Source organism: Colias croceus, chromosome 14 (genome assembly GCF_905220415.1).
Source record: "Colias croceus chromosome 14, ilColCroc2.1".
NCBI classification, from domain to species: Eukaryota; Metazoa; Arthropoda; class Insecta; order Lepidoptera; family Pieridae; genus Colias; species Colias croceus.
The window spans coordinates 2,762,160-2,834,248 of NC_059550.1; the positions used below are offsets into that span (position 1 = coordinate 2,762,160).

Here is a 72,089-nt window from a genome sequence, read left to right on the forward strand (position 1 = left end):
AAAATATTAACTAAGATAAAATTATTTATGTATGAATAATTCATATATTCCTACTTCTTGGTGTGCAAAAGATAATATTTAGTTTAGACTAAAGAGAAGCTATAAAAAGTATTATTAAGTATTAGGTAGGTAGGTAATTGTGTTACATATTTCGAGGCTAGAATATGGTTTTCTATTTTAAAATATTTGGAATTCGTATCCATGCCTAGTATGAACTAGATCACAATTGGTATCGTGTACTAGTAATGTTAAAGATTATATTATGAATTATTGGAAGATTGTTTAAATGTTAAAATTAGCAATCACCTATATTGAATAAGATTCAAAATATTTTGGATACATTGTAAGTGGGTATACCTACCTGCGTAGGTATATAGCAATTGCAATTATGTTGCCAGGAAATTGTAATAAATGATGAATGAAAACAGGTAATAAATAAAATACAATAGGTACAATGTGCTTTATAAAAGCTGGCTTTCAATATTATTTCCCTTTTATAAATATTCGAAAATGTATCATTGTATGAATGTTTCACTCGTATTATTTAATGAAATTTTACCTTAATGTACTTAGTTTAATTAAAGTTATATAATTCAAAAACATTGTGTTGAATTGCTTATAATAATGCGCTGTTCTGTATTGTTTCCAAAAGTACATATTTTTTATTCATTTTGCGGCAGTTTTGCTGGAATATTACTCAGAAACAAAAATTTCATCCGTGACTTCTCGAGAATTATTATGAATCTCTTTTTACGATTGTTGCTTCATCATCATTGTTTAAAATTTAAAAAATATTTCCGCTGCTTTTCATTTCTCTGAACGCGCAACTTTTTAAGCTTGTTGTATAATTACAGTATTTATTCTAAAGGATGCATTAAGATATTTTCTTGTATTTCACTTCTAAGTTCTGGGTCGCGGTAGGTAGGTAGGTAGATATGTATATGAAAATATAATTTCTTACATTGTAGTTAAATATTTTAAATTAAAATTAATGGAGTTATAAACATTCAACGTGGTAGGTATACCTAGGTTTAGTATTGCAGCGGGATTATTTTATGATAATATGAACTTGAATCAAATGGATTTCAATAAATTCAAATGTTTTTAATGTGAAGATGTCAAACTTGTTTTGTGATTGTAAAGACATAATAACATAAAAGATTAGGTGCAATTCAATATCTTCATAATTCATTAGCACTTAGCAACAGGCTCGTCTTTAAAACGTTTAAGTCACACTGTCCATTACACCACAGACACCTGAGGGCTCAAAGGCCCATTACCAACAACTTGTTTTAAAAGAGCTTTTGTTTTGTTCCAACCATCCCGAAGGAAGAAGTCGGCGCCCGCGCTGTGCATTGGCGCCTTTCTTTCCTAAAACGAGACGGCTATACGATTCCCGCGTGTGGAAAAGAGACAAAACAAAAGCATTCCGCGCCGGACGGTCGGTCCGAATGAATCCAGTTTGCTTGTTATACGCCGGTTATTCGGTTGTGTATTTTGGTACCCACGCGACAATTAGGAAGTGATGTTAAACAAAAGCTTAATTAACGTGTGTGTTTAAAAACAGTTTGACGAGGTGACAAACGGATATGTGTTAGGTGACTTCTGTGTTGAGTGTCCCGAGGGAAGGTAAGGAAAAGAATGCAGGCTTACACCCTCTCCCGTCTCTCAAGAATGCAACGACTCGAGCGCACCTTGCGTTCACGAAAACTTGAATCAATACAATTACATCGTAATCGATTGTTGTGGAACTAGCTGTTGGGTCAGATACCTCAACTTCCTCGAATATCAAACAAAGAGTTATCGAATATCAATGTGAATCTTAATTTGTTAGATAATATTCGGAAGTTCATTCATAATTTTATTGACAAACAAAAATGTTACTCAAGAGTCCGTTTTGTGATTTAATATAGCGTAGTTGTTATATCTATATAACATTTTTAGACTATTTTTGCTTCGATTAAAGTATTGGTATTCTTAGTTAAAGATTTGCTGTTGTTTACTTTATTTTATAACCAGTAATGCGGGTAGTCAATGCAATGCGTGACCATAGTAAACAAAAAAGGAAGCTATAAAACCCAAATTTAAATATAATTTAGTGGGTTTATTGGTATAGCTGAGATAGGTCATGTTTTAAAACGAAGCATTCTTATTGTTATCTCGGATGTAAGTGACCTTAATAATGCACGAGATTGACGTTAATAATAATAGTTCGATTAATGTTAAATTTAATACCTATAGGTATGCGAATTTAGTTTTATATTATGGTCTATTTTATTATTGCTATTTTAATTAATCAATTGGCACAAAAACACTCAAGAAAAAAAAAAGAAGTAAAATCCATTTAATTAATTTAATGGCAATTAAGAAAATTTCAAGCAATATTCCTCAATAAAAAATATAACACTTAAAATCTTCATCTGAATTTTAAACAAATTACAATCCACTAATAAAATTCGACTTTTTAAATGATAAATGTTCACGGTAGTTACGCGGAGATTAATTTCTTCATAATCTTTTTGTAAGAACATTGTTTACGGAATGGGGAATGCAGATGGAATGACACATTGCGATCGTCCGGCCATTTTTGCAAACCATTTTTGGAAAGCATCCATGTGATTATGAGACATCGTGCAAATATTGTCACCGTGTGATCTTGTATTTAGACTCTATATGCTTGAAATAGAGTGCATTATTGAATGTATGTATTGGGAACTGTGATATGGAATATTATGTATTTTCTTAGGATACGTATTTTTTCTTGTTTGAGTAGGGATGATGTCTTTATTAAGTTTGAATTTAGGATGTCGCCTTATATTCGTATTAAGCAAAATTGTTTCTATCCTACCTTATACCTACCTAGTTTTACCCCGTTCAATTTTATACCTATATATTCTAGGTACGTGCTAGGTATATTATTAACACCTGTCCAATGAGCTTTTTATAAAATACTAGCGGTCCGCCCCGGCTTCGCCCGAGTTACATATTCACGTTTTCTCTACATAAGATCCATCCTCGTACTTCAAGAAATATAATAAAAAAAGAATTAAAGAAATCGGTTCAGCTGTTCTCGAGCTATGCGCTTACCAACACATTTTGCGATTCATTTTTATATTATAGATACCTTAGTACCTAGGTATATTTAATTGAGGCAGATATCTACCAAGTTAAATGTTTTATTTATTAACATCAAGTCTAATGATTAATGGGTAGGAAGAGCTATAGATGGTACCTACCTACCTATTCTATAAATACAATTAGCAAACTGACTACCTACTTCATTTAGCCATAGTATAAATACTATGATTTAACTCGCCTGTAGAAAATAAAACATTTCTCTGCGAGCGGAAGCCGTTTAGGGTAAACGCAGCTATCAACGACCCATCGAAAATCTGAAGGTATTACCGACCTATAAAAGTAATTCGAAATTTAAACGTTTCCAGAACTATTCTAGCTATAGGTAGGCAAAGTTATACACGAATGTATTACTTGAGCATCGTATACTTTAACGTTAGAGTGAGTAACTGAGCAAAAAAGAGTTAAAATGCGTAAGTTGCTGCGGGGTAGCGTGGAAGCAGGACTTGTCGTACTGTTCCGTTGTTCCTTCGGGTAAGTACTGTGAGTATCTTTTTAAGACATTTACAAACAAATGACATCTATACTTTAATTTATATTACTAAATGTCAATGCATTTAAGTGTCAACTTTTCATTTCTTACAACATTTTATTAATAAAAAGTAATTTGAAACGATAAAACTTAAAATTAAAATGGGACGGTGTTAGCTTCACCAGTTTAAGCCGCGGCAGGTATCAACGACCCGTAAGTCGGCAATGGCAGCAACGTAACTTTTTGTTTTATTTTCTTTTATGTTATTATATCACACTAACACAAGTGGTTTTATGGACCAGTTTAAATCTAAGCTATGAGTCTTCATAAAAATCTATTAGCGACTAAACTTTTTTGTCTAGTGTTGTGTCTTTTAGCGTTGTCAATTTATACAAAGTTATGATACTTTCGAGGATCCCTATCGAATAGTTACAGAAGTAAATCATTGTTTTTTTTGTTTAAACAATATGCATTTGTTCATATTTTGTATGACATTAATCAATTATAATCTATTTTATAGTCTGATGATCAAATGAATTAAAATAACCATTTTTTTATGGGTCGGTAATACAATTTAGGTTTATACTTACATACTTTAATACCGACCCATGTGGGTCGGCAATAGCAACTATAGGAAGCTATTACCGATCGAATATAGATTGTTTAGTTTCTCATCTACAAATTCAAATTCAAATTGCTTTATTTGCAGAATGTAGAATAAAGATGTTTGTATATACAGATAACATTGATCCTTAAACATTCTGCTCGTAATTGAGCGTGCAAATATATTTTTATTACTTTTATGACATAATAGGTGCCTATTAAAAATTATATTTTAGGTTAAATTTAAAAAATTAAAAAAAAATATATTTTTAGGTTTTTAGGTTAAATTAACATAAAACATATAATTAGGTATATTTTTTCCAGAAATATGGAGCCACGAAAGCGGCGAAAAGTATTCAGTAAAACACAACTCGCCGAAGCAATCAATCAAATAGCATAACGAAATATCCTAGAGTTTGAAATCCTTAATTTAATATATGTACATATATTAATAGTATTATGTTGATTAATTTAAAAGTTTATAATTATTTAGTTCATTACTAAATAGTACTCATTTGTTTTATTAAAAATAACCACAATTAAAAAATACGAATATATTTGCATTTTTATTTCATTTTATTAAGATCGGTAATCATCATCATCACTAGCTTCTATACATTCCATTGCTGTAAAAAGGCTTCCTCTCACATACGATCGGGAATAGCTGCATAAAAATCGTTAATAGCTTCACAGCCGTTTTTATGGGTCGGTAATAGCAACAATCGACTAAGTCACATTGTAAATTATTTTTTACAAGATAATCCTTTATTAGAATGTATTTGCTTCAATAAATACATTTTTTATACATAACACTAGCATATAAAATGAAATTATAAATCTTTAGAAGAACCAGTATACTTAAAAAATATGGTTGATTTTGAAATTGCCTTAGAGGGGTCGTTAATACCTGCGTTTACCTTACATGTAATCATATGAAAACGTAACAATTCTCGTAAGACGCGAAATAATACACCTCTTATATTTATTACGTACCTAGGTAGTAGGACACTGCGCCTACCGCGGTACATTTTTATTATACCCAATGGAAAGGAAATGGAATTTTCGAGGCTTTTCTTGAATTCTGGATGCGCTAAAAAAAGCTTCCTTAATGCGACATTAGATTACATGAAATAAACATTGAAGATGTTTGGATGTATTCAATGCCATAGATACTTAATTAATTAGAACATAATAGCTGTTTAAATTGTTAATTTGTTAATAGATATAGGTACCTATGTAGGTAATACACGATAACAGTTACCACGCAAAGCATTATACCAAAATATTGATAATATTGTAACTAATTAAATGTATTAACTGTCTTCCCTTTTATACCATTGAAACCCATCGTAAGTAATACTTCGTTGGTTTCAATTTAATGTATTTGCATATTTACACAATCGTAGCAGAAACTCAGGCAAGCAATCTTTTTAAACGACGCTCTTACGTTTCCCACACAATGCTCTACGCGTGTATAATAAAAGCTATGTTAATGATCATGTAGAAAATGTATGGCAAATACTCAAGCCTGAACTCCATTTAATACACGAACCAGTAAGATAATAAGCTGATAATTTTTGCGCAATCAGTATTTCTCGAAACCATCTTCCCAAAAGCTTTTATTATTTTCGACGGTCGTAAAGTTTCTCCATTAATTTTAACATTCATCATCGTCAACTTTTACGATGACGCCTCTGATTAAAGAAATTGACCTTCAGGACATTATTTTGATTGCTCTACGCGCTGAAATAAAGAAATGTCTGTCATAAATTAGCTTCGTGGTCATAAAAGGGTCGATTTATATTAAAATATCGCTTACTTAATGGTACGAAACGTTTGTCATGTTTGTCTTTAGTTTCTGTGATCTGTGGTCGATTGCAAATAGAAATTTTGGTAATAATTGTAACAGAAAACAAATTAAAGTGGAGTAAGAGTTAAAAATACTGCCTATGCCCTAATTAGCATCGACTCTTTAATTTTTGTCGTACGCTAAATCTTGTTAAAAATTTCCTGTAAATGATACGAGCAATCGTATGTCCCAGAATAAAAAAAAAAAAACTAGCCTTTGACGTACCTACGCAAATATTTGAAAAACTAAATGTAGTTCCTGGAACTACAGCATGAAATGTAATGACAGGAACCTATATCTTTCAACTAAGTTAACTAACAAAAACAGTTGTAAAAATTATTCATCGTAATCCATACTAATACATAATATTATAAATGCGAAAGTAACTCTGTCTGTTACTCAATCACGCCTAAACTAGCAATTTTCATGAAATTTGATATGGAGATATTTTGATACCAGAGAAAGGACATAGGCTACTTTTTATCCTAGGAAAGTGACGCAATCCCGGAAATCCCACGGGAACGGGAACTATGCGGGTTTTTTCTTTGACTGCGCGGGCGAAGCCACGGGCAGAAACCTAGTATTATATAAAAGTTAAACATTTCTAATTGATAATGCAGAAGCGGTTTATTGATATAGGTAGTTGTTTAGAATTATCCTATACGACAGTATTTCAATCAACTGTTCCGAGTAATTTTCTGCTGATTTGTTTAGCGTCTAGTTACAAACAATATTATATTCCTCTTCCTATTTATTTGAGTTCTCTGTATCCGCAAACATATATATGTAATATGTATAATAATATAACGGCGTGGGAAGCAATAATTAGCATAATATGACATTTTTTATGAACGTACAGCATGTTAGAAATCACGTAGCCATGTTCTTATCATGTAGACTTGTTTATTGTTTTATCTTATTAAATGCCCTGTGATATGATCTATTTTCTTCGAAGCGCGTGATGTTTGTAGGTTTTTATTTGAGTGAACATTTGCAAATTGGTATGTTTGCCTAACGGCATGAATAATATATAGAAGTTGTGTTATGGTTTTTTTATTGAAAGTATTATTTAGCTATTATATAATATTTAAAGCTATAATATAATTATCGTATCGTATTGGAATTACAAATAGAATTATCATAGTGGTTCAATTTTATGACTCAGTTTGTTTTACTTTCATTTAATGTTACCATAATATCTAAGTAAATGCAATTGCATTTTTTCTCTTCTGATGTAAACTTTTTAACAAAATAATCAATTACAAACAAAACAGATATTCCTGTAGAAATTCAATATAAGGACCACAGAGAAGAGTTGTGAAATATTTACCAAACATACATTGTCCAAAACTATAAAAACCGATTGCAACGCAACAAAAGCGTCTTAAAAATTTCGAGCATCAAATTTGAAACTGCCGAGCATTAAAAGTAACATTGGCCATGCTTCATACGACGCTTATACGAAGCTTTATGGAAAAAGCTTGTAAGAACGTAAAAACGCATTGAATCCACGGAATTGTGCTTCAGAGTCACTCATTAAAAGAGCTTTTGTCCATAGGTCGTAATGGACTGTTACTTCACGTTTGCCTTTTGAGGCGTTGTAATGGACATATTAAGCTGGGACAAATAACGATGTAGAGCTCTTGTTTTGAGTTTAAAAGAGACTTCATCTCTTTGTTACGATTGACTTTTATCTCTAGTATATATTAAATAGGGCATACAATGGATTGTATGACTGTTACGAAGTCTTTGAGTTAGTAATATATCGTATTGTAGATATTAATTTTCCTAGAAGCGACAGCCTGCAGCTTCCCTTGAAAGGTCGACATATATCGCAGCACGAAATGACATTGCGCTTAATTCGACGAAAAAGAGGGCAGCCTCTTTTTGCCTTATATAAGATGAAATTCATATGAAAAGGTCCAAGTTTTATCCTATTATTTAAATTGTGCTGTGCAATTTGTTGCTTCCATGAAAATGTAATCAAACCTTTCATGCTATTACGATGACTTTTACTACGTATTGTTTAATAATAAAAAGCGTGTTATTTTATTTAAGAGACTATAAGAATTCGGCAAATTAAGGATCGTATATGTATAAATGACCTGACGATATATATGATAATACATGCAGACGAGTTATACCGCACACGAATTTCATTACTGAGTATACAAATAGTTCAAAGTGTTATTACCTGATTCAGTCATATTATAATTATTACGGGCTCATTTGCACACATTCGCCACAACTCACATACATAATAGCTCACATAAGCAATGGGCTGGAATTCCATCAAGATAACCTAACAGGACGCCTGTACAATCTTCATAGCCATAATTAATCTGACGCGCCACATAAGATGGATCTCAGAGACTATCATATAACCCGTTTATCTATGAGAAAGATTAATTAATATAATTACCGCTTGTGATGTTTGGATGCCACGAAATGTGAAATCTAGCGAATATGTTGGAGGTTTTATTATATTTAAATTTTATGGATTGAAATGCATGCTACCATCTTACGTTTTTGTAGCAGGTCAGGTGAAAATATGATTGTTTCGTGAAACTGAGAGTGATGGAGTATATAGTTCTTGATAATAGTTTATTTGCATGTATATTCAGGCAATATAATATGTATCTCTTTCGTATTTAAGTAGTTAGTTTTAATAGAAATTGAGCATCGCAAAAATAGAACATAAATTAGCAAAAGTTTCTTTCTTTGCAACAGTAATCGCATTACGTTAGAAACCAAACCTAGAATCTGTTAAGCATAATGTCTAGAGGTTCAATAGTTATGTTAAATGTAAACTTCATCTATTATTATAATTTTAGAATTAGATTAATAAGAATTATTGCTAATAAATAAATTAATAAAAATAATGTCTAGTATATTTTTGTGCGTCTCTACAATATTAATATTAGATATTTATGAACAAAATATTGTCAAACAACTATTAACAACAACAACTATTATTGTAATTATTTATTACCCTCATAGGAGGCCCGTGTCCCAGCAGTGGGAACGTATATGGGCTGATGATGATGATGATGATGATGATTATCTTATAACCGATATAACGACGATTTGAAGAAATTAATTTTAGTAACAAGTTTGTCCTGTATATAAATTGATGTTTTTGTATGATTTCAATAATTTATTATTAAAGCTAATGTAAATTATTATTGCTTGGACGTAATTAGTTTTTTCATCTGCTAATGCAACCGTTTATTTAATAAAGAAGGAAATTACATCGAAAGGTTGATTCTCAGAAAATTAGCTCAAAAACTTTTAAATTGCTCAGCAGTGACTCATAAAGAACGAAGCGTTTTTAATATTATAGGTATTATAAATAAGCATATCTTCTATTTTAATCGAGTTACTTAATTCGATTTTCTAATAATTTTTAAAATAACCATTCAAGGAAATATAAAAAAATGAAATCAGTTCGAAGCACGTTCGCCTATCTTAAAATTATATCGGACTATACGAAAAAAAGTGTGATCTGCATTTCGAAGCGGCTTTTATCCGTACATAAAAATAATATAGTGTCAAATTCAGCTTAGTATTTAGCAAAAGTACTCCGCCTATCCAATTATATTTACGAAGTTGAACCCGTTGTAACATGGCTAATTCGTTACAGCTTTTAGCCTAAAATTTTCACAAAGCTAACATCACAATAAGCGAGATAAAGCCGATGCTACATTGCACCGTGTCACTCTAAACACAATATAGGGCGAGCACGCCTTAAAAAGCCTGCACGTGTGGATAGTACTTAAGGCACGAGCTACAGACAATCTAGCCCTTCAGCGGATTTTGAACCCTATCGTTCTATTCTGGCCGGAAAAAATCTCGATTCTTGGTGGTCTTTGAAAGAGGAAAGTCGAAAGGGTGAATTTTATAAATGGAACGAGAGCTTTTAAACGGAGTGCCGTCCGAACATCGTAGATCCCGGACTAAATGAAGTATGCTTAATTATCACTGGGTTACGCTCCGTTAAAATATCCAAGAGATAGTAGATAAAACATCGCCCGACTAAATGGTAAACATGGGAACAAATTATTTTGCGCAGTTGATTTTCGAGAATATTTATACGTCGTATTTTGTGCCTAATTTAGCGTGCCGGCTGAGAGGGATTACTGAAAAGGTCTTTTGAGGAAATATTGAGAAAGTTTGCTCGGGTAAATGTTCCAAACAAGAAGTCCGTTCGGATTTTTCCCCACTCCATAAGAATAGGATACATTCATTAATTATTCTGTTGTGTGTAGAGTTGAGTTGAGCTTGCTTTTCAAGAGTTTTGCGATTTATAGTGAAATTTATTTGCGTAAAGTGGGAAAGAGGCCTTTTGTTGTTACTGCTGTTACTGTTAAAAATGGTATTTAACAGATTGAAAATTTTTCAACCATGCCAATTCGTTACAGAAGAGATTCTTTAAAAATCTTTCTATTTTAAACACGGTTATGCAAATGTAGAACAACATATTTATTTTAATAAAACAGAACCTAAAATACACAAACAATATGTATGAAATACATAAGTCATAACTATAAGAATAAACGAAACTGTGCCAAGACGAAGGCTGTATAGGACACGTTCAAAACTGCATTAAGGTCTTCACAGAATCAGATTAACTATTGTTTGGAAGAGAGCGCTCAAGCGACGCTGAAAGCTTCTACATATTGTACGGTATGCGAAGGCTCGGTTCAAGGAAAATATTTGTATGGGAATTTGGTTCTTATAAATATGTAACGTGATAGCATAGTTGGGTGCAGCATGTAAGCTAGACAAGTGTATTCAGGGTATTGTTGTTCTATCGGGAGTACACTTTGTTTACGGTTGCAAGAACTCTATCAATTTGGCTCCTCACACTTTATGGAAAATAGTTTTATAATAGTAATATGATATATTAATTGTGTATGTATTTATTTAAAAAGTAAATCCTAAAATTTAGTAGGTAATCCTAAAAATAACTTACAATATTTTTACAACAAATATTGTCCAACAAACCCATTTTAACAACAGTTGCCTCAAAAAAGGTTAATAGAAAATACGTGAGTAGTAGTCGCTATTGTTATGCGAAACTAGAGGATTTCAGGCTTTGTTTGCTTCTCTTATTGTTGCTCCAAGTTTTACTTTGCTTAATATCTCGGTAAATGCGGGATAACGTGATCAAAAATTGCTCCCATTTGAATTTATTGAGATATCTTAAAACTCGTTAAAGTTAGGGCTGTTAAAACTTTCGTGAATGCTATCATTATGTGAATGAAAAGTTCAAGGGATCGTTCTGATGATTATGTTTAAATACGGAGCAAATTTGTTTTTCCATTTAGAAGTTTTGTGCGTTCATTTGTCTCAATCATTTTGAGGGGATTTTGAAACAATTCAACAAATTGTGATTAGTGTTGCCCAAATGCAAGACCAAGACGAGACTTAGCCAGTCTTGGTCTTGGTCTTGCGCCAATACACCTGGTCTTGGTCTTGGTCTTGCGCTCCCAGTCTTGGTCTTGGTCTTGGTCTTGCAGCAAGAGTCTTGCAAGTCTTGCAATTACCTATTAGTCTATTAATATTTATTAAAGTTTACTTTAAATCTTAGAAAAACGTATTAGAATTGGAACATTGTGGGCTTGAATTAACATAGCCATAGTAAAGATACTTGCGTGATCAGTATAATGTATTCATTTTCATTCTAAGCACTCTGAAACTTATTTATTCTTTGGAACACCTGTAGGTACTCTTAAAAAAATTCGAAATTATTTTGCATGAGTATACCTACGCCCTATGGCGGCAATCAAATAGTGTCAAATGTTATGATTTCGGCGTGGCGGCAACGATTGTTTTTCTTTGAGAAGTAAGTACAAAACCTTTGATGCCGCATTATCAAAGTGCCGATGGTTAAAACATAACTATGCATGCACTCAGTTTGATTTTAATAGATATTTTTTTAATCGCTATGTTTAAGGTATTAGTCGTATTCCTAAGCGTACCTACCTATACACCGAACTGTTACACCTAACTACTCAGTGAAATAGCGCTAAGTCCTAGCTGCAAGACGCAAGAGTCTTGCTATGTCTTGTTCTTGGTCAAGTCTTGCACGGTCAGTCTTGGTCTTGGTCTTGCTAAAAATACGCGGTCTTGTTCTTGGTCTTGGTCTTGCAAAAACGCAAGAACAAGACCAAGACTGCAAGACCAAGACTGAATTTGGGCAACACTAATTGTGATTACATTTTATTATTTGAAAGTTTCAGTGAGAGTTGGGTTTACGGGTAGTCCCGACAAAAATTACACACGACATGTTATATATACATATGTAATTTATCTACGACAATCCCTAATTCAATTACTTAATTGAAACTTAGATAAATTAGAGTGTAATCTTCTGTTAATTCATGATCGTTACAGACTACATGTAATTAATAATAGTGTTATTTATAGATGTTATCAAGAGATTGCTTTGTAAGCAATGTAATTACATTATATTAGTTAATATGGGAACATGTGGATACGGATAGCTAATATATTGTAACTTATAATTATTAATTAGATATATTGATTATGGTTTATAATATGGATTAACTTTATCTTATATTATATACAAATATATAGCAAATTATGATTTTAAAACGCCTTTCGTTCATTAAATTCATATAATGATTAATATTATACATTTGAAGTTTAACAAACTTGTTTGTTGTTTGTGTTTGTCACACCTGAACCGCTAAACTAATTTGAATTAGTTTTGATATTTTGATAGACATTTGGAAAACATCAAATAGCAGTGGTGGCTCAGTGGTGAGACCTCGGACTTCGAATCGATAAGTCCGAGGTTCGAGACCAGGCGAGCGCGCAGGAAATAAATTGATTTTTCAATTTATCTGCGCATGTTGTAACATCACCACTACTCGAACGGTGAAGGAAAACATCGTGAGGAAACCGACATGTCGAAGAATTAAAAAGTTCGACGACATGTGTCATCCGCCAACCCGCACTTGGCCAGCGTGGTGGATTATGGCCTGTTCCCTCATAGGAGGCCCGTGTCCCAGCAGTGGGAAACGTATAATATGGGCTGATGATGATGATAATGATTTGGAAAACAAAGTCTCTGAAGAAATATAAATATTGAAGGGAGTGAGATAGGAATCGAAAGAGAAAATAATTGAAATCATCATCATCATTATAAAAATATTGTAAGAATTTATTCACAAATAATACACACCCAAAAAGAATTATAATGAAGTATGTATCTATTAACAAAATCTTATAACAGGATTCGGTTGATTGTTCAGTGATCTCATATTCTTCTAAAATAATATTAATAATAAATTATTGGGCTTGACATTTAGAAACATAATTTGGTATTTAACGTTTTTTAAACGGTTGACATTAATAAGATATATCAGCTATGGGTATGTTGTATTGTCTCCGATTTTTTTAACCTTTGACCACGAATAACAATAAATTGTGTCTGGTTGATATTTAAGAAAGGTGTTTCGTGGGAACAATGTTAAAATAATAAGAAACTAGACTAATATCTATACCGTACAAAATTTTCAACGAATTCAAAAATTAGTTCTTGCGAAATTTATCGAACAAATCTTATTGAAATGCTTAGTGCAGTGACTGAAACGGCGATGGTTGGAAAGATAGTGTATCTTTTAAAATAAAAACACAAAAGTTGCTCACAAGCTGCAGGGGCTAATCCGTTATCAACTCTGAATATGAAGATATCCTGTAAACGAATTGCAACTTATGCACGTCCCCGATTGCAACAAATCGATAATCGGTTCTCAAGTGCAGGTTATTTTGAAACTCGATCGTGTCATCGATCGTTGGGACCACACACCGGCATTTCCGGGTTAGTTCGAGTTACCCTGACACTATTTACTCGATTCAATCGATTCGCAATCGAGTTTTGCGATTTAATTATGCAATTTACGGTGTTTGCGCTCTGCATCTGCTAACAAGCATGGGTTTGCATACAAATTTAGGGAATGTTTACACTGTGTGAGAATTTTGAGCCTTTTTATTGTTTTAAACATAGTATATACCAACTTTATCTCGCCATTGTTAATATTTTGTTTGTGGCGATTGGCGAACCACTAGTCGAAATTGATATTGTCTGAAGATCATTTGAAATTGTTTATCGTCTACTGTCTCATAACAATTGGGAGTAAGTTTTAGGTGCCCTCTATAGCAAAGGGCGTTCAGCTGAAATGTCACTATATCATAGTTCAACTTTTCTGTGCTATAGAATGAGTGTATGAATTATTATAATCTTTTCATAGTATTACTCTTTTTGACTTATATAAATAAAAATGGAGTGTATTTTGTGTTACATGGCACACACTTTGAAATGTATATTTTTATTGATTAATTCAATGTTCAACATATATAGATATATATTATTTTGTAAATATATTTCTAAGTTTGTATGACAAATATCTCAAACAATGGCCGTAGGTGTGTTTTCAATCGAGTAAGATATTCAATCTTATTATGCAATTGAAGTACAAGTATCTACTTAGTGCAAAGTTAGTTCGTCATATCTCCATATGTCTATTCTATTGTGTTAGTAAGCCGGCACAATAAGCCAGATTTGACGTCACAAAAAGAAGGCATGCTTGACATGACCAGTCCATAACATCAGTGTTCACAATTCAGTACCTTTAAAGATATCGAAGTAACATAATTAAACTTTTGTAAGAAGTGCATAGTAATATTTTCGCTCACATTTATTTCGATGGTACCAAGAAATGAAAACATTCAATAAATTAACGATACTCTAAACAAATGGTTCAGAAAATGTTATCAACATTGTAATATGTAATCTGTATTTAATATTTCTCATAAAAGTTTAAAATAGCCCATTGTTTCCACCGCGCCCTAATTAGAGTACAAAGTAATATGTAGACACGTTTCTTTGTACATTGTTCTAAATAACTGTATTCTTGGGCTAAGGCCTGGAACAAAACGTAGTTGTCTTTAGTAATAACGTATTTAGGTTAGGGATTGTGCGGGGCTTGGCTTGCTTCTATACTTTATTGAATCCAGCTTGCATCGTGAGCTCGGATTTGAAATGGATAATGAGAATAATTTTATTTCCAACTCGCTTTATTGACAGGAATATTAAATATTCGCTGTGGGATATCATGTCGAGAGAACAGACACTATTGGATTTTAGTATAACATTTTGTCAAAGGTGGATACTTATTACTTAGTATTGATTTTTCTAAAATGTTATCTGAATATTTTATGTTTATAAATTAAAGAATTGGCAGGGTTTGACAAATGCCATTTATTTGATTTGAACTATACTTTTGCATATACATAAGTCAATAACAGTAATCTTAATAATTATTATTTTTAATAAACCGGACGAGCCGTGGCAAGTGTCTAGTATAATGTAAAACTAGTATTAGCTAACTCTTCTTTACAAATTAGATTCTCTCAGTGTCCAGGAGGTACGTATGAAAGTTACAAATTAAACGAAGTACTTTAACTTCCAGAATTCTCTTCTCTACAGAGTCAAAGACACGTGAGTTGAATGAGTTCAGTTGGATAAATCTAGTACATTGTTTTGTCTTCCTTGTATATTTAGAATTGTTGACGGGAACTTAAAACAAAATATAGATTTATAAGTAACCAACTAATTTTCAAAATATATAATATTGTTTATTAAACAGAACAATAATTATTAATTAACTCTACACAATATAGATTCATCCATAAACTATCTATTCAAAATATACAATATCAAGAAACAACCAGCCTTCCGAGCGCCGTCTGTTCCGCTACAAATATTAAAGTTTATCAAAGTCCAAACTATCAAATAGACTGTGTAAAACGGAATTTAATAAGGAACGTAGCTCGTGCTTGCAGCTTCAAATATTTGCTAAATATTCTCAAACCGCTATCGTTTACAGGCGGTCAATATTGACGGAGTTCATTTGAATAAATTGTTTACAACTCACAATGCACTCGCAATCAAATCAATTGCTCTTTCAATTGAATAGAGGAACGCGCTGAAAAATGCTCGCGAGCTGTTTGAGAAATACCTATCATGTTTGCGTTCATAAAGGTTGAATCGCGACGTTAATTTGACGCGGTTTTATTGGGTCATGTTGTTCAATGTACTATTTACCCTGGGAATTTTGTTCACTGTATTTAGTATGTGTCTTGTGTATGTGTATTGGTGGAAAAGTGGGCAAAAAGCACAATAAAGCAGGCTACTATCATACGAGCAATGGTTTAATTATTATATAACAAATTATTTATTTTAAAATAATTTTACTTATCATAAACCGTTAAATGTATTTCTTAAATTACATGGATGATATTTCAAATGTTAAGCTTACCTATAGATACATATAAAATCTGATGAAATAGGATTTTTTGTACTATTTTACTGAATTACCGCAGAAACGCATCAATCAATACTTGTACCTATAAATAAAAACAAAAAGAAATAGTTAAGTCAATCACTGGTTAATTCCATCACATCTAGGGTAACCAGTTAAATAAGTGTCCAATAAAAACCTGTGACATACAAAGGCAATTCTTTTCATTTGCATTGCGTGGTTTTTATGAGCAAGCATAATATTGAATGTAAACGCATGCGGGCGCATATAAAGCTCTCGTAAAAAATACTTCTTTATGAATTGTTACGCATTCTTGGAGGTCCAGTAATGTATTGAAAGTTTATGTGAGTCTATGGCTGTTTTTATAGCAGATATAATTTCTATTGTGCAGCACTGGCTTTAATTTCAGTAATGATGCAGTGAAAGCTTTTAGACTTTACTTTCCATGTAGGTAGGTTAATAAAAGTTATTGTTGTTGTTTATGAGTACTTAGTTCTTAATAATATTTTACTATTATTTACTTAAAGGTATAATTGATTACCATTAATATTTTAATGGTTTTTATAAACTAAGACTTTAATATCGTATATCTTAAATGCACGTCTTTTAAACAATAAATTACAAATGTACGTTCTTCAAAGCACCATAAAGAAACATTATCCGTATCATGTTACGAATGAATCACTGATAATAATTAGAAATATAATACTAAACATTAAAATGAAATTATTGCCTGAAACAAAATACGTGCAAACGTCTTTAAACAAGCTGCCACAGAAAACTTTTATGGGCAATAACAAGCCGTTTAGATAGTAATAACTTCGCCTATTTCACTAATTAATCACGTTCGTGTCCCAATTCTCAGCCAATTACGGGAATATCGGCCTATTGTCCAATAACGGTTCATATGTGCATGTAACTTAAGTAACGATGTAGTATGGAGAACGTAGAACATTGTCTACACTCCGATATAATAAATATGCAATCATATTAAGAAAAGACGCTGATTTATTTATCTCAGGAGGAAATATTGTTAGGAGCTGTTCTTTCCCTGTCAACAATTTTATAGGTCACATCAGTATTGTACTTAATGTCAATTATTAAAATGGAAGTAATTTAAAAGTAAAGACCGTGTAGGCTGTAGCTATGTCGTCTACGGTAAGAAAGCCATATGCAGCTAATAAATATATAATTGATTATTTTCTAGAAATAACGGTCGTATCAATATTAGGCCAACACTTGTCAATCGCGGCATTGACACATGCGTTCCTTATACAGAAGGCGTCCGCTGTCACCTTCAAGGATGCATAAAACAGAATCGCGCCAATAGGACAGGATTAGCGAGGATATGTCAATAATATAGTAGATATGTCCTGTGTCCGCGTCGTGAATAACAAAATGTTTTTGATAGCGTTTGAATTATGAATGACGTGTCCCGTTTAATTTTACATACGATCAGATTTGAGGTTGTGAATGAAAACAAAGCAACGTTTTAATAGTGTAGTTTTAAGTTGTGGTACAGTCAAGGATTACAACGTCTCTTGTTAGAGGTTTTTGAATATCAGTAAGTATATTTCTGTGTGGTCATACATTAAAAAAGTTTTCTTTTTGTATTTTGAAATAAGTCTATGCATACGTAAGTACAAAATAACGTAACCGACTACGAAGTTTATTCCACTGAAATGTAAAAGTGTTTATAACGTGAAACAAATTTCATAGATGCTATTCCAGTAATGTGCAAAAGCGATACTTTTAAGACTGCATTCAAATAGATTCGAGGTAACAATATAAAAGTTTACTGAGGAGTTTGCAATTAAAACCTATACTAGGTATACTGTATAGGAATCCACTGTTTACTCGTTCCTCCCATTTCTTCTGAGCTTGAAGGATCCTTTTAAAATACAATTTGCTTATTCGCCATTGCATTTTAAAATTGCTAATTACTTTTCTATGCCCGTCTGCATACTTCCGTTTTAAATTCGCAAGTTTTTAGGAGAAGTTTAAATTGCTTGTATCGTTATTGGCTTTTCTTTTGGTCATTATATTATGTGTAATTATTTGAATTTTCCATATTGGAAATTGGAAACAAAACTTATTTCTATATGTGTTCGTAATTTGAATGGCATAGGTACGTTCTTAATATAAAAATGTGGATTATAACATCTACCTGTTTCGTCTATTTTATCAATTAATTAATTAATAAGGAAACTTATCCCAATCGCTTAACTTATACTGTAAAAATACCTGTTATGACATTGAATAATGATAAATTATCATCCATACGAATCAAATGAAAATTATGATCATGAAGCGTGTAATTTTTGAAAAATAATATCATAATTGGCAATTTTATAATATCGCTACGTTAAATTGAAATTGAATGAACTACGATTATTGGTGTGTATTCATTTAAAGAGGAAAATTATAATATACCAGAGAATACCTTGTCACTAATCCAAGATTATTAAATTTACCGCCATAGTTCATAGCCTGCTGCAATTTCTCCACATGAATGGTTATTGTAGATAGGTACCACTGCTAAATTCATTTCTGGCTCAAGTTTAATCGACCCAAAATATATTCAGATTTGGTTATGTCATTCGTGTACAATTACTAAGTACTGACCTTATGGTTATCAGTTCTGATGAGAATATCAAGTTACAGGCCAGTTGAGCGCTCATTTAAATACAAATGGACGTATCGACCATAAACAAACTGATGTAGTGTTGCCACTGCGTAGATAGCATCTATTAACGCTGTTCACTGTTACCAATGATTTAATGAGATTGCCAATTTCTTGTCTGCTTAAAGTTGTACGGATCGATAGTGTTATCCACGCTAGGAGCCGGACTGGAAGTGTAAAGAGATATCAAAATGTCTTTAATAGTTTTTTACCTTTGTTATTGCCAGTGTGGACGAAAGATCAAACATTTTGACGGGATTGCAGAAGTCGATCTAATCTGTAAAGAAATAATCTATTAATGCGTTAATTAAATAAAATTTGGTGGTTTCGCCCCGTTAGTAAAGTCTTTACTTTCACAATTACATCGGCGGAAAATGTTAAAATATGTAATGACGTTTCAAAAGTGCTTCTAGAAGAAGTTTAATTGAATAAATAAATGTTTGAGTTTGAGTTTCATCAAAATATGTATCTCTATCTTTTTTCAAAAAGAGCCCGTAGGTGGCACAACATCTTTTTTGTTTATCTGTAAACTGAGTAGGTAACTCGCTACTCAAACGATACAAAGAGAAAATTTTAGGCATTCTAAAACCGCCGTGTTCATGAATTTAAAATATGCTGAACCTCAACCCGATAAAACCATTTATAATGCAGATTTAAATGTAAATATAACCTGACTTGACGATTCCCAATGTAACAATTTAAAGGCAATTCTCGAACGACAGATACTTTCTAACGGTTATATAGGAATCTGGAATGAAGTAAATTATTTATTGGTTCCCGTTTTGAACAGATTGTGGAATCTAACACATAAAATCAATTACCTGAATCCGGTCAATAAACTTTTTAATGAAAATGCTTGTTAAGCTTAGACTTCGCTTGTTTTGTAGGTCGTATACAAGATAAATTATTATAAAATTATTCAACGCTAACAAAGCAACCCTTAAACTTATTTCTTGTTTAGATAAATCGTTAAATCAATTATTATTTATAGATTTCTATAATTAGAATAGGTATTATATTTGGATAATAATAAGATGTTCAGTGATTGATTGATTGGAAATTATACAGAAGAAGTTTCTGCGCACACTTAACTATCGCTTATGCTCTCCCAAATGCTCATACAACCAACTCTTAGAAAAATATAACATGATGTCCTTGACCAACAGACGTTCAGTAACTGATGCTGTCACTTTAAGAAGCATTTGCGTGGGTGAAATTGATTCTTCGAACTTACTAGCCGACTTGTCCTTTCGTGTGCCTTCGCGACCAACTCGTTCGAAATGTCTTTTCCATTTACAACATACCAGAACCAACGCAGGACAACGCGCGCCACTTCACAGAATGTGTGTCTTACACAATGACAAACTGAATGAAATAGATATGTTTTCATGCTCCCGATATAGTTTCAAATGTACAATTAGCCAATTATATGTATAATTTTTCTAACGTTGGATAATGTACATGCTTAGTTAATGCTTTCCCTTAGTTTAATATTTCAGAAATCTGTGTTAGTTTTAAGTATTTGGCTCCCTTGCAACAGATACCTATCAATTATTGTACAAGTGAGTTTTTTTTTCTTTTACTTTTTCTATTTATGTTCACTGTGAGACGTAGAGGAAACAATTGTTAATGTTACCATTGTATGTCATTAATTTATATATTACACGGGTTTAATTGTTTCTGTAAGATCTCCAAATAAATAAATAAATAAATAAATAGATAAATGAATTACCTGTGGTAATTACATTTATTGTGCTGTCATGCTTATAATTATTATTAAACATTAATTTTCGCTTTACCATGTCATATTTAAATTGAATAGATGTTTGAAATAGTCTGTATTTATTTAAAATTATTAATCATAATTTTTTTTAAATAATATTATGTATAATAGTGTAATACAGATATGCATTATCTGTGATGGCTAATCATTAATATCTGTTATTATCTGTATAATCTGTGACTTGTTTATGGTTTTCTGTTTTTGGCGCGAAATTATTCTAATCTTTTTCATTTCGCAAATTATTGTTAAGTATCATTTTCAGATAGGGTTGATGTACCACTAGTTGACCATTTAAGCGGTTTTATCTTTAGCTATATATAAAAAACGGGTTATTTGTTTTACGTTCAATGTTATTTTTGGGACACAGATAATTGAATAGTCACTGCAACTATTGTTCTTAGTATCAATTTGATAACCTTTAAAGGTTTTATGAAAACTACTCTGAAAGTTACTTCTGCTAAAAATACCATTACCTGACCACTGATCACCAATATCTGACCATCATTGCTCTAAAAGTTGACCATTTTCAAAATGGACAAAATGTCCTTCTTCGAACATTAGTTTTGTTTAATAAATAAAAAAGTCTGTATTTAAATTGAAGTTTTTTTTATTAAATGTTATAAATCATTCTTACAATACTGTTATTAATCCTTAATGACTATACCAACGTACCATACAATCTTTTCTTCTTTCTCTTTTTCCTTCGACACCCAGTAGTCTTGCCATTTCTTGGAAGTTGTAGCAAAGGGCAAGCGTTCAGTCTTCTTTTTTAACGGAGAATCAGAAGGCCATATTAAATGTTTGCCAAAAGCTGGGCTTATTTGCTGTTGCTTTTTAGTTATTAAATCTACTAATTTGGGCGAAGGAGGTTCAAGGAAATGGCTGACTGAAGTTGATGTTGATTCGAGATGCATTGTTGGTGTTGGAATAGGACCTAGACGGCTTATATGGTTTGTTAAATTAGGTATAAGCACAAAACAAAGCAAATCTTTCTTAGCAAAATATAAAGAACCAAGAGCTGACCATACTGGTCAACAATAGGCGAAAAATTGGTTTCGTTGCTCCAAAAGATAACCAGGCCGCTAAAAATCATGAAAAACTGTTCATGCCAAAAATGAAGCCGAAAGTCTATAACAGAATGGTTCAACATTATGCCTATAACAAGACATATAAAGAGTAATCGATTGCATTCAAGATAAATTAAGATTTCCCAATCAACTCCCGATAAAAAACTCTTAGTAAAAAATGTGATTACTTACGGGGCACCTACTTAATAACATCTTCGTGTTGAAAAAATGTCAATATTTCTGACCAATGGCACCAAGGTTTGTTTTTATTTTATAGATGATGTTGCTTTATAGAAAAAACAATAAACTATCATCTGGGGCTGCCGTATTTTCTTAATTGGCGCGTATATTTGAATTTTGGTCATGTATTGGTGCTTGGTCAGCTAGTGGTACATTGACCCTAGTTAGTAAGTAAATTTATGTGTTTTTTATCATAAATGTTTTTTTTTGTTGCAGGGCTTTTTCCTAAGATGGGACTTCGACGGGTTATTCATTTGCTGGTGGCAGTGATCGTACCAGTACTTGGTGGTGAGTTTAGATTTTATTCATTTTACTATTATTGTTAAATTTATTTAACACCTAATTCGATAGTTGAAATTTATTGTTTGAACGTTGTTTGTATGTGTGATAATATAATACCTAGATATAGGTACAAAATCATTTTACAAACCTTATAAAAATTATTTGATTTTAGTAGCTTATTACACACAACTAATACATTTGATATTTACAATCATCCCTTTAACATTTTGCCTGACAAGATCTATACCAGTCACAAACAGCACACAATTCAACAAAAGGGTCATGATTTTTAAGCGTTACACTTAGAAACTGGGTGGCTTTGTTCTAACTAGCGTCGCATATAGGCCACCGCACTAACGAGTACTTAACTTGTGTAAAGTTTTAATCTCTTTGCATGCTGACAAAAATTGAAACGAGTTTCCGAACTACAAGGATAATCCTGCTAATGTCATAAATCAGAAAGTGGATAGAAGCAAGTTTATGTTTCCAACAAAAATACGCTATATACTGACGCGATTTGCCGAATTTGCTTTGCACAATATAGATGCACTTTGTTCTGTTTTGTATCCATATAGCAAAGCTATAAAAGAAAAATACCCTAAAATGTCTAATGAATAATCATTTGTACGACTTTTTCCAAAATAAATAAAATCTCTATATCTTTATGCAAGATTAAAGTCAATTTAAAATGACGGAACTTGTGCCAAGTTTCAAAATGACCACTGCCGGAGATTTCGTGATGAGCGTGCGAATGACGATATTCGATATTTTCATCTTGAGGTAACTTATTTTCGGTAAACTAATAAACTGTAGTTACAATAGTGCCCTTTTAGATATTCTTTTTAGATATTCTCAGAATGACTACCTACCCAAACTTCGATTTGTTTACTCATTAAAATAAATTGCCTACACAATTATCTACTTTTTAATCCCATACAAATTGATGGGGCCAGTCAAACGTACATCGTGCCGTTTAAACGATAAGTATCTTGTTTGAAATTCCATGTCAAATATCCATCGGCGGTTCAAGAGGAGTGATTTATCATTTGTTACTGACTGAAGTAGCGATGTATTAGATCAGAATTGTTTTTTTTGTTTCGGTCTCGAGTCTCGGCGGATGCAGCAGGTAGTCACTCACACATTGACAGGAGTTTATTGTTAGTAAATAATCCGGTAGCGGGTTTGGGTAATGTGTTACCGTGACAGTTTTGAGGCAAAAAATTCAACCATATAGGGTAATTGCGCTGGTTTGCCGTCCAGCTTCTGTTTTCGTCCATTTGACTGACCTGCTACAATCATGTGCGTAAAACTTGAATACAAACCTACCTCCCCGCGCAAGTTTGCACTTTTTACGGTCCATAATGTTTAAGCAACAGTACTATCAACATTAAAATTTGATTTGACAAGAAGAGAGTTCAAAAAATTAACGTAAATGTGGCCGCTTCGCATACGTGCCTTGCAGATGTCATCGCGCGAGAGAAAAATTTGCCGGCGAGAAAAGTTCATGGTAAGGTAAATCACTGTTTTAGCTAGTTTACGTAATGTTTTTGGTACGTATGTTTATTTATAAGCATAATAAACGCAATTATAAGTGTTTATCGTACATTTTTATAATACTCTTCGAAATATTAAGTGGACGGATACTAGGTTACCAAATTCTCAAAATATTTGGTTTTCGTCCAAGTGGACGGAAACTCAAACAGCTACGTGAATATTTGTTAGGGTCATTTTACTTTATCGGACCTTTAAAATACTGAATAGTTTCTCCCGAAGTGATCTTTATTGCTATTAGTTTAGTTTTTTTGGTTTCCGTCCACTGCTATGTCAGTGCTGCCAAAATAAAAAAATATTTAAAGAAGTGGACGAAAACTAAATTTAGCTTTAAATGTTTTAGTTTTCGTCCATGAATGAGTATTGGAGTATCCAAAAATTAAATATAGCCATTCTTTTGCATTACTTTTCGTCTATTTTTACGTATTGAAAAGTTTTCTATTCAGTATCTTCCTTATAAATAATTGGTGAGGGCCAGAGTGTTGTAGGTACCTAATATTGTCATTCATTCAGTCATGTATCATTCTCCTTATGTGAAGTAGAGTCAATTATTCGTAGCATAAATGGGGGTAGGTCTGACATAATACACTGTATTTTTCTTGATTATCATTCACTTGAATATCATCTTTTATTCTAGGTCTGTTTTGCCAATGCAGTATTTTTTTATTATACTTACTCAACGTATCCTCAGAAAGATCTTATTGTTTTTAGATGGCCTCGAAGGAGTCTAAGAAATCTAGAAAAAAAAGACGCTGCGTACACTGAAGATTCTGTAGCTAAAACTTATTATTATGGCTGTGTGTTTATAGTACGTTTCATTTGATAAACAAAGTATTAGAATGAAAATTTTTGTTGTTAGAATGAATATTTCTGTTTTTTGATGTTATTTCTTAGTCCTGTAATTATTACTTGTTTCATTTACATTGTAAGGAACGCATTCCTTTCTTTATTACGAATGATTATACAGTCATCACTAACGCCTATAAGGACTGCCAAGTGCTACATAGATCTCAGTGTTGACTAGTTATATTGATTATTATTAGTAAAACCACAAGTAAAACTAAACCTGTAAGGTAGTGAGAAATTGTAATGTTAATTAAATAAACGTATTTATTTACCCATTTTTAACTTAATAGTTGACCTACCCTCCTTTTTCTACACGGTGGTCGAAAACTAGCTTACACTAGGACGAAAACCAGTTTTTTTGGACGAAAACTAGCATTTACCCTACTTTTGCAGAAAATAATTTAAATAAAAAGATATATCAAAATGATTTATTTTCCCTTAATATTATCTTAAAGAAGACTATATAAGGACTTAAAAAAAAATTATATGTTTAAGGAAGGGTGCTCCAAAATATTTATTTCGTATCACAAAGTTGGCAACTCCTATAATTGGACGAAAACCAGCGCAATGACCCTACTATCGCCGTAAGATGGTATTAAGAATTGAATGTCATGCACCTTTATTAAAATCTTTGCGATGATTTAGCTTTATAGTAAAGCGCTTTATATATTATTTTTTATATGAAATTCACAGCCCATTAGCAGTTCAAAGAATATAATGTTATTACTACAAAATTAATATAATAACATTTGTAAATCAAGTTAATATATTATTTCTTCAATAAATCTTTCAGCATATTTTCTACAATAAAGTAAATAATGATTATAAGATTTCTTAGCAAAATGTTTTCAGCAATAAATTAGACTACGAAGTACAAACTCGACTATAGGATAATAAATACTGTGAATATTAATTTGAAGAAATTTCACTCTCATAGCAGTATTTACAATTATTTTTACGCACGTAAGGACCGAAAATACTTATGATACGGTAATTAAAGGAGAATTGATTTTTTATAGTAAATATTTTGTATAAAGCCCGACAAAGCGATCCCCATAGCACGAGTAATTTCACGGTTACTCCTCATTATGTTGTCTTTCCCATTAGTGGCGCGATTAGTTGCCGACTACCGGCTTTGTGTTTTCTTTGAAACGAATGGTTATTGTTGAATCAACGTATTATGGATAGAATAATAGAGCGCTCATGGTGGAGGATTAATTCAAATTGTTTTGCTTCAGAAAACTTTGTCAAACGAAAATGTCGATACGGTTTAATTTAGTTTTATTTTGTAACAGTTATTTGCCAAAAAATAGTTTAAAATTATGTTTTTAATTACTTAATAAGAAGTCGTGTAACATGATCACGCAATCAAGGTCGGTTTATTTCGTGTTTCGTTACAGCTCTCATATTTATATAGATACTAAGAATGGCTTTCAATTTAAATAGTGCCATAAAATAAATAAAATTATCACGGAATTTCACCTACTTCCATATCTACCATTACTCATTTTACATTATAAGGAGTCAAAGTAACACCAATATTTTAGCATAAACGGCGTATCATTTAACGACAAATGTAAATTTTATCTTCAATTTTCACATAATTTAACAATTCCACATCGTTAAGAACATAACAGACGAAGTTTATGTTAGCTGTGAATATATTAATAGATTAACTTGAGATTCTATAGAATTTTATGGCGCAACCATTTTCAGCATTTGTAATGAAATGGTAAATAATAATTAATAACATAATAGTCTCTATATAAATGAAACTAAAGGGATGAAACCTCTTATATTTAAATCTCTCGAGAGCAATGAAGCCGAACAATATATCTAACAAGAAAATAAAACAAAGTAATTACCTACTATGTTTGATTAAATGGTGGTCGTTGAAAAAGATCATATTAACGAAGTACAAAAACAATTTCGAGTTGGGATGATATTGTATAGAAATATAGTCTTAATTGGATTATAGTCAAGTATAGAAATAATCATAAAAATTGCATTATTCATTGAGTTATAGACTCTATAACTCAATGAATAATGCTAATTTATAATAAAGAGTTAAAACCATTTTGTTTATATAAAAGCATTGCGATTACAACATTTGAATACGAGCCGGTTTGAATTTAATTATCGTGCTATGTTCTACAAAAAATCCGGCGGTTACTTTTGAGAAATCCATGCATGGTATAAATCTATAATGACTAACCATTACGAGCCCACGATTAATGTTTGTAACGAATGACTCAACAACGAATAAAAATTGATATTTAAAATTCTCCAAACGGTCATTGCCACGTGAGAAAAATCTGATACACGCTTTATTTGAGAAGGTAATAAGTTGGCAGGTACGTCTGCGATCTTGATATAAGGCTCGATTTCTGGTATTAACTGGCAAGGATGCGTCATTCAACAATTGGAGATTAAAACATGAAGGTAATAGCGTTTCAAGGCCGGCAGGATTGTTTCTTATTTTAGGCTGTGCAAAGGAATGCAAATAAAAAGCAAGCGCTTTTAGCTCGCGTACAGGCGCATACTTGGAGGGAAGTTTTTTAGAAAACAATAATGTCTTCATCGTTGCAGTGGTTGTTTCGATTTGATTTTTTATCATGTTTATAGCAGAGATGTGATTTAATGGCACGATGATTTTGGTTTTATTTTAGTACTCTTAAACGGTGGTTTCGCTTTATGGATAATTTTGTTTTTTTCTTATTGAAATCAATATTAAATGCGACATTATTTACGAAAAAAGATATATATTGTGGAAGCTTATATTAAGCACAGAGGAATTAACCTACTTAATTATTAATAGCCATACATTATTATGTAGCATAGTTGAAATATATTCGATACGTTCGTAGAATTTATAAGTAATCTTAACATAAGAAATAAGGAATCCTTATTTCTGATCCATCCTCATCCATAATCGGGTCTATTTTTAATCTGTATTACATTCTTTGATCTAATTCTGTCTATTTTTAATATTATTGCTAAAAAAAACTCTACCGAAAGTTATTTGTATAAATAATGCAAATTCATAGATAAGCTAAAGACCACCCAGAATTGACCATGCTGTTTTATAAAATACACAATATACATCACATCTTTCTCCATTTCAGAAATCGAAATGGAATTCACGAAATACCCAGAGTCGGTAACAGCTCCCGTTGGAGACGAGGTGACCTTTGAATGTGCAGTGCGTGTTCCTGGTGAACGGCTGCAGTGGAGGTGGAGACCAGCTAGCGATAGCGACTGGAACCATTGGAAGGAGGTAGCTGGCACCAGCGATAAGGACAGTATAGCTACTAAACTAGTGGTCGAAGTTAAGGAAGATACACCAGATGGGTTTTATCAGGTTAGTTTGATTGCATTTTCCTATATATCGATGAATTTTTTCGGATATATCTTCCGAGCTCCCGAAAATTGTTTGAACAGTAAATTATAAAACTAAGTATTATAGCTTGTGCTATTTTCGTTTGATAACTAAGCGTCATAATGAATAGTTTATGTAATCCTTCTCATTTAAAGACCCTTACAATTTATCTAGGTCACATATTTCATATGAGATCATTGGCGTCGAAATATAAATGCTTAGTTGAAAATAGACGCCAGCTAAATAATACTCTTTTGATTCAAACCAGGCTAATTAGGAACTAGCGACAAACTATTTAATAATTGTCTGTTATTTTTTTTATTAATTTAAGGACTGTTAAATGTCAGGTTATTTATTGTAAGTTCATAGTTTTGACATAGAATATGGTTAAATGGTCTTGTGATCACAATGGGCAATTTCGCAATTTTAGACAGAAGCACCTCGAAGCTATGCATTCCAAACTTTGTCTCAGCTGAGATATTAAATGTGTAGCCAATATAAGCGTCTGTGTAAGTTATTGACCGAAGCCACCGATTGCTTGTGATGTCCATTCGATCGATTGTCCGTAACGATGACAGGAATGTCCGAATTGAAACCGAACTCAGGTTACTGGTTCCAATAAAGAATCCTTTTAAGTCGGGATGTAGGTAGAATTTTCCAATTTTTCCCGAACACGATATTCATTTTATATAGTCTAGCAACGGGTTCGCTTATAGTTCCAATTATGTGCAAACTTTTTGCTAGATATACACTTTTCCTTTTTCTAATTTAAAAGCTGACGCTTCCAGATATTTCCGGAATATTTTCGTTGTGTTGCTGCGTTTTCGAATTCTATCCAATTAATAAAAAGTTTTGCTATTCTGTTCTATATATTTCTGCTATTTCACATAAATTTTGTGAGCATTCATTATTATGTTTTTTATTAGTGAAATTTTGTAGCTGAAAAATAAATCACTACTGTTTAGCTCGTGTGTTTTCCTCTATAAACAACTGTGTTTTGCGTCTAGTTTAATACTTTATGACTGCGGCATGAACATTCCCAATTTTTTTAATACGCGATCCGAATGATCAGTAGATCTAATTCCATTTAATTACATTATTAATGATATAAATTATTTTTAGTGCGTGGTGTGGTACGGCGCGATAAGTCTGGTCTCAATACCTGCGAAGCTTTCAATAGCCAGGATAGATTTGAGCCAGAATACAGCAGAAAAGCGTGTGATTACTGCGCCTCTTTACAACACGGTTGTGTTGCATTGCAAGGAGCCGATATCCGAACCCCCCGCTGTTCTGAGCTGGTGGAAAGAAAATGGAAAGGTATTAATAATTAATTATGTAATGATTCTTCATGAACTGCAATTTAATTGTGCAATTGTTTTTGTTTGATGTGTATTAATAATTCATTTGTTTCTATTTTATCAAGAATTGATAAACATTAACGTTTGTAATTATTTCCTTAATTTCAACTTGGTGCACTTGATTGTTTGTAGTTAATATTGTTCATTAAGTTCGTTAAACGTTAATAGATAGATTTTTTTCTTTTGTTTCAATTTCTTTTTAATGTTATTGTATAACGTTGAATTGTCAATTTTAAACCATTTTACAAAATGCTTTATATTTGATGACCAAAAAAACATTGTAGATCTACCGATTCACTGATATCGAAAAACGAAATAAGAACTAACGTTTCAAAATGTTATTTCTTAGGGTCCAAGGAAACAGTTAGACACTCCCTACGGAGTACTCGTAATCCACAACGCGACAGCAGCTGACGATGGTACATACGGATGTACAGCCACAAATGAGTTGAGTGGGCAAAGTGTGGACCTGCCTGAGAGGACGTACTTGAGGGTGCAGCATGAGGGCAATGGTGGCGTAAGGTGAGTTGTGGAAAGGGATCAAATGATGAAAATTATAATTAACAAGTGATAACACGCACTCACATACTTAAACACAAACTCTTCACAAAAACATTCGTACGTCAATACGCGCAAGATTTAACTCACACACACACACATACACACGCAAGACAACTCGCACTCACTCATACACTATACACACAAACAGACTTTTAAAAATATAACAAGCGGTTATTTATTTTTGAATCATTTTATTAAATCACATTTATATTTAAACAAATACATATGTAAAAATGTGATATATTTTAACATCATTATGTATATGAAACTTAGGGCATTGAAATTCATTCCCAATTGTCTTATACATTGGGGTAATTTACAGGACATTCAATAACGTTTTTATTATTATCACTTATTTTATCTAAATGTTATGTTTTGCAAACCCCGTGAACTGCGGGATTGTAAGTGTTTATGAGCGACGGTAATAGCTTTACCCGAGGTGACCTGCATACTAATTTGCCTAAAAAGATTATTGTGACGTGTTTTCTTAGGGATGATCAGATTTTAATATAAAAATATCAACTTTGTGGGCCGTGTTCGATGTTTTAGAATTTTGTCGCCATACATCAAAGCACCTGCAAATTGCGTCGATAAATTATATTTCAGCAAAAGTTATTTCTTGTTGGCAAGTTTTAGAATTTTTCTAAGAATTCCACGTCAAGGTTAAGACGTTCTCATGGAGTTTTTTTATTTATATTTTTATTAGCATGAGTAAATGTCTGATAAGGTAGGATAATAGTAAAATAATTCTTTAGATATTTAAATGATATGACAGCTGTCAACTAAAACAGACAGACTGACAGACTAAGGCCGCGTTTCCACCTGCAAGAAAACTTCCGCGAGAAATGTCCGACAGTCTATCTGACAGCAACTTGCAAGTCTACTTGCAGGTGGAAACGCGGAATTAGACTTGCAAGTTGCTGTCGAATAAAGTTACTATGTATAAAGACTTCATCTCCAAAAATTGAGGGTCTAATTTTGTTTGTTTTCATTTACGCTAGCTTAGTGACCATCTAATAAATTAAACATAAAGTGTTGATCTTCCTGAAAGGATTCTATTGCGAAATAAGCTTACGGGAAATTGGAACACGTAATGGGAACTTTGTTTATGTTTATCCAAAACATAGTTATTCTCTTGGTCTGTAGTATTACTTAATAATAAACAGGGCATCAAGGAATAAGTGGATCTTTTTGTAAAATATATTGTTCGGTATAGATTCATATATTTCATTACTGTATAATTGAGCATTATATGCCATTAATGAACGTTGTTGCTACTAACGTGATTTGCCAAATATTTTATTTTTATACAAGGTCCACAGACGTGTTTATGTATAATTAATTTTAATGTAAGTAAGAACACTTGTTTTTCCGACCATATTCCATTTCTTCTACTATAAAAAGGTTAATATTTATCAAAATAAAAATAATTATGCAAAACACCTATGATTTGTATAAGTCTGGTCAATGTTGAGGTTTGTGTTTAAACATATTTGTTGTCCTTTTATATTTATGCTGCTAATGTAAATGCATAATTTTTCCACAGGTTTCTAGAAACTGAAGACTACGTCGGTACAAAAGACAACGATGTATTGACAATGCCAGTTCGACCGGACGAAGCTCTACGATTATGGTGCGGAGTAGTTGGAACACCTCCTCCTAAAGTCACCTGGACTAAAGAAGGCTCACCAAGCTTACCGAAAAGACATGAACATGCCCTAACCATTTCTCCTTTTACTTCAGAAAACGAGGTAAGAATTTTCCTCTTTAATTTCCTCTTTATTAGTATCCGTACAGCTCTTTTCGAAATTTTAAAGCACGTGGACCAAATCACGAGGCCCAGTGACGAAATATATATTACTCCATTTATCACGTAGGTAACAGAAGAACTCGCGGGCGATATTAAAGCAAAATGTCAAGACACGTGTTTTACTGACAGGAATAAAGCCGTCTTAAATATTTCTTGTGAAATTTTCGGGTACTTTTATACTTTGCTTTGCGCGAATGATTTTATAAACCTTAGAAATGTTATTTCGTTATTTTTATTTTCTATAACAAGAGTTTTAAAAGCCTCTCTAGATTTGTATTGTCTGTCTGTTTATACGATTTCATAATATTATTTGTATGTTATGTACAATTTGAACACTTACTTTGTCGAACTTATATTGAAATTATCTGCATGTGTCACTTAAAGGGATCAATTTTGAAAGATACTGCAGGAACTTCACTAAACAGCTTTTTAATGATAAACTTTTAACGTTATCACGTAGTCTTAAGAATAGTGTGACGTAGGTTTACGACTTCTCTAACTTGGAAGAAACAAAAAAGAAATGAAATTTATGAGGTCTATTTTTAATGCGATATGCGAATGAATAAATTGATACTAATTTGTCTGTAAACGGAAGTTTGTAGGTCGTAAAACTTCAACAAAAATGGTTGGTGCAAAATTCTATTCGACATTTTTTTTCTCTAACATTCAACAAAATAAACTTCTAGAAAGTGCAGTAGCTCGTAAAACTTGAACAAAAATGGTTGGTGCAAAATTCTATTGGACAAATTTTTTCGCGAACATGCTCAGCAAAATAATCTTCTGGAAAGAACATTGGTACAAGAAAAGTTATTTTCTAATAAGTGTTCGATCTGGCAGATGAGAGCCAATGACAGCGGTATGATCTCTAGCATACAGTGGCATACTTGCTCGATGTACCTCATCCGATGCACACTGAAGCAGGCACTAAACAAGTTTTCGATGATATTTCCTAATCCCAATAATAACTTCCTCATAAGGAAACTCAAGCTTTCTCAGCGCGCGGAAGATTTAAGCCGATTTCGGAGCATGTCTTTATTTACTCGTATTGTGAGCACTTGACATTTCGCTCTAAGCGGATTTAAACGATTGCAACGTTCCACATTTGATGACATTATTTCAGGGATTTGAAACGTTGTGACTGTAATTAATTTAAGGATGGAGGGACTTTCTTATAATGGGATGCGTAAATGGCTTATACCTTTTAAGCTGTGATTTATGCGCGTATATTTCCATGCTGTAATTATTTGTGCTTATTTAACAAATATTTTTAAAGGTCCCTTTTGGGAATTTGTAATAGCATGTTTACGTGAAATTGCATTATGAATTTGTTTTAAGATTATTTCTTAATACTAATTGTCTTTCGTCTTTTAACAATAAGTTATAAGGCAAATATCCTTAGGTACTAAAATTAATGTTTTCTTATCTAAAGTCACGTCCTTGTAAAAGTTCAGTAACCATTATACCGAAGAGGTCGTGAAGTTCTGTTTAGTATTGATTCGATGCGGAATCACAGATCAGCTCATATTTCGCTTGAACTTCTCAGAAGTTAGGCCATCATTTTCAATACAGACTAGATTAGATTAACTTATGCTTTCGCTAAAATGGAAGTAGTATAGTAACTGCCGGATAACTGTAATGTATTTATTATGTCGAGTAGTTCGTATCTTCTATGTAATATAGTTGGAATGTTGGCAAATACGAACACGAGATTTTTCCAAAAGGATATTCAATGAAATTGTATTAATACTTAGTGTATAAAATTTCTTCGTACTTGATCTATGTCATAGAAAATGTGAACTTAAAATAGAGATGACTGGAGTATATTCGTTAGTTGTATGTATGTTATACTGTATAAGCTATATTTATTAACACTTTTGAATCTTAGTATCTTTCTATGAGTCAAATTCTATTCAAGATACAAATATTTCATACGGATTCTTTTATTTTATTTTTTTGCTTTGTGAGATAAGAAGTATAATATTATGGATGTGCCTTGTAACCAATATATTAAATATTATGTCATACCTTTTTTCCTTCACCTTACCCACTTTTTTCCTTCATTTTACAATATCTTCTTCTATTTAGGGTATATACTCCTGTTCAGCGAACGGCATCCGTCGATCATGGAAAGCCATAGCCCTCCAGCCACCACACTGGGAAGGTTCTGTGGGTAGTGTGAACGCGTCTGAAGGGGCCAGTGCTAGAGTGGCGTGTGGGAGATTGTATGGGCAGCCACCACCAACTGTGCATTGGTTGTTGAACGCGCAGATTGTTAGTGGGAAAGGAGTTCATACTACTGGTAAGTAAGGAGTGGGTTAGAGGGAACGGATTTTATACTGCTGAATACACGAAGTGGTTGTATGTTTATGTGAAATTAGTATGTTGCTTTGTTGCCTAATGCTTCATATGAATATTGATGTGTTTGATCATTCTGTGAAATAGTACTGTTAACAGTTTGGAAAACACAATAATGTGTAATACAAATTTGAAAGAATTTCGTACAATACCTACTTACTATAAAACGACGCTCTCAAGTGGTAGTATTTATAAGTTTTCAAAATTACCCCACTTTTGAACTAGTGCACTATGTATTTGAATTATTTGTTTGTTTTTTTATCTGTATTTAAGTAATATTAAATTTTCTTCCTATTTCCAATAATCCCCTATATTCTAATCTTTCATACAGATTCAGAATTATACATGGAGCGTGCTGAAAAGCGTCACGCGGGCATCGTACAGTGTATCGCTTGTAACGCGCTCGGTTGTGCGTATGACGCCGCCATGCTTACTGTTGTACCCGTGCAGATATCTGATGCGGTAAGTGATACTAACTCACAATACAAACTACAAGTTTATATTGTGAGTTATAATACTCAAACACACGCACAATTGCAATATTACTCACACTTGTACTTACACTTGAAATACTACGTACGCTCACACTTGCAATAAGTGTGTATTATTGTATTATAATATACTAGATGTGCTCACACTTACACATGTAATATTATTCACACTTACACATGCAATATTATTCACATTCATACTTGCTTAAAGTACTCACGCACACCAACACTCACACTTCCCGTGCCGATATTGGACGCGAAGATACCATGTACTAACTCGCACACACACATAACAATTCCAATAAAATACTCACACCCGATATTATCTTTGCTTTATGTTCACAACCACTTTGATCAAACACCCACATTATAACTCACTCTTATCCCAATTATCACGGTTAGGTTGCATTTTAATTTACTCATATATGATATTATTTTCATTATTCAAAGGTATATAGAGAATTTTTATTTATTTCTGATTCCTTACAGCTATTCATACAATAATTACATACTAATAAATCAAATACACCAATTAAAAGGAACATCTACATCATTTACCATTAATCTAACATTTAATTTTTTGTTAATTTATAAAAGAACACTGTCGAATTAGGTTAGAATCCTGTAATGATAGTAAGTTCTATGTGATGTAAATAAATAAATAAATAAATTTAAACTTTCATCAAAATACTCTAAACACGTAGACTACTATTCAGCCCACGGCATTACATATTTATTTATATTTATTATAATCATTCTACGGAGAAGACAATCTCTTGTGTATGGAAGCAACCGCCGTTAAAATGTCACTGTTACAACGTACATTTAAAATAATGTGGCAAGGTAAGTTTTATATGCTCTAAAAGTTTATAGCTTTTCACTTTTGACGAGACAAATTTCAGAATATATTTTTTCTTGATTGAAAATATTTTATTACAATTCAATCATATTATTTTTAGCGTAAGACTTGTCTCAAATTGTTCTTATTATATTTCAAAATTTAATACTCAATTAGGTACTTACGGCATTTATTATTTTTATTACAAAATTATTATAAGAAACGAGAAGATTACTGAATAATACATAGGTACAATTAATTATTTATGTAATGTCTAGTCTTTGAATGTTATTTTTCTCAAATTTAACAAAGAAAATGGTTTATTTCGACAAAAATAGAATGTCGTTGAACATTATGTTGCCGTTGGGCGCAGTCATTTAGCTAAAAGTATTCCCGAGAAACATGTTCAAAAATTAAAGTTAGGAAACTTTTATTATTATGAATTACTAGTTACCTTCAGCTATACGATTAAAAATAGTATGAAACAATGTCGCTTTATCTGCCTGTTTGTCCTTCAATATAAACTAACACTATTAATTTTTATTTTGCGTTTAATGGACCGTAATCTTGTCATGAAATATATTTGAAACCATTTAAAATAATTAAATTTAAAATCTATACATATATATAAAAATGAAACTCGCGTTGTCACGGCATCACGTGTGAACGGGTGGACCGATTTCGATAATTCTTTTTTTTTATTATATTCCTTGAAGTACGAGGATGGTTCTTATGTAGAGAAAACGTAAATAATGTACCACGAGCGAAGCCGGGGCGGACCGCTAGTACTTTATAGAGTTTAGGTACTTTAACGTATCTTTCTAAGTTAAAGTAATAAGAATTGTAGGTATGAATGAATGAATTACCTATCCCTAATTAACAACATTATCTATTGTTACAGGATTATTCAGCAGAAATGCCCAAAACAATGCACATACCATCGCAACCTCCGAAACGACACAGCCGTAAGAACTTACGAAAACATAAAGGTAAATACATAAATACGATCATTATAAAATTATACCAGAAACAAGATTTTATAGTTATACTTTGTATTATGGAAATACAAAGTATAGAAAATTGTTATAATGGAAATTTGTATAACACGACTACAACAAATAGTGGCATCATAATTTATAAAAAAGTGACAATTTGATATTTTCGTCTGTATCCTTTATTATATAATTGGCTGTTTAGATAAAGTTATTCATGTCAAATGTAAAAGATTTAAAATGGAAATTGAACATTTAATTATAAAATCCGATGTTTAAAATATCGTTTGAAATACGTTTGTGAAGATTTTAATCGCTACGAATGGTGATTGATAGCTGCTTTGTCAAAATCTAAACTAAACATAGAGTAAATCTCCTCTAAATCTATAAAATTCGTATGAAAAATTGATAACACAGTTATACCATAGTATAAAGAGAAACGAAATTGATTAGTTTTGCAAACATAAGTAGTTAGTTATATGACATATCTATTTAACAAAAAAATAAAATAAATAAATAAACGTTTGTCTGTCTTTCTATCCCGTAGCTACAGATCGATTTAATTCTTTTGTGTCTGGATGTGTAGGAGCTAGAGAGTGACAAAGATTTTTGAAGTGTAACTTCTTTAAGCGCGTTGAGAGCGCGTGTGCCGAGCACACATGTCAGAAGTGAAACTTCTTTGCCAACATTCAAAAATATCAAAATCGTCGCCTTACTCCATGACGTGACGGTATTGCCATGACGCAACCTTGAAATTTTACTTTAAAGAATTTTCACTTCAAAAACAATTGGCGTTGATAATAATTTTAAAATATAACGTAAATAAAATGAATATTTATTGATGTAGCGGTGCTAATAGCGCCATCCCGTCCGAACGTGACGCGTCTGTCGGACGAAAGTGTCATGGTGTCGTGGTCGCACTCCAACCACGGCCTGCCCATACAGTTCTATAAGGTAATCATTTGGAATTATTGTTTTTGTGTTATTAAAATGCTGTTATAAATAATACATTTGCAAAGAATAGAAAAATTTCTATCACGAATTCGAACCCGAGTCATTTTGACATTCTGGGGCATTCAAAAAATTAGATTTTTTTTAAATGAGTTAATAGGCAGATCCACACAGATCACTTGCGAATCAGCTTGATCTGTGTGGATGTGCCGATAAAAACTGCTGTTGCTTTCCTTTTTTTTTTTGTAAATCATACCTACCTAATTTGATAGGCTCAAATTGATGATTTTCATTAAAATTTCTTTGAGTATTCTTTGATATTTCTTCTAGTTTAGAATTTGACCTTCCACTCATACCTACTTGAAAATTTCACTCTGTAATTCTGTATTCTACGACCCATAAGAGCGAAAAATTGTATAAAGATGGTTGAGATACTGATTGTATTTCACCTAACTATAATGACACCAATTGTCTTTTAAACAATTATATACCTGTTTACTAATATTACTATACCTTTAATAATTTATTTTTATTACTTTAGGTCCAATATCGTGAAGCAAGTAATTCCTCTGGAGCGCAATGGCATACAGCTAACTACGATATTCCGGCTTACATACATTCGTATGAAATCGATGGTCTGCTACCCGATAGATATTATAAGTAAGTAGTACAATTTAATTTTTGAAGTTATACTTCTTTTGGCGCGATGGAGAAAAATGATGAGAGTGAATTTTTACGACACCGACACCTAAATTTAACAGCATGAAGTTAGTTCTACGTGGTATGTAACTATGTTTAAGTTATATGTTCTAGTATTTTTTATTTTTTCCATACGCCAAAGAAGTATAACTTCTAACGCGTGTACATAAGTACACACACTCTTTTTTGTTAAGGTTATTAGGGAGCTTTTCCAACGATAATGTTCGAGGATGTGAAGAGGGGAATGTGTTTGTCAATAACCAATAATATCGCTTCGAATGAAAAACGTTTCAAACTTCAAACTAAATGAAGCTATATGAAAAGTTTTTATAAACACATTCCTCGCTACACATCCTCGCACACTATTGATGGAAAAGCACCCTTAATGTTAAGAATATTTAATTTAATGTTATCTGTTTAATTAGTTTTATGTTTTGATTAATTGGTCTGGATTTGATAGCCTGCTATAAAATATTATATATCTACTAATAAGCTATGCCGCGCAGTTCCATCCGCGGGTAAAATTAATTATTTGTATAGGTCATGTCTTATTTTGTTATATATTATAACTTATATCTATAATAGGTAACTAATAATTTTTCAAATCGGACCAGTAGTTCCTGAGATTAGCGTGTTCAAACAAACAAACAAACTCTATAGCTTTATAATATTTGTATAGGTACTGTTTCATTACTTAAATGATTAAAGTTTCATCCAAATGCTTCCAGTAGTTTTTGTGATTCAAACTTTCTCGTTTATAATATTATTAGAATAAAGACATCTTTCGCAAAATTTATAATCAAAACCAACACAATTTATTCACACAAAACTAAACTACACCGCAGCCGTTCAAATGTTTTATGATACAAATTAAATTATTATCTAGAATTTGTACGTTAAATTTAGACGCATATTGCAACATTTTGGGCAAATTTAATTCTATTGTATGCACCGGTTATTTGTTCCGCGGTCGCACATTATATCAAACTGATGTATTGACCAAACTAACTCTGTTTCGTAAGCACGGTACAAATCGTTTTATAACACTAGTGTGTTGCCGTGGTTTTGTTTAGAAAAAAATATATACCGGCCGAATTGATAACCTCCTCCTTTTTTTGCAGTCCGTTAATAAACATGTACCTATTGGAAACATTATATGAATTTAGAAGGTACCTATAAACTCAGGATGTACTTTATTTTAGTAATGACGTCTCTAAATAATAATAATATAACTCAAAGTTCAATTTATTTCACTAATTTCACTGATTAAGTAATGGAGTTGTTTGCGCACGATAAAAATTTAATCAATTCAGTTTACAAATTTTATAATATTTTGCCTATAAATCGAGTTAAAGCGGGTAACGTATAGGTCAGAACTTCAATACATAATACAACTATAACAGTGAAGTTTTTAAAATATTAATCAAAAGATTACAAACAATTCTTTAAGTTATGTAGTAAGTTTTACCACGCCCAATGATTTTTAACATTATTTTTCTAGTCAGTATTGATTTCAAGTAATGATATTTGATACGTAAATATATACAGATGTCGATCAGTTACAATTTGATTGTATGTAGGTAATATATTTAGCGCACTGGCCTATGAATAATTTAAATGGTATTATTGATTTTAACCCGATTATGGTTGCCGAAAATGTAATAACTGATTTGTGTTTGTTTAAAACTTGTGTTGATTGAATTTATTTAATTTATCCGTTGCATTATTAAATCGTTTAATGTAAGCGCTTTCATATGAATAACGATGATAATATAATAAGGATTATAATGATATTTTTCGTTGTGAATAATTTTCAATGATACGATGTCATGAATTAATATGCTTTAAACTTTTCATCTCATTAAAATTGGGATATTAATCACGCATGTCTGTTTTGTTTGTATTTATAATTGGCTCTTATGTTTAAATTTAAAGCAATAGTCGATAAATATTGTTTAAAAATTGCAATTTTTTGCATTTTAACTTTTTCAACAGTTGCAATAAAAGTCATAGCTTCTATGCCGCGGTACATTCGAACCGGGCCTGGTTAGAATAAATAATACGTGATAATAAGCTTAATCACAGTCACAGTCTTCAATTTACACATTAGGCCACTACGAATCAATCAATACAAATGTAATGTGTACCAACTAACTCACACTAAAAATGTGTACCAACTAACTCATACTAAAAATGTGTACCAACTAACTCACCCATTTTTAACCGACTTCAAAAAAAAGGAGGAGGTTATCAATTCGGCCGGTATGTTTTTTTTTATGTATGTACACCGATTACTCCGAGGTTTCTGAACCGATTTACGTGATTCTTTTTTTGAACTCACAGGTTCCGTATAGCGGCAGTATACTCGAACCAAGACAACAAACTCGGCCGCAGCAGCAGCAAGTTCTATCTCCAACGCGGTGCGAGTCGCGGCCCTCGAGCACCGGCTTTGGACAAAGCGACTGCATTGTCACCTCACTCTATACAGTTGAATTGGACGGTGAGTTGGTTAAACACACTCACATACTCACATGTGGGATAACACTCGAGAAGAATCATATTCTATACATTTTTCCTGGATTTTAACGCTCTTAGTACACCGACGCATTCGCGTGCGGCAGTGGGTAAAAATGGGAAAACATCTCTACCTACCAACTCATGACGGTTTTGACACAACTCCACACACGAGTGGGCCAGTGAGTCAGTGAGTTGGAAAAAAAAACGCCAGTAGGTTTAAAATAAAAAATAATATGCAATCTCTTATTTTTGCAATTATACCGATTTAAAAACGTATTTAAGTGTTCTTTAAAAAATAAACATCACGTTCCTCAAAAACAAAACCACCACACACGTGCAAACAGCGGGGAGTATCGTTAAATATGTAGCAAAAAACTTATATATTAGATTAAAACTAATACGAAGCCTAGCGCCAAGTTCCACTAACACTCTGATAAGACTTTGATAAGTTTGAAGCAGCGCAGCAAATAACCTAATTGGATAGTGTTAGCCGTCATAATATGCCCAGGGAGTGCAAAATGTTTAGACAATCCGGCTTTGCAGTTTAATTAAATCCAATTTATTGAATAAACAGCTTTTGTATGCCAAATGGAACTGGACAATCCATTAAATATGATTTAAAAGTACCGATAACTTTTATATTGCCCTTTTAATATTCAAATACGAATACGGTCATTTGGGAATCTTTTAAATCTTTAAATCACTAGAAGAGTATGTTGCTACAGAAAAAGGAAAAGTCATTAAAATTCTCATATTTTTGCATAATCATAACCTTATTTTCATAATAATAAAGTCCATTTTCAAACACAATAAGCGTATTCATATTAAGAATCGAGTGTCCAATAATGTAGTTAAACCGTAGTTTTCTGAAATTTGAGATTATTTAAATTATTTGCATGCTATATTCGACCTTATTCGTTAAACTTTTAGGTACATTTTGCTGCTATTGTTACAAGCTAACAGTCTGGTTTAATCTATAAATACATGCCAACAAGGGAATACGTAGTTAGGTTAAGTGATTCACAGTTTCTAGTTAAAGTGGGTCGTATGATCTTGAACAATTATACAGGTTTAATCTAAATTTATTTAAACTAAACTACAAACAAGGGAATAATAAGCAGAGGGAAAGGGACTCGTTAATTCTAAAACGTTGTTTGTATTACAATTATATAATACGAAATATTTAGATAATACCTAAATAAATAAAGTATGAGTCAATAACATCATATCTAAAAATTTTGAAAAATTGTTTTTTGGTAATTCTGGTAAATTACCTGTTAAGGTGAAACGTCGTAAAAATACACAGATAATAGCCAAAGTCAAACCATCAATATAAAAAAAATAACATAAGGCTAGCACATAAAAGGGCACAATTTAAAACAGATCAATAATTCTTAAAGTCCCCTATTCATCGAGGCTTACAAACTATTATAATATCTAAGATTATAATATCAGTTAGGGAAGACTGTCCAACCCAGCTTCTTTTAAAAGATGTTCGGAAAGAATCCTGTTTATCTTTCTTTCTTATAAATTTCTCCGTATTTTATAATTTTTCAGAATTTAGATACTTAATATATTTTCTTCGTCCGTTTTTTAAAAGTATTAAAATAAATATAAAACTAAATGCAGTGTTATTCCATAAGTACTTCACGACAAGGGGGTACTTTAAGGAGAAGGAAATTGAGTTTTCAGGTAATATCCGTATTCCGGATATTTGCAAATAATTAATATTATAGTATTAGTTACTATATTATGTATTGTATTTCAAATCTCGATTACATTGTAGATTAAATATACAGTCAAAAGGTTAAATCTTGGATTTAGGTAAAATTTGTCAAGAAATCCAGTACCATTTTCTCTAAGATTGCAAAGCGTCGGCTTTCGAAAAATGAGTATGATAATAATGGTGATTTTTTGTTTTAATTTTCCATCATCTGTTTTAATTATGTTGATAAATTTATTTATTTCGTTGATTTGCTATTTAAAATTTCAGTATCTATACTAATATTATAAAGGGGAAAGGTTTGTGTGTATTATGTTTGGTTTTCACGCATAAACTACTGGACCGATTTTGATGAAATTTGGCACAGACAATCTTTAGACCCTGAGAAAGAACATAGGCTACCTTTTATTGCGAAATATGTACCACGGGCAAAGCCGGGGCGGACCGTTAGTATCTGTTAAAAACGTTTGTATCTAATACTTACCATTAGTGTTGCCCAAATGCAAGAACAAGACGAGACTTAGCCAGTCTTGGTCTTGGTCTTGCGCCAATACATCTGGTCTTGGTCTTGGTCTTGGTCTTGCGCCAATACACCTAGTCTTGGTCTTGGTCTTGGTCTTGCGCTCCCAGTCTTGGTCTTGGTCTTGGTCTTGCAGCAAGAGTCTTGCAAGTCTTGCAATTACCTATTAGTCTATTACTATTTATTAAAGTTTACTTTAAATCTTAGAAAAACGTATTAGAGTTGGAACATTGTGAGCTTGAATTAACATAGCCATAGTAAAGATCAAGCAGATTAATGAATAACTAGTAATGCGCATAGGTCCAGTTTTTCATATTCTTTGATACAGTTTTTTGCGTCTCATAGAATTCCTAAGCGTACCTACCTAGTTATACACCGAACTGTTACACCTAACTACTCAGTGAAATAGCGCTAAGTCCTAGCTGCAAGACGCAAGAGTCTTGCAGGCTAAGTCTTGTTCTTGCTCAAGTCTTGCACGGTCAGTCTTGGTCTTGGTCTTGCGAAAAATACGCGGTCTTGTTCTTGGTCTTTGTCTTGCAAAAACGCAAGACGCAAGACCAAGACTGCAAGACCAAGACTGAATTTGGGCAACACTACTTACCATCTAAGAGCAAAATCAAATCATTTTTATTTTATTTCTCCTCACAATTCCCAATCACATAAACTCTACATTCATACAAAATTATAAAACATAGCTGGAGTTGGAGGAGCTGGTGTCTGAAATGGGTTTTAACCGGTATCACTGATCACCAGGTCCCCGCCCTCGGAAATAAAATACAATTACAGAAATAAAATATGTTTCACATAATTCAAAAGATTATGGTTAAGTAGTGAGGACGACATGAGTTTATTGTTATTTAGAATTCAAAATAAAGATAAGATTTGTCCAAAATGAGCAAGTTCCTTTGTCCAGTGGTCGAGTGAGGGCGGTGTGGAGGCGGAAGGCTTCTACGTGTACTTCCGAGCTGTTTCCTCCGCCGGAGCATACGAAAAGGTAATATAAATGTTGGGCTTTAAACGACCCTTTTTATTGTTAACTCGATTTACTTGATAGAGAATAATGAGCGGGTTTCGTGGAGGAGTGAAGTTAAACGTGTATTAGGGATGATGATTTGTTTTATTACGTAGTATGTTATGTTGGTTTTTGTAAGGTTCAAGTTCTCTATCAGGTGACACTAGCTTGCCACATTGTAACAAAAAATGTAATAAAAATTATATTATTTTAATAATACAAAAAATTTCAATTTCACTATAGCTCAAATTCACTATCATTTGACACTAATAAATAAATTGTAAAAAAATCACAATCAAAAACACACCCTCTCATAATGAAATAAAGTTCAACATCACTATAATTTGATACTATTCAAATTGTAAAAAAGCACAATCAAAAACACACCCTATCTCAATACAATAAGGTTCAATTCCCAGGGTCGGCGCGAAGCGTGTCGCTAGTGCACCTAGCGCCAGATTCTGTAATAAAGCAAAATCAAATTCGACTTTAACACATTACAATAAGGTTCAATTCCCAGGTGACAGTAGCTGGTTCTGCGCGAAGCGTGTCATTAGCGCATTTGGCGCCCGATACGGCGTACGAGTTGAAACTGCAGGCGTATTCTGCGCAAGCGCCGTCCGATTTTAGTGCTATACTTGTGAGTATAATTTTGTATGATGTATTAAAAGATAATCTTCTTCTCTTTCTTATATGGCAATTCCCGAAAATACATACAGAATGTATTTTCTTTCTTTTACGGGAGTAACCATTAATTACTACATTAAATTTAGTGAATACTTTTTTATTTTGATTGATTTATCATTATTTATCTCGACGTTTCGAATACTTTACAGTGTGGTCACGGGCAGGAAACCGGGATAAATATGAAAGTTTTTAATGTCTATACAAAATTGTGTACTTTTGTCAAAAAACGATGGAATATTTTTTTATGCCTTACAATGTCATCCTCTTTACATACCAGGTGGCCAATTTTTTTTCAATACTTTAAATTTAATTCACAAACCAGGTGGCCAAAACCCAACGTCCCGCGTCATCAGAGAACAGCAGCAGCAGCACCGCAGCCCCGGCCGGTGACGCGAAGCCCGAGAGCCGCACACTGGTGACGGCGGGCGGAGCCCTGGGGGCAGCTGCGTTGCTGCTCGTGCTCGCTGCTACGCTGCTGCTCTGCAAGAGAAGTAGGAGGCACCCTGCTAGTGAGTACTGTACTAATATTATATAAATACGAAAGTAACTCTGTCTGTCTGTCTGTTACTCAATCACGCCTAAACTACTGAACCAATTTTCATGAAAATTTGGTATGGAGATATTTTGATACCCGAGAAAGGACATAGGCTACTTTTTATCCCGGGAAAATCACGCAATCCCAGAAATCCCACGGGAACGGGAACTATGCGGGTTTTTCTTTGACTGCGCGGGCGAAGCCGCGGGCGGAAACCTAGTTATCTATACATTAGAGGCGCTTGGGCTAACACACAATATTGTAGTCATAGATTGTAGTACATATATATTATGTATGTATCCTACTAATATCTGTGCTAATATTATAAATGTGAAAGTTTGTATGGAAGCATGTTTGCATCATGCCGCGTGTTGCTGCATCATGCCGCGTTGTGCGGCGTGTTGCTGCATCGTGCTGCGTGTTGCTGCATCGTGCCACGTGTTGTGGCGTGTTTTATGCTGCGTTTTATAATATAGGATAATGTAGAATATGAAGCATATGCAATATTTTACAATGTCAATAAAAATTAACTGCGTTAAAAACAACCGACTTCAAAAACGGAAAAGTAAAAAATAAAAAAGATTTGATATTATTAATTGCTACATATTATTTAGATGTGCTATTTATTAAATAGGTTTGATGTCGGTGCACGGGCTTAATACTAAGTGCTTAGTGTTTGGCACCGACTTCAAACCTATTTAATAAATAGCACATCTAAATAATATGTAGCAATTAATAATATCAAATCTTTTTTATTTTTTACTTTTCCGTTTTTGTAGTCGGTTGTTTTTAACGCAGTTAATTTTATTTAATACTTTTTAGTGTAATTTTCAACACGAATCAAACGAGCCCAAACTCGATAAAGTTGAGTCAATATATTACTGAGTTCCTATGGCCACCTTCCGATTCCATCATCAAATCAGCTCTATGTCATGATAATGTTTCATCGCTATCCAATTTACACACTTATACAAAATTTCAGCTCAATCGGTTACCGGGAAGTGAATCAAAGTTACTTGCTACATTCCAATTAAGTCATCCGAGTACAGACAAAAATGCTCATAAAATAAAAACTACTGGGCCTAGCCGAATAAAATTTTTATGGGACCAATTCGACACCATCCTGCATCGAACAAAAAAAGAATCACGTAAATCGGTTCAGAAACCTCGGAGTAATCGGTGTACATACATAAAAAAAAAAAAAAAAAATATACCGGCCGAATTGATAACCTCCTCCTTTTTTTTGAAGTCGGTTAATGACGAACTGATTGTCGATAGGCGGCAGAAACTTTAAAAGCATGTCTAAAATCAACACGAACAATACTCAGTCTCGTCTACTTCTACAGAACTAACATAGCTAATGAGCACCATAAACACATTCAACTTACAACTTCACAAACGCGCTTTATCAAAACTACACGAGCCCGTCTTAAAATTATCCTTTATCTTGCCAACGATATAATTACATTCGTGCAAACGTACAAAGTGTCGTTACGCTAACCGCCGCCACATTTGATAACTGCCCGAACTACAATACAACTACAGCACGACTGTTATTTACAAATTGTGCACATTTCCTTTGAAACGTCTAAAAATGAGCCCACAAAATGTTAGCTGCGGTTTTAACTGAAACATTTTGTTTGTTAACCCCGCTCGCTCCACATTGCATTTCGTACGGTTTTAATTCGGCATCGACAGTAATCGTCTGTGTTATGCCTGTGAAATCTTTTGCGAAATGCTCAACTGCTAAAGTTTCATCAAGTCAAAAGAGTTATCTTTTGTTTAAGGAGAAAAGGTTTAATTCTTCGTTTACTGTTTAAGTTAATTAACACCCATTTTATATTTGGTGAGGATAAATTCGTTTGTTCTTAAACAGTTATGGATCAAAATAAAATAAAATGTTCTAGATTAGGGAAATATACAAAACTTCTATTACAATAGCCGTTGTAGTTATGTTTATGTTTTTTCGTTATTGCTCTCTCTGTACTGTGTAGCTGAGCTAACAATTGTCGTAATGGAACGTTAAAATTAAGGGGTCTACTTTGTGCCGCGCGTTCGAACTAATTTTCATGCTATACTTTTAAAAATAATATGTATTATTTTAAAGTACCTAATACTCGTAAATAAGCTGGAGAGATTTGGACGATATACGTGTACATTTAGCCAAAAAGCTAAGGTTTGTGCAAGTATATTATCCCGTTATTAATTCAAGGAGCTTATGTTCTAATGAAAATACATCAGCTTTACCTCGTACCGTGGTTTACTGAAAATATAAGAAACAGCATTATTCTAACAAACTATGCATTTACTCTGTTCATCTAATACAGCGCTAATAAACCCTGTCTGGGCTTATAAATTACCTGAACGCCGCTATTTGTTTATGTAAAATATTAACTCGCTTAGTAAATGAATGGATAAAGGAACGGAATAAAGTGTAATAAATGCCAGCTGTAAAAAATGCGCGCCGATAACTGAACGATTGAACGAATAATAAACGAATGAGAGTATTCCAGAACGAATGTTATGACCGACGATACAGATTCTCATTTCCCGTTGCGTTATTTTTATATTATTCGGATACAATGGGCTATAAAGTAAACAAGCACTCGTATTGAGTATGCTTATCGCTCGTAAAGCTAACAAAAATAGATGCTATAAAGTGTCAACTCGACGGTAATAAGGTTAAGTTTTATTCGAGGTTGCCACTATCCGTCTTCTTCCCTCTGGCCGTTTTATTCGAGCCCGAGATTGTGTGCTTAACGACCACCACGTGGCAATAACATTTCATTATCATTCTAAGTTTTATGTGCGAGCCTCGGAAGCGCTTTATACTCTAAAATCTGATAAGAAAACTGCGCTCTTTAGTTCAGCTGTGGTTCAGCTCCAGAGCAGAGCACAACATAGTAATGCAGTGTTCCTTTTAGCAGTTCGTTCTTTTTGTGTAATGGAAGTAGGTTAGTCGCGACGTTACAGTTACATCTTTTATTCAAGCTATGCTTTGCTACGTATTTTTTTCACTAACACACTAATTAACATATTTAATCGTGCTGCAACGAAGTCTACCTTAAGCAAAAATTAATTCCATATGTGTGCTTGATTAAATGCTCAGAAATTTGAATCACAGTCGTGAAAACAGACAAAGGCACATAGAATTAGTTTTACATACCCAATCTTACGGATACAAAAATCTATTTATTTAATGGCCAATTACCATAACTCTAAATCTCCCCTTAAAAAAACCCAAAGAAAAGTCACAAAATCCGGCAAAAATTGAAAGCGAATGTTATTTACAGAGGAGAAGGGATCCGCTGAGGGCGGCGGGTACATCGCGGCCAAAGTGCCCATCACCATTACGGCCAACCCGATGCACTCTGAGGTGAGACCAATTTATTATGTAGTGGGACAATTTTAAATAAATTATGTTAGGGTTGTCAATAATTGGTTAAAAATGTTGTTGGAGTTTTTGTTAAAAGTACTCGATAAAGTTTCATTTTGATATTTCTAAGAAATATTTACGGGAATATCGAACTGTGATTTACGTTAACTACGGACGTTTAATAGCTTCATTTCAATAAAAAATAATATAGAGAAGTTATTAGAATCAGCTAAATTTGGGCTTGTAGCGTAAAATTTTAAGCAAGCCAATACTAATTTATGTACTATGAAAACGAAAACCTCAAAATTGATCACACAGTGTAGTTTTAATATGTCGACTTTATTCTGATTTGTGTTATTAATTCCTTGTGTGATATGTTACAAAATGAGATAGAATTATTTATTTGTGATTTCAATATGTGGCCAAACTTAACTCAGGGTTGCCAACTTTAAAGTGGAATAATTTTAATTAAACAAACTATTCAATTATGTTATTTCTGAATTCATTCATAAATTTTGAAAGTTAAATGGGTGCCAACTGTTTTAATATTAATATAAATAACTTTATGTTGCTAAGCGATCTTATTTCAAAGTGGTACTCATAAATACTTTAACTTGTTTATTAAATTTAGTTTACTATAAAACTAGCATTTGCTTAATGGTTTTTAATATTTAATAAGGCTGCGCTGTTTTATGCATCAAGCAATGTAGCTCCGAGGTGAAAGCACTTTTCTCCTATTTTCTGTACTTACTAGCTGCTCCGCGCGGTTTCACTCCCGTGGCTCCACTCTTGTTTGTCGTAGCGCACTGTGTTTCATTAGATCAAAAAAAATTCCCTGTGCTGTTTATTGTATTTATCGATCAAGGGATGTATTTAAAATGTAAGAGTAGAACACCCACGTGTCAATTTCTTATACTTTTTTTTTTAAATGGCAAAGTTTAGGTGAATTTTTCATGAAAAATATTGAAATGTATTCTGAAATCGTAACTGTCTTAGATATTTATTTTAAATAAATATAGACTTATAAAACATCTTTGGGCGCATATTATCCAGTTTTTATTTTTGGAAAACTACCTCCAAATACCGAGAAATATATTTTTTTCAGATTTTCGTTTTTATTTTTTTTCTTCCTAAAAACGCAAAAGTGCGGCTTGTCACTAGCATAGAATTATTGCTCGTAATAAGGCCTATCACACTAAAAAAACCACGCCGCACTATTGCGGTTTTTGGGAATAATACGCCATTTGGTTTTTTTATGGTGGTTTTTTTTATGAGTGATAGCCTTTAACCTTCCTCGATAAATGAGCTATCTAACACCGAAGGAATTTTTCAAATCGGACCAGTAGTTCCCGAGATTAGCGCGTTCAAACAAACAAACACTTCAGCTTTATAATATTAGTATAGATTTGTAAAGTATATTTAAAGAATTTGCTTTACTTTTAAGGTAATGTTGCCATATAGTAATTAGTTTCCAAATATAAAATTAATATTAGATGAATGAATATTCTAAAGTTAAATACGGGCGTGTATTTATACAGACTACGTAATAAGGGATTACGTATTATTGGTTGTGAATGTGTAATATGTTGTGAAATAACATGTTTGCCAATTTTAAAACGTTATAGGGTTTATATTAATTGAGTTTTGCTAATTATTAATTTAAAACATGCGGATTATCTATAAAATATCTCTGTTTATAATGTACATAGATTTAATCGCCCTCTACAATCTACATATTCATTGTTTGAATTTTGAATTGTTTCTTTTAATTTTGCATTCATTCAAATGTTATTGGTTAATTTCTAGCCTAGATGAGAAGAAATATTCAACGTTGTGGTTTAGTTTAGGATAAACGAGTAATATATTTCCTAATATGCAACGTTGGGTTAAATTGAAGGGTTGTCCTTTTCAAATACAATCTCAATCGGTTAACTTACTTGGGGTGCGATGGAAAAACTCACTGAAAAAAAAACATCTCAACTTTCTATTTAATAAACAAGATTGGTGGATTATTACTATTAAATGTTTTAAATTAAATTCTGAGAACATGGATGATATACCTATTAAACTATGCCTGTGCAAATTATATAATTACTAGCTTACCGCCCGCGGCTTCGCCCGCTTTCTCTAAAACGATTTGAGATTTACACTATCCTATCTCTCAAGTTGAATCGAACTGCACATGGTGTGCGAATTTTATTATAATCGGTTAAGTGGTTTAGGAGGTTAGGTTTTAGTCCATTGAGGACAAACATTGTGACACGAGATTTATATATATATCAATCTTTATACAAAAATAATATAAAATTACGTATTTTAATATAACATTTTCAAATTGTATGCTTCGGAATATACTTACGTATCACGCATTAAAGAAAAGCTATCCACTGTCGACTCATTTGCCAACTTCTACACAATTTTTATTAAATTTCCATTTAATTATAAAAAAAATAAATTAAAAATGACTTGCAGGGTGGAGACGCCGGAGTGGAAATGTCGTTCCTTCACAACAACAACTGCGGCAACAACACGAGCAGTGACGACACATTGCCACATTCAAGGAAAAATGGACCTTCACGACAATACGTATAGAGTATAAATTCCAATCGAACAAGACTGCAATTAAAAAACTACCATTTTGGTAGTTATAGTAATTTTCGAGTGTATATGTGATAGTGCACGGATTTTGACAGTACAAAAGTAAAAATATATTTATTTCTAGTTAAAGTGTGGATGTGGTGTAGCATTTATTTAGTTTTATATCATTTTATGTTCTGATTAGTATTAAGAAATCAAGCCTGAGAGAAATAATATGTTTTATAAATTTATATCCAAAAATTTACTGGAGAATAGCTAAGAGTGTATGACATTTACAGGCTTTTACAAATTTTACAAAATACATTAATTTTTAACTCAACAGTTTAATTGCCAGGCTATTTAACTGTATTTGTTAAGCTAAGTCGTTTATTTATATTGTAAATGCTTAGATCTGAATTTAGTTTTAAGCTACATTCCCAGTTTAAATATAAAAATGGTAGTAAATGGTAGAACGTGATTTATCGATGCCCATTTCATAGCGCATTCTCGACAGCTGCGGTCGACGCAAATTATATGGAAACTTTAAAATTTTTCATATAAAAATAATTGTTGGTGATTTAGATTCAAGAAAAATGTATTGGAAAATATTGTCTCTAACGGTACGTTCACACAGTGTCGAGTGTTTCCCTACCGTATCAGTTTTTTAACGGACTTCAAAAAAAAGGAGGAGGTTATCAATTCGGCCGGTATATATATTTTTTTGTAGGACTCTGTTTAGTGGTATCAGTATTTCAATGAAAGAGTTAACACATGCATTCAGTTTCAAGAAAGGGAAAAATAAGGAATGTTGCTGAAGTTGACATCATATTTTGCGACTACATACCGATCCGGCCGTACTGCAAAATGTTACCCTACGTTCACACGGAGCTACAATTTGCCGAATCTTATTTTTATCAGATCTGGAAAAACCGAATGTTGTATTCACACAGCACATCTTGCATTGTCCTTTTCTAACGGCCTCGTATCGAGATCCCGTGTGTAAACACCATCCGCTTCTTTTTAAAGTGAAACTTTCATTACATCGTCTCAAACTTTTTGGGCTGTGTAGCGCATGTCGCGTGACGCACGATACGTACGATAATTATCGTACAAATACGATAATTTTTAGTTAAATTTCTATAGTGTGAAAAAAAGTTTCACTTTTACCGTGGTTTCATAAATCCACACAACTTTTTTTAGCAAGAGTTTTTTTAATAAGAGTGTATTGAATGAGTATAGTTACCACTGTACCGAATCTTACATTTTGCAGTACGGCCTGATCGGTTTTTAGTCGATCATCAGATGAAAAATCGGATGTTAACTTCAGCAAGATTCTTTTTTTTGCAGTCTCTTGAAACTGCATGCATATGTGTACTCATTCATTTAAATACGTATACTACTAAACAGAGTCCTGCAAAAAGGGTACGGTAGAGAAACACTCGACACCATGTGAATGTACCGTACGGTACTTCAATGTAGTTCATCATATCGGCTAATATTCTCGTGTAAAAAGTATCATTTATAAATAATTTGTATACTAAATAGTCAAAATGCATTTAACAGTGCTCAAAATTTGTATGAATGTTTTTGTTTGCTTGAACTTCACTTTTACATTAAGTTAAGGGCCCTTAGTAGGTGAACACGGAAAAATGGACTGTTTTCTATGAGCTATAATTGAAATTATTGAGGTTTTTTCGCACTGAAATTTCTAATATGTATTACAGAACGTATGTGTGATGGGATGACTGTTTCCAAAACACGATTGGAAAAATTTTGCTCGATAAAAAAAATCCTGAAGTTACCCCTAAAATATCATATAAATGCTCATTACAACCGTATTTTACGATAATAATTCGTATAAAATCACAAGTACATAGGCATTTACCTTCTCGATTTCGTGACTGTTATAGATTTAGAAAATACTAAATATTTTCATTCACTTTTTGATTAAAATGTGAATGGCGCTTACGATTTTTAGTTTCGAGCACGTTGATTCCATACTAAACGCGGACCCCCTCACCGCTTACCTCAGGTCCGAATAGCTGAATTTTCGCTGACCGCCTAACCCCCCTTAATGCAATTAGATTAAGTTGGCAGGGTACTTAATAGAAATGGCCGATGCCGTTTTGTTGCATTTATTTGTGTTTTATAAATGCTTTGGACGATAAAAATAAACGGTTGTGACGACGGTTTAAATAAAAACATATTTGTTATGTGTTTCTTTTACACTAAATTTAATTTAGTCGTGAATGCCTGGATAATACTTAATAAAAATTCACTATTAATTTTATTTAAACTCGTTTATCTGTTACGCATTTAATGTGTTAATTTTATTCGTTTTGCATATAAATACGGAAGAAAAGAAGTTTAAAATTCGCGGGTAAAAGTTTAAAATTAAAATTCGATATTTTTTATGAATTTATGAGAACGAGATATAACGAGATACTTTAAAATAATGAGGCACTGACTACATTTACCAATAAATTAGTTTTGGTCTGTTTCGTTCGCTTTAGATTTATTTATTTGACCTGAAAAACGAAGTGATTAGTAAAACATTGATTAAAAAGTTTTTACAAAAAGAATTTATGGTATTCCAACTAAGTAAAAGTAGTCATTCGTTTAGACTTTTATACTTATTTAATAAAGCCTATTTGAATTTCAGTACAAAAAGAGCTAAAATATTTCATTTCATATTTCAAATTTAGATTTTTTAGGACTCGACCCGACTAAATTAAATTTAGTTTGTTAAGAGAATCACTTTAATGGACTTAACAATATTTTGTCAATGCAATTTTGTATACTTTGAAAAAGTAACATTATACAATATACATGTATTAAAAAATACTACTGAAGTGTTTTATTGTTTTGAACAAAATAAGTTAAAATATGATTTTTTTATTTATTAAAAAGAATAAAATAGTATGATATTTTGCTAACAATTTATTACTCCGACAATTAAATTTAACATAGTAGAGGATAATACCACAACCGTCAGATTTCAACTTATGTGTTATATACCTGAGGTGTTGAGGGTAGTAGTATATTAAAGTAAATTTACTATGATTATAAATAAGTATAAATAATACCTAAGTAACTATACCTACTGAAAAAAACTACAGAAAAAAATCGAACTGTATAGATTTTAACACTAGGAGTGGAGAATTCATTTCCATACGATATGAAGAGTTTTCAACTTGAGTGAATGAAATTGTGAAATGTCTTTCTGTCATTCTGCAACACTTTTAAAATTCTATTAATTACAACTTTTCTGAAGCTTAACATTTCAGGTAAAAAATACGTTATATATACCTACTGACTTCTTATAATAAAACGAATACAAAAAAAAACAGACATAAAAATCGTATTTAATATAATTATGTGATAACTTGGAAACTCATGAAAACAATAAATGAGAGAACTCATTTTTAAATCTATTACACTGAAATGTATTCGAGGCGTTACCAAGTGAAATTCCAACTCGATATTCTCAAAAGTTATCGACAGTCTATAGAAAAATTTTCCTTGGATTCCTTCAATGAAGTAATAAGTTTGGAATACATTACTGAACGATAAGTACGTTGTTTACTAACTCATTGTTTACCGTGGTATTCAATGTGTTTTTCGATATTTTGCAGGATTTTCGTAAAGAAAATGTGATTTTTTTTTCATAATTCATGTTTAGGCATTATCTTTTGCTTTACAACTAGCAGTTGGTACTTAATAGTTAATATAATTAAATTTATTGCCATTTTAGTTTAAAAATTATAGATTATTGATATATATCTATTAATAATAAAGATATATGTGTGTAAAAGTTACATACTTAATTGTTATTCTTCTAATCATATTTTAAATCAAATTCAATTTCTCTCCAAGAATGAGCGAAATCTGAAATGAAATGAAATGAAATAAAATGAAATGAAATAAATTTATTTGTCCATTTTTTATGTTTTACAATAAATGTACGACAGTGGGTCCCAAACTAAGAATCTGGTTCATTAACTCACACATAACATCGCTTAGTTGCAATCTACTGATGTTTGCATTGAATCACATCAGTAAATACTTGCTAACGCCTTACAAACTACACACGGTTCAATAAATAATTACGATAACAAATGTGTTTTATTACGTATCTACACGATGAAATAAATAATAACAACAATAAATGTGTTTTATTAAACTCCCGATTTATTGGGTAATTAGGTACAAGGATATAATAGGCGATTAATATCTAGCTGTCGAACAATTCTTCGTGGGATTGTAGCCGTAGCCCGTAGGATTGTATGGCGTTCTGCCAAATCGGCGCCGCTCCAGGTGTCCGACAGGAGACAAAGATTGAGGACTCATTTGAACTAAATTAATTTTGATGTCCCGCTTTATTGGGATTTGTAGCTTAGGGACAGGTAAATCTATACTTATACTTATACTATTATAAAGCTGAAGAACTTGTTTGTTTGTTTGAACGCACTACCTTATCTCAGGAACTACTGGTCCGATTTAAAAAATTATTTTAGTGTTAGATAGCCCATTCATCGAGGAAGGCTATAAGAGTATATAGGCTATATATCACAACGCTACGACCAACAGGAGCGGAGCCGTTAGAGATAAAATATATCGAAAGAATTGAAATATTGTAATACGATACTTTGACAGGGATTAGTTTACGCAGTGTTGCCTCTGCTGCGTGTTCAAAAAAACTGTATGTAAAATTTTGCCCTTGACAAAAAGTACAATCTTATTATTTGTTTGTAGCTCAACTCGAATTATTTTTAAAGTAATAATAATATCATTCTCTCACTATTTTACATACATTATTTTAGTACGTGCTGGGAACCACACTAAATACTTAAATAGTTTTAAATAAAATGTGAGACTGGGGTTTAGCTCTAAAGCTCTGGAATATTTTACAGACTAGATTAGAAAATGTATCGGCCAATTAAATTTAAACTGTTGAATAAATTTACTAGAAATACGATGAGATTAAAACTTAGTAATGTTTTGCATTAGATTTCAAGCTTTATAAGCTACTAGCTTACCGCCCGCGGCTTCGCCCGCTTTGTCTAAAACCTAATAAATTATATACTAAAACCTTCCTCTTGAATCATTCTATCTATTAAAAAAAACCGCATCAAAATCCGTTGCGCAGTTTTAAAGATTTAAGCATACAAAGGGACATAGGGACAGAGAAAGCCACTTTGTTTCATACTATGTAGTGATAAGTAAGTATTTATATTTTTAAGTTCATTGGATTACCATTTACCAATCTAGTGGTTACAGCGTTAGCACGAAGACTGGAATTTAATTAGTTCCATGTTTAGCGTAAATACAAATAATTTAAGAGCAAGCGTTACTTGCAAAGTAATTTATTCACCAGCATCTTTTTCAGAAAAGCTCAGCTTTATCGAAAGAAAACTTTTCGCTTTCAAACGAAAAAAATAATTCTTAAGATACAACATTTTGATGCTAGCATTAGTATGTAATATGATAATTGAAACTACGAATTTGATTTGGAAATTCTTTCATATCTATGATGGAATATTTTCGTGATAAGGCCTATTTAATATAACGAATTAACATTAGTTATCAAAGAGAACTTAGACTGCTAAAAATCACGTTGAATTATTTTTTGTAAAATAATATACGAAATTAGCTCTCTTTTACATAATATTATGCAGATGGTAGCCTATAATCTAGTCTTTCAACAATATATACTTCATTCTACTATTAAAACGTCGTACATATGTATAGGATAGAAGAGTACACATTCAGAAGACAATTCACCAATAATACAGTAACATCTGAGTTATTGTTCGCGAATCCATCGTCCACAGATGGCATGATATTTGCTGACAGCTGCCAATTAGCCTAACCGGAGCTAATTAATACATTGATGACCGCAATCATTACCGATAATTAACTAAATGTCTTAATAATATTGGATTATGTATCTAGCCTGTAGACTGTGGTACAACAAAAACAACTTTTATACTTATTATTTTCTTGGATTTACCACAGATTCGATACTCGATAGCAAATACATAAGTAATAAATGTGCTTCTTTAAAAGGAAATAGACAAGAAAGACTGCTTTGCTGAATAAAAAAAAATGTTATATACATTTTATTTAGAAGAATATCTTGGACCAAGCCAGTAACGTAGCAATTCATTCACAAACATAACTTATTTATAAGAATAACTTTACTTCAAATAAGTTTGTTTAATTGTATAATTATTGCAATATGATTTTGATTTTCAAGTTGTTTTACCTATTAGGTAATTATTACCTTACCTTATTACCTATAAATTTTCAATTCTAAACCAATAGGTATATAATAGCCAATCCCACTTAATAACAAAATTAAGTTCTCAATCCATAATTAGTCATCTAGAGTTCATTGCAATAAACTGAACTGCAAAATAATTGAATAAAAATATAATTTAATTATAATACCACAAAAGCCGCTTAATTTCAATATGAAATATATGGACGATGCATTAACCTGTAAATCCACCCAAGTGTTAAACTTTTAATATTGAGTTTTGTTAACGCCTCCGTGAAATTTGTTTATCCCAAAAACATATTAATTCCTTTCTGTTGTTGTGTAAAGAACAAAAGTATCATAATTGCAGTGCCTATTAATTATGGTATAACAATCTATACATATAATAAATCTGTAGAAGGGTCAATTCTGTACATTGAAAATATTGAAAAAATAAATAGCAGGGGGTGTTACTGGATCGATACCAAACCCAAATATGTGATTAAAAAAATTTTTGTCTGTCTGTCTGTCTGTCTGTCTGTCTGTCTGTATGTGAAGGCATCACGTGAAAACTAGCGGTTCGATTTCGATGAAACTTGGTATAATTATACCTTATTATCCTGGGCGTAAAATAGGATACTTTTTATCCTGGAAAAATACGTATAAAAAAATTAATCTTAATTTTTCAGTTTTATCCATAGACGTTGTTCCGTAGAACCGCGAACACACGTTGCGTATTATTATAGGCCTAGCCGTATTTGGGAATTGGGTCCAATAGATATTTATAAGATGTTATTGACAGAGGTACTCAAAATGGAGAAATAACCATCCACGCGAAGACCGACATCCACGCGGACGGAGTCGCGGGCGGAAGCTAGTCTTAAATAATAATATTATACAGATTATAGAGCGCATAGGCTATATAGATAATTAATGCAAATATCGTAGATTCTACATTCATCTTCGGAGGGAAGGTTGAAATTATAGAATCTATTGTAATCACACAGTTGGATGAAAATAACAGAAACATAAGACAACGCTTTTGTTCTTCATTTTTCCATAAATTAAACAGCCGGTGGGGATTCGGTTAAACATCTTAAACTCTTCAAAGAACTCTGTATTACGCATGAGAAATTTTGTACAAGAATGTAGTAGGTTAAACGTTTACCAAAATTTCCGTAATCATGCAATTTGAATGTTTTCAGCAGTAGACCAATAAATACCTACAAGCATTTACAAAACCATTTTCTATAAAAAATAAAATAAATCTTATAATTAATCTTATTTTAAGCACAGACCATGCCACATACCTACATCTAACGGTTAGTTTAAAACAACATACAACAACCAATATGCTAAGTAAAAGACAAGTAGCTATTGATGCAATCAAACACTCGATCTGGGCAGAGCCTTTGTGCACCGTTGTTTATACTCAACGAAGCAAATTGTTAAATCAGAATCGTTCTCAAAGGATTAACAAGCGTATCTCTGCTCACTTGAGTTACATACAGTGCATTGATACGGAAATCTGAGATTTCATAAAGAGATCTTGCGTTAAGATGCCCATTGTTTCATGTTTGGAAACTATCAACCGGTTAAACATGAAAGGAAGTGTTATTCGTTTGTCTTCAATCTTTTCTTTGACTTCAGTTCTGAGGTATCCTGAGTGCTTAGTTCGAATCCTGGGGGAGATAGTAAGGGTAACGAGAATTCTAGAAGGTCACAGAAAGTTATAGTATTCTTACAGAATAACTTATTCGTCTATTTCAAGATCGATTAGGGAAACAGATGTTGTAGATAAAAATCTTAGATTACAAAATAAAGTACAGATGGAGCATGACAACCGCCCGTCGCCCTTGTCAAAGAAAATACGAAATCAAAAACAAATACGTCGCTGCACCATTGCTATAGCGCATATAGTGTCATGCAATACGTCAAAAAGGGTTTGCAATTTTAGTAAAAAAATGCCGTCTTGTGATAATAAAACGCTGTAAAATTTGTTCCCGAAAACAAAAAAAAAGATAAAACATCGTTTCACAGGTTTTCTGTAGATTATTTGGCTGATTTATTTCTTTAATACGAATAATAATTTTACAGATATGAAGGAATACAAAACTTCAACGTATGTTGCCAGTATTTTGAAAATGAATTTGCCATTTTTATTGGTAAAACGGTAAAATGGTTAAAAGATCTTCAGGGTAATGCTGTTGGATTTTTCGATCGTGAATGTGATTATTTGTATAGTGCACTTAAGGTTCATGATCATTATTAGATTATTTTAATAAGCATAATACATTATTTTGTTACTTTTATAAAGCTTAAAAACGTCATAGTCGTTTTCGCTAGCGATTTAATTTATGTGAACTCCATGATGGATATGATGAAAATAAAATGTCCCGTATTCTCGACTAAAAACTACCGCTATTCGTATTTCGTATTCATATATTATGAAAAATAAAAAATAATATAATTATTATAGTTAATATTGAAACTTTTTTATGTAATTTATTTAATAAAAAATTGAATACAATTATTTTGTCCATATATAACTTTAGTAGGCAGGTACTTTATGTAATAAAAGAATTTAAATAAAAATTAAAACTTGACTTCTCATTTATGTATATAGCCTACGTACGTCACTACCGCCACTAACATAATAATTCAGATCATTGCAATGAAACCTCATCACTCAAAATCGGTCCAACGGTTTATACTGCAGGGCGTGTCAAAGAAATATTATACATACATACATAAACTCGAAAAACATAACCCTCTTTTTTCCGTAGTCGGGGAAAAATTTGGGAAATTTTTCAATATCTGGCAACATTACACGCACACAGAAGCACCGTGTACGTACAGTGCAGCGGTGAAATGACAGCACACATAGCTTTATTGAAAATGACGATAAATTATTCGGTTTAGTTCGGCAACGCTCAATCTGTCTTTTATTTTGTAATCTAAGATAAAAATAGTCTGTATAAAAGACGTGACATTAATGTGAATCAATCTTTTCTTAATTCGATTATAAAGAAAATATATCGATGTAATCGTTCTAGACTCTAGAGGTTGTAATTTTAACGAATTATTTAAAATAAACTTTATGGTTTGCGTAGATTTTAGTGGAGATTTAAAAATTAAAGTGTTCTATTGTTTTCACTACTAATTACTACGCTGTTATGTAGATGCAATACAAATAGTTCCACACCGCATATAGCTCTATTAACACACTATTTTAATTTATTTCGATAGTAATAACGTTCTAACAGGCTTGAGGTTTCCACTTAATGGGCTAAATGTAATCATATCATTTACATACAAATATGAATATCGTATCTAATTTGCATATGATTCTGTACGCTATTGTGATCTTGTACCTAGTACAAAATATTTAGACTAACGTATTATTAACAATGACCTATTATACTAGTAGACGCGGCATACGCCAACATCATTGCACTAAAAAACAGCGTAATTAATGCATACCTACTTACTAACGCATTATCACCAATACAGTTGTTCTCTCTTTCACTCTCACGCACGAGACATAATACATGTCTCACTCATGTACTTCGTAATAACAACTGCCGATTAAAATATAAAAAGAACGTCCAGCCACGACGCTGAATGGTGCGTGACTAAGTGAAACTCGGGCACTTAGCTGAGTTTTTTCTTGCCAAAATAGAGAGCGGATAACGTATCTAGCTTTTTTATATATCATAGATTATTAACGCAAAAAATGACACATTTATAAGTATTATATATGTATTCATTTATTCGACTACCATTTTACTTCCATATTAATTGCATATTTAAGTTATTTGATGTTGGAGAAAAACTACCAAACATAAAAGCTCAGAACGTGAATAAATCCTTCCGTTAATATTTCTGTTCTGTCATTATAAATACGTAAAAGGAGGTACAAAATATTAATATTAAGCTGGTTAAAACAAAATATTAAATTAATTTCTTATTGATGAAATGTTCGATATTAAATTATCAATACGCTGACCTATTTTTTAAAATAGAAATTAATTATTAATTCCAAACCAAGTTATGTATATTCCTGGCTATTATATATAAAATAAATATTAATTGTGATGTTTCTGACGAGAAAATCTATATAATACACACATACATACATACATACATTATACAATACAATACAACACACACACAGAAGAGAAAGAAGAAGAAAAACATTATAATATGTTAAATAGCCGCCCATTTATCTTCCCTTTACCATTAACCATTACCGATATCGCTTATAAGCGATTTCTGCCAGGCAACCTTTAGACATGATTTGTCTTATGAATTAAAATTTGTATTGTAGTATTATTATATTAGTAGCAACAATTAACTAATGAAGGTTCACTCAAAGAATATAAGAATGAAAAGTAATGGAGATTCAAAAACTAAATGAATGATATCATTTTTGTCTATTTTAACACAAAGGTCAGAACCTTAACAATAGTAACTATGCGGTTACAGTAAATGTGAACTCTTTTTGCGTCGCTACAAAATAGAATGAATAGGGTATTTTTAAACCATGTTGTGAATCGTTGGACCATTTACAGTACGGATAATTTACAATCTATTACCAATTGTGGCTTTTTTATTGTGATTTTCAATGGAAATGAATTAACGACTGGCAAATATGTCTTTAGTTTTTAATAAGTGCGATTATATTTTTACTGCCTCATGCAAATATTTATCTGATAGTTGTTTTCCCCTTAAACAAACTTTGTCCTGAAATCAAACAAAACAAAAAATATCCAATGAACATATTTAAAAATTTAGTTTTCAACCATTTCTTCTCCCAAATAAATTGTTAGTATCCTTATATTTTATTTAATCATTGTATTGTATAGGTATATATATTATGTATATTGTATATATATTATGTATAGTATGTATTGTATATTATGTGTATATTAATATGTATATTATAATGTATAAATAGGTATTCTTAAATTATATTTATTACATATTATTATGTATTTATATATTATTATGTAATATAAGTAGTTATATGGTTTAAATATAGTGTAACTCATTTTCATTGCTATTATTATCCAATTTTTAGGATTTCGGAACTATATGGGTACATACATTTCGAGGTTTATTTATACAGATTTCGTATATAGAAGGAGAAACAATCTACCATACATTGTTAAGTGCTAAGCCTCTGCATAGCTGTGCGTAGCAAATCTTATACGGGATGACTATGACTGTGGGATGGAAGGAGAGAATAGAAAGGTTCGTAGCACATCGTAGCGTAAGCTTGATTCGTAGCATATGGTAGCAAGTTCAACTCTCACACTCGTCACAACAAGTATTCCTTTGCCTCAAAATAAAGTAGATGCTGAAATTTATTTATCTTAATTCTAATTTATCGGAAGTATTGTATTTCTTCACAAATATGAACTCAAGAAATGTTACATAATATTATATTCAAGAAATATGAACAAATATATAAATAAAACGATTTTCAAAGCATTTATATATCGTTCAAAATGATTTTATATGGAAGCTCAATGAATGCAGATGTTTTTTTGTATTTTGAAAGCATACTTATTATACAGAAATGTTGCTGAATATTTAACAAAAAAACGAATATGTGCAAAAGCAAAGTGATCTACCTATATACAAGGAAGAGCTACAAGAGGCCGGCTTTTCCAAGTATTAACGAGTCGTTGAGAGCTCAAGTTATCATGGCTAAGAGTTTACTCACATAAATTATTAGAGACTAAGTCTCTGATCATAAATCTTGTGCAATAGTCGAGACAGCCTCTGTTCTCGATTGCAAGTGTGACTAATAGTTTCTGGGACACTCATTTTGATATAGAAGTTTTTTCTTTTTAAACGGCTTTCAAATGTACAGTAATTGTTTGGTGCTCCGCTAGGATACTTATAATATTGTATTAGATTAGATGAATTTCATGGAAATATTATTAAAAGTATGATATGAAAATATAAAATGTTTTTTATTTTCATAAATATCTTCATCGTTACGAGCAATTAAAATAAATGCGCTTATTAATGAGTCCGGGTAAGACTCAGATGATAATTGAATATTCAATACACTAATGATGATGATAAGCTTTCTCGAATTAATAATGGATTCTGTACTCTTTCTAACCTTGTACTTGACTGATTACAGTCATATGTATCCATAATAACGCAATTATTTAATACTAGTGGTCCGGTCCGGCTTCGCCCGTGGTACATATTTCGCAATAAAAGGTAGCCTATGCTATGTCCTTTCTCGGGTATCAAAATATCTCCATACCAAATTTCATGCAAATTGGTTCAGTAGTTTAGGCGTGATTGAGTAACAGACAGACAGAGTTACTTTCGCATTTATAATATTAAGTATGGATTATACTCATAATCATACTTCCTCAGTTCTTTTATTTATCGTTACTAATTTATTCCATTAATTGATATCTATTTGTATCGACCGAGGAGAAGCAAACCATCCTCCTACTTCAAGGAATATAATAAAAAATAGCTTAGCAACACATTTAGCGATTTATTTTTATTATATACAGGGTTACAGGTTAAGTCGACCTATTCCTGTTAAGAGCGTATAGTAGGGGTCAAAACAAACTGATTTTATCTTATAATACCATATCCAAAAGTTAGTCGTTGAAGAGTTATTGCAATTTTAATTTTTTTCTTGAAAATGCCACTTTATCTTCGCATTTAGCGTTTAATTTTTTATTTTACTTATTTGGTCTGGGTTTTTTTGAGTTTTTATGTAAAGGTTGAGTTAAACAATAATTCTCAGCAATAAAAATCCATATCGCTGCAAACAATTCAAAGAAATGGCTTTTAATCTAAAAATAATAACATTAAAGTAATTTAGTTAACTCGTTTTAAAGAAAGATATTGAAAAAAATCTCTATGAAAATGTGTCTGCAGATGTTTGTAAAAACATGTGCATGTTCTTAGCTATGTAAAAAGGTATGATAACCTCAGGTAGCATTCGTAGATTCCAAGAAATCGGGGATAAACATGGGACAGTGGTAGTAAAGTACAACATCAGAATAAATTTTGTCATAATTTATTTTTCTTAAAAACTTTACAGTTCCTGCTCAACATGACTTCCTCTATTGCGAACACATATTCGAAACCTTTTCCGCAGACTCTTAGTCAAGAGCCAATTAACAACTGGGGTAGTCACCCCAGTTGTTAATTGGTTCCTCATCTTATAGGCTGCATCGATAATTTTTTGTCGTAAAATATCATCAGATGGAATCGGGTTCGGCTCATTGTACACCAGACTCTTCATATGCCCCCATACGTAAAAGTCCATGGGGGTTAAGTCTGGACTTCTAGCCGGCCATGGTATGGGCCCACCTCTTACGATCCATCTGTTTGGATAGTTGATGTCTAACAATTCTCTAACACTTCTTCTGTAATGTGCAGGGCAGCCATCATGTTGGAACCACATGTCTCTTAACAAAGTCAGGGGTATGTCTTCAAGTAGGTCGCTTAAATGTTGGCGCAGAAAGGTCTCATAATTTTCACCATTTAGGTTGTCCGGAAGGAAGTATGGTCAAATTAATTTATTTGAAATTATCCCCATCCACACATTAAGACTGAATCGTCTTTGTGATTTTTTTGGATTCTTCTTGTTATGATTGCCACGTGCTTTCGGAGCCCAATAGTGAGCGTTATGGTAGTTTGTGATCCAAGTTCTCGGGCAACGGTTGCCCGAGAACTTGGTCTGTCTCAGTGGAAAGTATAGTTCACAATTAACACTTCAGGATATTACCCATATTACTACATGCCCGTGCACGTGATGGAAGAAGGAGATCCTTTAAGAGGACTAGATTTTTATTAGATTCATGTTGAATGCGGATCTGAAAAACCCCTCGTTTTTCAAAAAAAAAAATATGGACAGATGAGTCCAAATTTTATCAAGACGGTATCAACGGTGAAAATTATGAGACCTTTCTGCGCCAACATTTAAGCGACCTACTTAAAGACATACCCTTGACTTTGTTAAGAGACATGTGGTTCCAACATGATGGCTGCCCTGCACATTACAGAAGAAGTGTTAGAGAATGGTTAGACATCAACTCAGAGTCTGGTGTACAATGAGCCGAACCCGATTCCATCTGTTGATATTTTATGACAAAAAATTATCGATGCAGCCAATAAGATGAGGAACCAATTAACAACTGGGGTGACTACCCCAGTTGTTAATTGGCTCTTGACTAAGAGTACTCTGCGGAAAAGGTTTAGAATATGTGGTCGCAATAGAGGAAGTCATGTTGAGCAGGAACTGTAAAGTTTTTAAGAAAAATAAATTATGACAAAATTTATTCTGATGTTGTACTTTACTACCACTGTCCCATGTTTATCCCCGATTTCTTGGAATCTACGAATGCTACCTGAGGTTATCATACCTTTTTACATAGCTAAGAACATGCACATGTTTTTACAAACATCTGCAGACACATTTTCATAGAGATTTTTTTCAATATCTTTCTTTAAAACGAGTTAACTAAATTACTTTAATGTTATTATTTTTAGATTAAAAGCCATTTCTTTGAATTGTTTGCAGCGATATGGATTTTTATTGCTGAGAATTATTGTTTAACTCAACCTTTACATAAAAACTCAAAAAAACCCAGACCAAATAAGTAAAATAAAAAATTAAACGCTAAATGCGAAGATAAAGTGGCATTTTCAAGAAAAAAATTAAAATTGCAATAACTCTTCAACGACTAACTTTTGGATATGGTATTATAAGATCAAATCAGTTTGTTTTGACCCCTACTATACGCTCTTAACAGGAATAGGTCGACTTAACCTGTAACCCTGTAGATTTAGTTTGCCAACCATAACAGCACACAATAATCTTTTACAGAAATACACTTGCATGAAGTAAACACATAACCCAGGGATCAATATAATAATGTTTATAAACAGTAACCTATAAACCAAACGAACTGGGTAATAAACTGCAATCATATTCCGACAACAGTGCAGCGCTGCATTCGAAGCAATCATTTGATTCACAAAGGTCGCGGTGTAAGTGTAAACAATGCGAACAGCTGTAGCCTGATTAAGCCATAAATATCCAGCGTGGGTATGAAACACCCGGCTCAGGGGTGCTTCACCATTTTATTAAAAACATCACTCGCGGGAACGGTCATATGGGACGACTATGGGCTGAGATGGTGGTTGCTGCTTATAGTGTAATAACTATATACCAAAGAGTACAAAAGAGAGAGTTAAGGATTGTAGGCATTATTGTTGATTTATGTGTCTTTGTGTACTCTTTCCTCAATGTTAACGGCCTTCGCCACACTTGACGGAAATTACGCGGAAAATCCGCGACGGAACGCCAATATAATATGTTATTGAATATAAAATAAGAATAGCGGGCGCACTACGCGAAAGTTCGATGGTTCCGCGTAGTGTGCTATTTGTAATTTGTATGAAATAACATGTATTGGTGTTCCGCCTTGAGTGGCAAAGGCCTAAAGGTGTACCTTGATAGTGTCTGATTACCAACAGAGGCAGAAGGGTGCTATTACTATTCAAATTCAAAATTCGATTTGTTCATTAAAACCTTACATTATAGAAAAATATAATCCAATATGAAATCAAAGTGATATTATTAATAAATTATTATAAACAAATTAAAGCAAAATATGATATATGATGATACAATTATAAAATAAATTGATAAATGTTCGTACAGTACCGACAGTCACTGATTAAAATTCGCGGCAATACTGAAATTATTGTATTACCATCGCAGTATTTCCCATACATTTAAAAGTCAGTTACGATTCAATCGAACAACTTTATTAATATCATAATTCTTGCATTATGTTCTGGGTTTTAATTTTAACGGAATGCACGCAGAAGTGGGATGAAAGTTCATAGTTTGAGTTAAACGGTTTCGTGGTGAAAACTATGCACAATTTCAACACTCTGAACTTTTAATATACAACTTTTGAAGTTTCCGCACAGTAATGAGGTAACTTGTTTAATAGTGATATCGTTTATAGCACGTCACTCTAGACTTGTGCTAATTAGAATCCGATGTCGGTCTAGAATGTTCGTACCTATTTCTAGCGGATAGGAATATTTTATGTGTTATCCGGTATAAATGCCTTTCAATTCTGCTATGATAATAATAGTATATTACAGACCTAATTTTGGTTATAATTAATCACAAGTGACACTTGTTAACTGTGAGGGAGATTTTCCTTTTTTCCTACTTCTTTCTTTATAAAGTGCAACGTTAAAACATTATGTTATGTTACTATTTAAATAAACGATATTTACTAAAAAAATGATATGTAGGTATTACATGAGACCAATATTAAAAACTCATTTAATAGTTCCATTAATAAGCTAACATGTCTCCACATAAAAAAATTATAGATACCAAAAAGTGACCACAACCTAACGTATATCAGACTTTTGTTACTATTGCTAGGTTCGAAAGACTGCACATTAGATATAATATTCTAACTATTTTCACATCATTACATTATCTGAATACATTAAGCAAGTACAACAATAGACAGTACAAAGTCCATGAATGTAAAGCCGTCACGGAGTCAATTTGTGATAAAAATTTATATAAAAGAGATTGTCCCTAATGGAAATACATTCATGGCTTTAACAATAGATTAAAAGATGAATACGACAGATTTAATTTGTCGAATAAAAAACGTTGAGGAAGACAAATTCCGTACCTCAATTTGGACACGTCAAATATAACCTCGGAAAATTTAATGGGTTTTCAGTTTGGTCTTTGTTATTTTTAATTTATTTCGAGATACGACAGGTTAATTAAATTACGCTGTGATGTGGGTTTTAGGTTTATCAAATGTAGCTGGTTAGTTGCGGGGAGTTCTTAAAAATAATGGGAATTTTTTGCGCATTTAAAAACAGGAAAAAGGTTTTCTGTTAAAAAAATACAGATTTTTACGTATTTAAAATAATACTCTTTGTCATTATTTAACTTTTGTATTTTTTAAATCAACATAGAACAAGCGAAGAAAACAAACCAACTGAATATATGTGTAATCGATGAATATCTAGCTACACCGAATAATCAAACTCAACCAAGTTTTATTAATTGTGAAATATCATAGGCTTTACATAGTCTTAATTCTTGTTACGAAGCTTGTTACGTGTTCCGAGCTTAGCGTAGGAATTCAGAACAATGTGCTTGCGGTTACTATTAGTTCTCTTTAAATAGAAGCCAGGGAAATGGCGACTATAACGTGCCCGGCTCTTGATAATTAAACTTTAATAATTTCCGATATTTAATTTTAACTGTATCTATATTAGGTTTAATCAATTATTTTGACTGGTATCATCAAATATTATGTTATGTTGTGCAAGTTTAATTTTCGGTAACAATGTTTAAATTAAGATGTTATTTTTAAAGTAAGGATAAGTTAGTTTAGGTATATTTAAAGTGTTCCTAATTAAGTTGCAAGATTGGTCTAGTGTGTAAATTATTTACGAGAAGTTTGTGAAGATGATATTATAAGATCAATTTTAATAAACAGAATATGGTTTCATTTTTTTAACGTTTTATTAACGTTCCATACCTAAGTACGTGATATTAAAGAACCAGATAATGCACAAAATTGCATGGTCGATCGAAAATTTTGTGACCTCATGAAATGGTCTATTATAAATCGAATATTATAACACAAATATCTCAATTACAGGACCACAATAACATAACGCTTATGTTTTAGAACGTTCACCAAAATTGCGACCACACTGAGGTTATAATCACATCGTATTTTGTGGCCAGAGCCCAGAACCTTAAGCACACGGCAGCAGATTCTTAGCGCGATTCCAAATAAGTTCGTCCGTCGTTTACGGAATCCCTTTAATTAAATGAGAAAATGTTTATAGTGACGTGGATTTGTGCGGGCTTAGATTGGAGCATGCATTGTGGCTTTGCAGTTGTTGAACATGTACTTAGTCATTAGTGTTATATGTTCGGGGTTAACACAGAAGGGGTGAAGTAACACTGAGGCGGCATTTTCTTATGTTTGCGTGTTCTTCATTCATATTGTGGACGTTGTTTTGTCGTTTTCAGTTAATGTAGATGCGAAATAGCTTTATTTTTTATTTTTTGTATATGTGGTGACGTTGAATAATGGGAGTTGTACATACGTTTTTACAAATTTGTTTTAATTTAAATCGGGATTATAAACAAAGTAATGGAAAGACGCTGTAGTTCAGTTAAACGAACTTTATTTTTTACCTTTATTATATATGTAACGATATAATAATACAAATTACAATATACAAATCCTAACTATCACCATACAATGATGTTGCTTAATATGTAAAACATTACATAAGATCTAGACAATTTAAATACTTGATTTATCCACGAGTATTTGGTGGGAACCAAGCGGCGCATCTAGGTACTATTGTTTATAAGTAATCCATAGACGTAACCATGCCCATTGATGAGTAACTAATTCACTCATCTACTGATAATTGGCAACTAGAGCTATATAATCCTAAATGGAGACTGCGTGGAGCCACGGTGACCGTAACGGGCAATACTCGCCAAATGACTGACGCAGATCATCTTTCGTTCCAAACCGATCATGGTTGAAATGGGAGCCAATTATCCAGTTATGTGCATAACGTGTTTGATATAGATAATGGATGGACATGACTATTTAGTTACTTTTATTATCTTACACCTATGTAAAAATAAAAAGAGAGTCCGCTACAATAAGAGCTTTTATGGGTAAATACTTTTAAATACTTTTTTAATAAAAAATAATAAATGCACTATGCTATCGAAAAAAATGAATCACATAATATCACAAATCTGGGATAATTTTATAAATACTGACTAAACTTCTAAAAGTTTAAGAAATATTATCGTAAGCAATATAACTTGAATCGCAAGATTATCAATCGATTTTCCACAGAAGATATTCTGACTGAAAATGGCTCCTGGGAGTTGCGCTCAATAAAATTCTTAGCGATGCATGAAGGTTTCTATTTATGATTATACTTACGTGTATCTTGCTTGCCTCTAAATATCTTTATGGATACACAACGACCGGAAAAATTTCGCTTCTAGTATTTTTTTTCTACGTATTGTGGAAACAGTAAAATAACATAATATTTGCATAGAAAAATTCGCTTTCTTTGTTGTGAGCGTTGTTGAAGAACAACGATGTTTTTGTTCCATTTATTTTCTGAAGCCGCTACTGGTTTAATATGAAGCTAATATTGAAAGTAATGTTTATTTATAACTCGAACAAGTAAAAGTCCAATGATTATTGTTCACATTCATTTCATAACCAATAATTAAAGTTACACTGGTTATATTTGATCGGACATTTAAAAAGTTTTCCTGAAATAGATGTTTTCTGGGCCATTTGTTATGAAATGGTTTTCATTAACTTAGATATAATAAAAGTTACTAGTAACTTATGACTTACTTTTTTTTTTGTATTTAAAATGGCAGCTATTTTTGCAGTAAACTGTATATTTAAAACGTAAGAATATGTTCACGTACTTTAATTTTATTTCTATACTTGATTTGTATTTTATTAATATAATGTTCTTCAAAATTTCTTTTCTTAATAGTTCCTAATGGTAATTATCAGAGACTTTTACCATATCTAAAAGTATCTAATCATAATAAACGTGAAGACCGTGAGAGATATGATACAAAATCGAATGAACGAAATGAACGAATGTCGTTTAAACTTAACTATCAAATTAATTAAAACTTATATAGCTTTAAAGTATTCTGTGTTTATTAAAGTGGGATATTGCTCTAGTTTGAAGTGCCTGCATCCTAAGGTAAAGTTATGGTATTAATATTCTCAAAGACGGTCTTATTAGCCGTTTTCTTCTACCGTTGTCCGCCTCGACTAAGCTCAGCGGTAAGCTGGCTTTTAATTTTATAGAAAACTAGCTTCCGCCCACGACTTTGTACGTGCATCCCCGTTTTTCCCCGTTCCCGCAAGAATTTCGGGAAATCCTTTCTTAGCGGATGCCTACGTCCTAACATCTACCTGCATGCCAAATTTCAGCCCGATACGTCCAGTGGTTTGGGCTGTGCGTTGATAGATCACTATATCAGTCACCTTTGAGTTTTATATATTATATATAGATTATAGATGCTTTGGGATATAATATTTCTTTAACGTCCCGTTAACAGAGTATTTTTTTATACGCGCTCCTTTGTTTAGAAATCTTAGAGAACTCAATATTCGATGAAAAATGTTTTTTCAAGAATATTTACCATTAATTTAAATATAATTGTATTTAATCTTCGTAGCTCTATTGAAATAATGAAATGGTGTATTTAATGTAACAACTAAAAAGTGTTTAAAGGAGGAGCAGATTTAATAGATAATAATAATGTTAGATTGAATTTTATTGTACGAATTGAGTATACCTATTTGGGAAATTTTTGAACCGCTAAAGGATAGGTTAGTTATTCGCCTTGCAGTTGTATTTATTTAGGTTTTATAGAGCTTGGTCGTGGAAGAATTCCAACCAATACCCGTGGCCCCATCATTGAAGCGGCTCGAC

General features: G+C 32.3%; 1 protein-coding gene across 1 annotated transcript; it reads left to right on the top strand.

Moving 5' to 3' along the window:
- Positions 1-1,481: 1,481 nt before the first annotated feature.
- Positions 1,482-52,863, top strand: LOC123697306 (interference hedgehog). The gene is made up of 17 exons (XM_045643775.1): positions 1,482-1,629; positions 22,404-22,475; positions 27,992-28,227; positions 29,368-29,562; positions 29,953-30,125; positions 31,711-31,915; positions 34,060-34,273; positions 34,661-34,791; positions 36,560-36,647; positions 37,498-37,604; positions 38,143-38,261; positions 40,644-40,800; positions 43,974-44,054; positions 44,593-44,712; positions 45,082-45,268; positions 48,588-48,670; positions 51,143-52,863. Exons 2-17 carry the CDS (start codon positions 22,418-22,420, stop codon positions 51,260-51,262), a joined length of 2,274 nt encoding a protein of 757 aa, XP_045499731.1. The 5' UTR covers positions 1,482-1,629; positions 22,404-22,417; the 3' UTR covers positions 51,263-52,863.
- Positions 52,864-72,089: the final 19,226 nt, after the last annotated feature.

What these genes read in the sequence shown, in the direction of transcription:
- LOC123697306 (XM_045643775.1), top strand. Translation starts at nt 22,418, where the DNA reads ATGGGACTTCGACGGGTTATTCATTTGCTGGTGGCAGTGATCGTACCA. An exon ending in CCGCCGGAGCATACGAAAAG is followed by an intron (nt 44,055 to 44,592) that starts GTAATATAAATG and finishes TTCAATTCCCAG; the next exon opens with GTGACAGTAGCTGGTTCTGC. An exon ending in CCGATTTTAGTGCTATACTT is followed by an intron (nt 44,713 to 45,081) that starts GTGAGTATAATT and finishes TTCACAAACCAG; the next exon opens with GTGGCCAAAACCCAACGTCC.